Source organism: Cryptomeria japonica, chromosome 9, assembly GCF_030272615.1.
Source record: "Cryptomeria japonica chromosome 9, Sugi_1.0, whole genome shotgun sequence".
Taxonomy (NCBI): Eukaryota; Viridiplantae; Streptophyta; class Pinopsida; order Cupressales; family Cupressaceae; genus Cryptomeria; species Cryptomeria japonica.
The window spans coordinates 546,959,664-547,031,752 of record NC_081413.1 but is presented as its reverse complement, the minus strand read 5'-3'; the positions used below and the strand labels follow the sequence as shown (position 1 = coordinate 547,031,752).

At 36.0% G+C, this 72,089-nt stretch overlaps 1 protein-coding gene across 1 annotated transcript; it reads left to right on the top strand.

The window, feature by feature from the left end:
* The first annotated feature begins 23,348 nt into the window (after positions 1-23,348).
* LOC131060994 (RNA-binding protein Y14A) lies at positions 23,349-71,329 on the top strand. Its single transcript, XM_057994492.2, has 5 exons — positions 23,349-23,600; positions 37,997-38,341; positions 38,688-38,824; positions 70,776-70,921; positions 71,016-71,329. Exons 2-5 carry the CDS (start codon positions 38,026-38,028, stop codon positions 71,062-71,064), a joined length of 648 nt encoding a protein of 215 aa, XP_057850475.2. The 5' UTR covers positions 23,349-23,600; positions 37,997-38,025; the 3' UTR covers positions 71,065-71,329.
* Positions 71,330-72,089: the final 760 nt, after the last annotated feature.

The window sequence follows — 72,089 nt, the reverse complement described above, 5'->3', positions numbered from 1 at the left end:
GAAGTGTGTCAAATACACTTCTTTATTTGATCCTCAAAGAATTTTTGTTTTTCAATTTCCAACCTGTCTTTGAATGCCTGTTCTTTTATCTGCTCAACTGTCACTGTGTTGTCAATAATATACTTCGACAAAGTGTCAAGTTGACTCAAAGAATCTTTATTATCTATGTTACATTTTGGAGCTATCATCCTCAAAATTGGGATTGTGTCATCTATAGCTTTATAAGCTTGTGAATTGCAATCAGTTATTTTCTTCAAAGAATTTAAAAGAACTTTAGTTACATTGGTTGATTTGTAATCTGCTGAGAAGGAACCAACATTCTGAATTTCATCGATGGAGGAAGTAACCATGCTTGTAGTGACCTCTGGTAGGTCAGTCTGTGTTTCCATTTTCTTAAGCAAGGGTTTTTGTTTCTCTCCTATTGCCGGTGGCACTATTTCCACATGAACCTGTTCCTGTTCTGGAGCCTATTGCTTTGCTTGTCTCTCTGTTTGTTGATCTATTTCAGTCTCTGTCAGAGTCTCTGTCTGTTTCCCTATGCTATCATCTTCAACTTTTCCTTCAGTGTTATCAATGTTGTCAGTTGTCGGTGGCTCACTAGCCATGTCAGTCTTATCGGTTGAGTCTTTATCTACCACAATGTTGACCTTTTGAGTATCAACATCAACTGTGTATAGTATCTCTGAATTAGGATTAGTATCCTCTTGTGATACATCCATATTGTCATCTACCTGTTGGTCTTCTGTTGTTGTTACCAGTGGAGTAATCAGGGGTGGTGGGGATAAGTTATCTTTTATTTTGATACTAGGAGGTCCACCAACCTTTCCTTTACCCTTATCTTTGTCCTTTTGATAGATTTTGATAGGCTTGGGGTTCTTGTACTCTTCCTGCTTTTCCTTCTCCACAAGGAATATATCCCATCCATTTTTTGTTTCTTCTGTTACCTCTTTTACTCTTCCTGCTTTTCCTTCTCCATAAGGAATATATCCCATCCATTTTTTGTTTCTTCTGTTACCTCTTTTACTCTTCCTGCCATTAGTGCAATATGTCGGTGTGCAGTAGAGAATACTGATCGGTTGGCCTTTGCAATTAGATTATCTATTTCTTTTGGAGAGTTGACTGGGTAGACAACAAGTAATTTTTCAATTTTGATTTTCTTGTCAAGTTCTACAACAAATTGTCTTCTTGCTTCTAGTCTCTTGAATAATTCATATGGTAGTTCATCTACAACTTCCATCAAAAACTTCTTATAGATATCCAGGTGTAAAATAACACTATTTTCAACTTGCTCTTTCTCATATGCTGATAGTGTATCATATAATTTTTCTATGTTCTTGAGTTTTCCTTCTTTTGTGATTTCATCCAACAGTTTGTCAATCGGAGAAATATTATGTTGAGTCCTTTTCTTCTTAGGTGTTAGCTTTTTTTGGGGGGTTGTCTTCTTTACCGGAGACCTCACTGCCTGTTGTTTTTGTCCAGTTCTTCTAGGCGAGGGCGTGGATACCGATGAAGGTTGTCTTTTCCTTACAACTCTTTTGAATTCAGCTGGCATGTCACTCTCTGAAGAAGTTGCTACCGGTGAAAGGTGAGTTTTTGGTTGTTGTGCTTGTAACTCATCTTTAGTGATACCGGTTTGTTTCAGTACATCTTCTTTTATAGCCTTAGCCTACCTTGAACCTCTCCTTGTTGTTGCTTCTACTTTCTTTACTCTCTTCTTAGATTGAATTTGGCTTTCAATGGTCTCAGCACTACCAAATACTTCTTCCTTAGGTTCATTTGGTGCTTCCAAAAGTGCTTTAGCATATGTTTCAATGATGTGGTCATTAGTCTCATAACCCATCTCAGTAACCCAAATTATTCTTGGGATAACTGCTTCCATCCAGATCTCATCCTTTTTAATCACAAAACATATATCATCTTTGTATTTGTTTACAATTTTTTGTGACAGTCGGACTCTTTTGTTCATTCTGGCCTTTAGTGCTTGAAAATACTCATCAATATTCTTTTGTTTGCTTTCACCCATGTTGTTGAACAAGTTTGATAACTGTTTTCCTACCGATATGTCAAATCCAAGGTTCTTGATACCTATACCGGGCACCTGTTTGGTTATGTGTAGCATTAAGCATACAAGTAAGTTACCAAATCTAAATGTTCCTTTCTTATCCTTCTTGATCTTCCCTAAATTGTCAATCAATTCATCCTTTAGCCATTCACATACATCAATTTTTACATTATCCTTAACCATATCATGTGCACTTTCTATGCATAAACTGGAAACTGAGTCAAGTCGGTTTGCGTGTGTTGCTTTGTAACCTAAAATCATGCTAATGAATCTCACATTTATGTCGGTCACATCATTAACCCTTAGAGACCTTCTGTCGGATGTTGCACCGGTTAGGTTTATTACCAGGTCATTTGAGACCTTCTTTGTCTTGTCTGGTCTGTTACGGGTGGAAGGTAACCCTGTTACAGCTTTCACAGCTTCCTTTGTAATTTTATGAATTGAATCTAGCCAAAATAATTCTCCATGCACCCTACTCAATACTATCCTTATTACTTCCTTGGGGAATTCCGGAATGCAGAGGATCTCAGTGAATCCTAGGGTTTCAACAATTTTGTGTTCAGGTTTTACATTTTTGGAGTCATCACATATAACAAATTTGTACATGTTCTTGACTTCTTCATCTCCTAATTCTTCTATATGGCAATGGATATAAATTCTAGGGTCTTCTGCAAAAACAACTCCTTTGGGAATTTGGGAAAAAGCACCTACATTGTCATCCTTTTTAGCTATCTCGGGAACTAACTGAAATATGCGCCTAGGGTGTTTGATTACCTCGACCACAATAGGGTTTTCTATGAATTCAGGTACAAAAGAGGATGCCATGATTATAAATACCTTTTTCTACCTTTGGAAGGATTGATCGCTGAAATGCTTTGCCTCTTTGCTCAAAATGCCTTAGCTCTGGAAATTTTGCGCTCTTCGAATGTTTGAATGCTCGATGAAGTGAAATGGAGCCAAAAACATTAATTTATAATGTCAATTTGCCAACTACCACATTTAATGTATGCTAGTTAAGTAATCACTTAACATAACTGCCAGTATAGAAGTAATTTCAACTTCTTACCATCAACTGAGGGAATAATAGCATATGTCTCATTGATTGCCAAACCCTTAGAGAAATTTCTTCAATTTGATGAAGAGACTTTTGCCGGTGGAGTGCTACTCTATCTTGTCGATGGAGTGTTGCTTGGTTCTACCAGTGGAGGAGTATTCCTATCCACATTCAGTTCTGATTTCCTGATCCATTGTTTTGAAAATTCTTGCTTAACCTCCTCAACTTTTTCTTTTCCTTTCAAACTATGACCTTTGTTGTCTATCAGTGAGGACTTGCTTCTACAAAATTTAGCAATATGCCCAATTTTGTTACATGCATAACAAGTCACATTATTTCTTTGAATAGCCTTTCTATAACCTGTGTCGGTTTGTGTTCTGCATTGATTAGATAAATGTCCAAATCTTCCACAACCATAACATCTCACATTCATTCTGCAATTCTCAGAGTTATGACCAACTTTGTTGCATTTTGAACATTGACCGGTGGGTGCATTGGTATTCTGATAGTTTCTAGATCTACATTCATTTGCTCTATGACCATACTTATTACAGTTAAAGCATTTGCCATTGAATTTATAAGCAATAGGTTGTCTTACCGGTTTGCTATGATCCTGTGTGTTTGCAGTACCAGAGCTTTCACCAACTTCAAAGGCAATTCCAGAAGTGTCACCTTTAGGTTTTTGATTCTTCAGCAAGTTACCAAGTTCCTCTGAGCTTTTCTTGAATTTCCCTTTATGTTGATTTTTAGTATCTAGTTCTCTTTCTAAGACTTCTTTCTGCCTCATCAGTTCATTTGAGTCGTTCTGAGTGTGCATCAGATCTGTCTTCAATAAATCATTTTCATAGCTAAATCTTGTGTTCTCATTTGTAGCATCACTTAGTCTTCTAGTCAAATCTTCTTCATTATTCTTTCTATCTTCAATTTCTTTACAAAATCTCATAGTCATATCTTGCATCTCATTCTTTGTTGTCATGTTCTCTTGTTTCAGCTTGTTTATCATATCATTAAGAGTTTATTTTTCATCATTCTCATTTTGCATATTTTCACAAAGTTCTCTTCTCTTGTTTCTTGAAATAGTAAGATTCTCTTGAAGTGCTTGAATAATATCCTGAGCAGCCTTTAGATCATCTTCAAGTTTGATATTTTTCAATTTTTCTGCATCATAGTCTGAGAGAGCTCCTTCAAGTTGCTTCATCAAGTTTTCCATCTCTACCAGTGTCAAGATCTTCCTCAAGATGTTAGGCTTTTGAAAATAGAGGACCAAGCTCTGATACCAATTGTTAGGATTCCCACAGATACTGAGAGGCGGGGGGGGGGGGGGGGGGGGTGAATCAGTATCTAGCCGGTAAATAGATTTTCTTAACTTAAAACATGTAGAGCATATTAATACAATGTACCGATAAGCAGAAAGTAATGCAATAAACAGAGATAAAAACAACCACATGAAAAACACACCATAACACAAGGATTTAACGAGGAAACCCGGTGTGGGAAAAACCTCAGTGGGATTTGTGACCCACAATATTCACTTACTGGCCAATAAAAGAATATTACTGCTACAAGAGGGGCCTGCACATGCAAGAAGGCCAACTACTTAGAGCTCACTGCTCAAATACAAAATGGGAAGTCTCACTAACTTACAAAATGGATTATATAAATCCAGTGTCTTGTACTGCTTCAAAGTAGCATCTATAATTCCAGATCCAGTACCGGTTTCTACTCGGCTTCTTACATAAACCCTTAACCTATAATTCGCATAATAGGTCTGCCTTATTTCGCCTAATCACATTCCTCTTACTTCATTACAAAATGTTCTACAATGATCTCTCTTATATAAGAGTCATTTTACAACTTTCCAAGTCATCTTACAATGATTTTACAATAATAAACAAAATATATTACAACAAAAATCCCGTCGGCCTTTGTGCCAGTATGCTTCCTTTCACTGTCGGTGCCAGTGATCTGAGTGTCGGTGTAGAGTCTGATCTTTCTAGTGTCGGTGGAATGTCTTGTTGGTGTCATAGGATTGTAAGGTTGCCATCAATGACAAAACCTTCAATCACCTACAATGTCTCATTAGAGTGTGCATATGCCAACAAGAAGCTTAGTTGAACTTCAGTTCAACATATCATCCAAAGACAGATGGGCAAACAAAGAGGGTTAATCAAGTTCTTGAGGATATTCTTCAAATGTATTTCATGGACCAACAGTCACGATGGGAGGATTACTTGTTGTAGATGCCTAAAATTTCCTGTCTAATTAAATAAATATTTTTATTTATTTAATTATTTTAAGCCTAATTCTTCTGTTAATTAAATAAATCTTTATTTATTTAATTAATTCATTTATCCTCTTCAAGCCTTATTTCTCATTTAAATAAATACATCTATTTATTTAAATTATCCTTTTCCTAAATTAAATAAATATTTTTATTTATTTAATTATCCCACTTCTTCTATTAATTAAATAAATCTTTACTTATTTAATTAATTCATTAGCCTTTTCTACCCATGACACATGTCATTCATCTCTTAATTCCTACACTACCTACCCTCTTATTATTTTCTTATTTCCTCTACCTACCCTCTAATCATAGCCGACCATTTATCTTTTACACCTCTCAATCTTATCCCTCCATTTTCTTATAGTGTCTTCTATATAAAGAGATTCTTCCTTCATTATCAACCCTTCCCAAGCATTCTAGCATTCGAACTTTCATATGCAATCAAACCTACTTGCAACCACATTTCCGCTCTTTGTTGAGCTCTTGTGCACACATAAAATCTAAGAGCAAATATATCAAGCAAGATCAATGGAGATAGGAAGAATGGAGATTCAAACCCTATTGAACATGTGATGGTATAATCTTTGTGATTTCATTTGATTTCCATTGTCTTAGGTAATCTTCATATGTTATGGTGGATCTTTGTTGTTGTTAGGCTAGGGTTTTGTGGTTGAATCTATTTAGCCTTTCAATATTGTTGTTTCCATTTTTACCATAAACATTTTGGCATGCCCAGTGGGACTCTTGTCCCTTTTGCATTTAACATCTTTGTTGTAGATTTTGTGTCTTGGAAGTTGCAGATCCGACATTTTCGACAACATTTCAACATTTTCACGTCTGCACATTTTGGAACTGCGTTTTTGCTTTTCTCCCGTGTCTGTGACCTTCGTAATCGCGTTTGCGTTTGACACTATTTTATTTTATTTTGCAGATTGTAGGGTTGTGTCTCTGTTTTCAAATCACGTCTGTGTTAGCTAGGCACGTCTAAGACGAATTTAGGCACGTTTGTGATTTTCTACCGCGTTTGAGTTAGGTTTAATCGTGTCCATGTTTTAGATTTTACATCTTTCAATTTTGTTTTTAATCCAGTTTCGAGGCTTTATTTCATCATTTGATTTCAGATCTGGTTTATTTGGGCTAATATCTTATGATCTAGCTAACAAGTTGGTGCGGCTTGTCCTCAAAGTAAATCACATTGTTGAAGGCCCCTTTTTCACAAAGTCTTTTGGATCTAAAATTTACCTAACATGTGTGCTTGCAAGAGGGGTATTATTGCCAAACTACTAACAAATCTTTGTGGCAGGATCTTGACAAGGGTTTTCTTTAGATCTTTATTATGTGTCTTATTTTCATAGATTACCAAACACTTCAATCAGTGCACTAAAATTGAACCAGTGTCTTTTGTGTCTTGAGCAATAGGCTCTTTTTGTTTAATCTCTAAAGGGTCTGTCTCCCTGTGTGGTCATTAGGACTACTAGTGAGGAGAGAACGACCCAAGTGGTAGCGAGAAAAACCCACCTCTTCCAAACCACTATAAATAATTGTATCCATGGTGAAAGCCATGGGTAATGTGTGTTGATTAGTTCATACCAACACTATGTCTCCCCATAAACCTGTTTGATCAAATTTATTTGGTCAGTTGTAGGGCGTAACCCCTATCGGCTGGGAGCCTTCTGTATTTACAGAGCTGAAAGTGTTGCATGTATGTCCACACGAGTAGATGCCCTTACTAGCACCTTTTTGTTTTAGAAAGCCAAAATCCTTCTAGTTGTTGGGGCTAGAGGTCAGACCTCTGGAGCGGCCCACACACATACGGTTCTTAGTAGAGATACAAAGTTTGCCACGGGGAGTTTTCATGGGGACTGGTGCTTGGCTGCCCCAAAGAAGTGAGTGTCGAGGGTGGAGCCAATAGGGTCAAGCATCTAAGTATCCATTCTGAATAGCGTAGCCTCGAGGGAAACCCCATGTGGGATCAACAACTATTGTCCTGGCCAACCATAAGAATTGTGTTTGTCTTATTTTAAACATTCAAACATTCAAGATCAAACATCAAAACATTATGTCTTTTGTGTCTTCAAGTGTATGCAGGACATTTTTACATCAAACAACACACTTTTCTTTGAGTCATTTTGAGTCTAAACACTTATAAACATTGAGTCTTCATCAACATTGTGTCATCTTGTCATGAAAAACAGTCAAACAAATTCAGATTTGGTCACAACAACAACTTCACAAATTAGAAAATTGCACTCAGTTTCCAGAAATGTGTCTGTGTCTAATAGAAATACGTTTGTGTCATTTAATCGTGTGTGTGAAGTACAAAAATGCGTCTGTGTCATCCTAAAGAAAATTGCATTCACAAAATCTTAGAAACGCGTATGTGCAGTGTTCAACCACGTCTGTGTTCATAATTGGAAAAAATTACAGTCTAGGAAACAAGAGCAGTCAGTTTCAGACTTATTGAGCTTCCTAGGTTATCTCTCCGGGTTTTCATCTAGAATTCAGCCTATTTCTGGGTCTCACAAAGTCCATCATTGCTTTACACCTTGCATTACATTCACATTTGTTTAAACTTGAGTCAAAAGGTCACTTGCTTGTCCTCGTCTTACTTTGTCAACACACTACATACAACAACAGTTTGCTAAGTGGTCCCTCATCAAGGTCCATCACCTTTGGGTCTCATTTGGTCTTACTTAGAGTCAAGGTCAAATCACCTCATCAAGAGAAACTATCATCTCTTTGGAAGCCACACCTACTCTACTATAGATGGAGGAGCTGGTCTTACACTTTGGACATTGCAAGTAAACTTCAAATTCATTTACATTCCATCCAACTCTTGGTCTTCCATACTCTTTCCATTTTCATCTAGTCTCGCACATCTTGGTCAAGACCTAGTTCATGGTTGAAACCCATTCCCAAAAATCTAGGAGAGAAGCTAAAGAGGCTCAAGAGTCCGCAAACATGAGTGCCTATAAGTATGACAATGATGTCTTTTTTAATTATGATCATACTACATTACCTAACATGGACGCTCATAGAAACATTCAAACTATTGAGAACATGGATAACACAAACAACAATGATATGCACAATGACAATATGGACAACTTTTCCGTACATTCGGCAGAAGTGGAAGACTCTATCATGGATCCCCATTTTAATCGATTGGTTGAGGAAATACTGAGAAGAGATAGATAGTATTTCTTACAAGTAATGGCGCAAAGTGGAGCCAAGATTCCTCATGATTTTGACATGTCTCAAATAATGGAACATCGACCTTTGGAACAACCTCACCTCAACATGGATCAAAGGAGGCCTAATAGTGGAGGCAATAGATGACCACATATGGTGCCTGAATCACCATCATCTTTGTTTCAAAAACCTGAGGTCCCACATACACATGGTCAAGCATATGATACTCACCTTCGCAGACCATTATGGAAGTCTTATGTAGAAAAACATACTCAATCACATGCCAATGCTAAGGACCAACCACCAAAGCAATTGGATATCCAAAGGCATGATCAAAATTTGGACACAAGGAAACCCCGTGTCAAATTTGGGAGCAACACATTATAACAAACTCATGACATGCCTATAGAGTATGGTATACATGGACAAAATAAATATTCCATTCCTCATCACGACTCTATGCCAAATGGTCCTTATACGCAACATCACTATAGACCTCCTCCATATGAACATGTGTATGATCAATATCATCCATGTATGTAGTATGCTCCACCCCCACCCGGTGGCTTAGGTATGGGATATGGTCCAAGAAGTCAGTCTCCACCTAAGAACAATTTGGAACATAAAATTAAGGACTTATAAAAGAAAATGGAGGACATAAATACACTGAATCCAACTCATACAATGAGATACATATGTCCCTATCCATTTGACAAAAGCATTCCAATGCCTCCATTTCCTACACACTTTGTGACACCTAAGTTTGATAAGTACAGAGGGAAAGGGGATCCTAAGGCACATATAAGACATTTTTTCAGAGCTTGCATTGAGGTAGCAACAAAAGAGACATATTTGATGAGATTATTCCCACAGAGCTTAGGTGACCAAGCTATGGAATGGTTCTCCCAACTTCCACCTGGAATTAAGTCATGGGTGACTTAACAGAGGCATTTATCCAACATTTCTCATACAACATAGAGACAGACATATCAGTCACTACTTTGTGCAACACCAAGCAAAAGGATGGAGAGTCTTTTTCATCATTTTTACAAAGATGGAGGAATCTAGCCAGCAGATGTTCTTGTGAAATTCCACAAAAACAAATGGTAGAGATGTTCACCCAAAATGTCAACAAAGACATTGGTTATGACTTGAAAAAAGCTTGTTTGTCCACCTTCAAGGATGCCATTGAAAAAGGCTTAGCAACAAAGAAGGTCCTAATTGAGAAAGGCATCATCAAAATATTCAAAGAAAACAAATAGGACTTTAAAGGAAAAGACAAACCACAATTTTGGAACAAGAACAAGAATGCAGTAAATGATGGTGTTGTCAATGCTAACACAGTGAGACCCAAAATCATTCTTTTTGGATCAAGTTCTACAACTAATCAAGTGAATACTCAAACAACTTCAAAAACACGAAGGAAATAGACCCCATTGGGAGAACCACTTGAGTCAACTTTCAAGAAGCTAGTGGCAAACAAAATAATAACAATTCTAGATATGCCTCCATATGAGCCAAAGGTCAAACCAAATTGGTGGAATGATGATGAGTACTGTGAATATCACAAGAGCAAGGGACATAAAACAAGAAATTTTCATCGGCTTAAGAACATTATACAAGATCTTATTGATAGAGGTGACATTGAGATCGAGGGACACTCATCCAATCAAGAACATGAAATGTTTAAAGAACCATTCCCAAAACATGACAAGGGAAAAGCCAAAGCCATAGATGAGCATACCAACTATACCAGAGCATCCTATAACTATGATTCAACTGTCAATCACATTTCGATGGACAATTATGTCTCTACCATTATCATAAAGGACAAAACGCCTAAAAATTCTACCCAAAGACCCTAGGTTGTCCTAAAAGGCATTGGACCTTCATCTTAACCCACCTCTGAATGTAATGTTACAACTTGTCGAAGTAAATTCACTTTGCAAGGTGCTCTAGCTAAAAACACCACTTCCTCGACAACCAAACTTGAGTATGACCTTGTAGAACAGTTGGGGAAGACACCCACGCTTATCTCCATCCTTAAAATTTTACGCATATCCCCCGCACATAAAGCCATTCTTGACAAAACTTTGAGAGACACTACTATCCCCACTGATCTGAACGTGGACCAGTTCCAAGCCATGGCGGGATACCTTTCTATTCCACATTCTCTTACATTCACAGAAGCTTGTGATGCCTTTATGAGCCAACCACATAATGCACCTTTACACGTTGAAGCCTTCCTACACAAACATCGAATAAAACGAGTCCTGATAGATGGAGGAGCAAGTCTCAATATATTTACTTTGAACATAATAATACAATTGGGATATTCAGATAAAGTTGTGAATGCTACAAATAAAATTATCATCAAGGCATATGATGACGAAGAGCGTTCATCCAAAGGCATGGTCACCTTGCCTCTCATAGTTGGGCCAGTTACGAAGGATGTGGTTTGTCAAGTCCTAGACCTGGATCTCACATACAACATATTGCTAGCACATCCATGGATTCATGAGATGAGAGCAGTCCCATCTACATACCATCAATGCATTAAGTTTCCTCACAATGGAGTTGAAGTAACAGTTAATGGTGATCCTAACCCATTCATATATTGCAACAATCTGCAACCTAGATCAGAAATAACAATCCCAATCAATCGAGAAGTTGTTCCTTCTTTAGCATATGTGGATCCAGAATCGTTGAAAGCTTCTACATCCAAACAAGCAGAGCTCAAAGAAAAATTCAAGGTTAAAGACCTGGATGTGGTGAGCATATCTTTCATGTTGATCAACTCCCACTATCTCCTAAGACATTTAGTCGACAGGAGCAACCTACAAACAATTTGCAATGCCAGGAAATTAGGTATGAACCACCTAGTGTTGTGGCTACTAAGTCAGAATGCAAATCTCCTCTAGTGGTGCAAGCAACTCTTGATATCAATAGTCCTAACAGTGGTTCCAACGAAGAATCTATTGAGCGTATCACCATCCCTCTTGAGAACTCACATAGCTTTACCATTTCATCCACCCATTCCGTTTCCACTCCTCTCCCAAACTTGGATCAACAAGAATTACAAAATCAAGGATAAAAAATCAAGCCTTGAAAAGAAAAAACTAAAAGTCAAAACTAAAGAAAAGCCCTTCAGTCCAAATCAAAATCAAAAGCTATTGGACTCTGCAAAAATCAAGGTCAAGGATAAAAATCCTATGAAAGAAAAAGAGCAAGAGATGATCTCCCCTAATATCAAAATAACTGGGCGCAAAAGTTCTACAATTTCAAGTCAAAAAGTATACTTGTTGATCCTAAGTCTCCATCATGTCATCCTAATTTCACTTATTTTCACAATCATAAGCCTTCATCACTCATCCACTTGTTCCACACATACATCCCCTTTTGGCGATACATCATGGACCTTTAATGGAGCTTCCTTGGAGGACTTTGTTATCAGGGATGCCCAAACTTCTCTAGGTGACACACATATGGGATTGTGCAGTTCACACATTAGTAATTCTATCTCAATTCCTTTATCAAGGAAGATAGTCACTCGAGCTACATATCATTCAGTCAAAGAACAATTCAGTTACAATCATAAGATAAAGCCTCACACATTCAAGGTGGGTGATTTAGTTCTCAAGGAGAATCCAAAAAATCAGCAAGATAGAGAGAAGAAGCGCAAGTTCAAACCAAATTGGCTTGGTCCTTACACCATTACAACAGTTTATGGATCTGGTGCATATCAACTCTCAACCATAGAGGGCACACATTTGGAGGATCCTATCAACAACATGCACCTTCGCAGGTTTTACACATAGCTCTTGAGAGTATCCTAATTAAAAAATACAAAAAAATTTAAAAACTCAACAAAATACCAAAAAAATCATAAACATAAAAAATCGTTACTTGGTGAAAACTTGGCAAACAGGTGCCTTGCGACAAAAAAAAAAAGAAAAAAAAAAGAAAAAAAGAAAAAAAGAAGTAAAGAGAAATAAATTCATCCAACGGTGAAAACCACTTCGGTGGCGCTCTGGGCAAGTACCATGATGAAAACTGGGTCACCGGTGCCATGTGTAGAGACATTGCTCCTCCCTCCTTCAGGATTCTCTTTCATCACTTCACTTTGCACACACTCACAACCTCTTCATCCATAATAAACTTACCCATTCCCATCATGGCTTGTTATTGATCTATCCAAGATTAGTTATCCATTCCTGATAAACCTCCCTTTTCACCCCTTTCTGTCCATAATAAATCAACTCCTATCTATGGCTAAGGCAAATCCTAAGTCTAGTGATGGGTGTGGAACTAAGAGCATCACATATTTTGAGGAGTACAATTTCTTCCAATTCTCTTCAGTCTATCCGCGCACAATTCACAGTAAAGCAACATTTGCATCGCCAATCTGCAATAAAGTTCTGTCTTCTCCGCAATAAAGTATCAATTGCATGGATTTAGTCAGTTTCATATGAGACACAACAACAACAATGGGTTTCTACAAATCAAATCTTTCAACAGACTCAGACAACATTATGGTTCAGTGCTATCTATCCTTTTCATGAAAGTAAACATTGTGACCACAATCAAATAGACTTATACAAGTGACAAGAGACACTAAACTTGAGGAATACAGTGGATGTTGGTGTTGAGTCTTGGTTTTATTTTGATTTTATCTTTTGGTGACATGTCTTTTAGCTTTTCCAAAATGTCTCTGACTAGAGATTCTATCTCGAGGATGTCTTTGACTAGAAAGGCGAGAATGGGGTATCGTCACCTATTTTTCTTTCCTGTCTGCAGATTGTCTCCTAGTAATGCTATGACTTGTCCAAGGATATGAGGACACTGTGAGTCTAGTATGAACTAGGGTATTCCTTGTTTGTGATTGTCTTATCTCCATGCAAACAGGTACAACGACTTTCTGGGTCGAACATATATAGATTGTCATAACCTATTTTCCATAATAAAGCTCAATGATGATAACGCACAAGAAACTCTTTCACTTTCATATCTTCTATCTTCCATCCCCCTTTCTTAATTGACCTCCATCGTCCTTCCCGAGTCCATGCAGCCTACTATCACACGATTGAGTATAATGACACACCAAAAATATATGCATTTCATGTAGCTGCACCTACATTACCACATATTAGTGTTTCATACATACATATAGATATCACAATTGCATCACATCCTGCACACAACACATGTTAGCACATTTTACATTCTCATCATGTAAATAGTTATTTGCATTATCATATTCATCTACATTTCATACATTCACATTTGCATCATGCATAACATATTAAAACAAAAAAGAACAAAAAAAATATTGCATCTCCTCATGTACATATTTGCATCCATATCATAAGCATCACATAGAAACATACATCACATAGGTACATATGCATATAGCTGCCGCAAGGATAAATCATCTCATATATATATATATATATATATATATATATATATATATATATCTCAAAAATCATAAGTGTCATGATACAATGATGTCAAAATCATATGGCTACAATCACCCGAAGGTGTCTACATCATCATACAAAATGGTACAAAATTGATATATAGGGATCCCTCTAAGGCAATGATGAACTCCATCCCTCGGAGCCGTCTGGCCTTGACGGAGACTGATCCCTGGAAGGACCCGCCCCAGGATCATCTCTCCTGCCCCCTCTATCTGGTGGTGGTGGAGGACCCATGACCCCACCACTAGACGCCTGTCTCCTGTCTCTCCCTCCAGTGGTCGCCGCAATCCGTGATGGTCTCCAGAAGCTCCTAGACCGCTAATCTGGTGGCACCACTCCATAATACAGGTCTCTCCAGTAGGTTATCTCCTCCCTTGCCTGCAGAACATATACATATCCGGCTCCTGTGTCCTTTATTGCCTGGCTCCCTGCCCTCAGTGCTGTCTTAGCCTCAGCTGTCTCCTGAGCCTAGCTGTCTCCCTCTCCAGATCCCGGATCTCATCTGCTTGTGCCTAGCAGATCTCCCTCAAGGATAGTAGCTCATCCTCCTCCTCTCCCCCCTCACCCTGTCCCTGTGGTTGCTCCTCTCCCTATCCCTGTCCCCATCCATGTACTTGTATAGGAGCTTGTACCTATCTGGAAACCTATGTTGCTAGCACCTGTAATGACAATCCACCTCTACCCCTCACTACATGAGCCTGTCTCTCCTCTTCGCACTCTCACCTCGGAGCCACTCTCCTCTCTACCACTATGCCCCATCTCCGTTGTCGGCCCCTGCCTCCACCATCCCCACTATCATCTCCATCACCTCCACCGTCTCCCTCTATCAACTCCCCTGGATCCGTCAGCCATGGAAATGGATGCTCTACCCAATATGCAATGTACTCTGCATCCATCCCTGCATCCTCTATATCTGCCCATATATCCCAAGGCATGGGAACCATCTCTACCGTCTGTGTCACAACATGATCATAAGAAAGTAATGGCCCCAAATGCACCTGATCCCTCATTGTTTGTGCATACATCCCTGAACCTCGTGGCATCAGTTGTATCCTGCCAAACTGCCTGCATACCTTGTCTATCAACTGCCTCTCAATCACATATGGTGTCCTCCCTATTAGATACCTGCTCCTGAATACATACGACAGCTCCACTAAGTCATCCTCCCACTCCTCACAGTCTAAGTATGGCCTCCATACCACACTGTCTATCTCGTCAATCACCCGATGCCAATACTCTAGTCTTCCAATCCATGGCTGTGACGTAATCATATCATATAGGTGTACAAAACTGCGTCCATGTCCCCTGCCTCTAAAGTGTATCGGTCGTGTAACTAACAGATGCTCATATGCCCATACCTGTAGTAATGTCACTCCGCACCCCAATCCTGTTGATTCGTGATACACAAACTAATGCAACTCATAGTACAAGTGTGCCAGCAGACATGAGCCCCATGCAAACATGGTGTGCTCTATCACCAATGTCTCCAGAGTCCTCCCCCAATCCACTGCCAACCCTCGTGTCGCCCTGTCCGAACATAGGAACCCACTGATCACTCCTGCCAGCACCGTCAGTAGCGCCAATCCTGTCATTGTCATGGTATCTCAAGCTACATGTCCCACCCTCATCTCCAGTCCTAGATCTTGAAACACTCGTCTCAGTGCATCCCTGTCTCCCTCTCGATCATAAGGAACTAACTCCCCATCGATCGGTATCCTCAGTATCCTTTATACATCCTCTAAGGTCACTGTCATCTCACCCATCATCAAATGAAACATGCATGTCTCTGAGTGCCATCTCTCAGCTAATGCAGTCAGAAATCCCACGTTCGCCTGAAACTCAGGCACATACATAATATCTCGCAATCCCATAGCCTCCACTGCTGCTCTATCCTCGAATGTCAGCTTTGCTCGTAAACTCTGAGTCAAAGGGAATCTCTCTCGTGACTCCAACATCGGTAGGTCCTCCTGAAGTCAAGCAAATCAACTGTGTCAATCCTAGCAGTACTCCTTGTTCATCACAAAGTGCTGCTTTTTATCTTAGTGCTTATATCTATCATACGACACTCGATCCTAGTGGTACTCCTTGTTCATCACAAAGTGATGATTTCTATCCTAGTAGCATTCCTTGTTCATCACAAAGTGCTACTTTTATCCTATCTTTAGGGCACCTACTTGAGTGTATCCTCTTGAGTAGCTTATCTAATTGACAACGTATGTTCTATCACAAAATTGTCAATTTCAGCCTAATCCAATTGACAATGTATGTTCTATCACAGAATTGACAATTTTTATGGTACTCCCTGTTCATCACAAAGTGCCTTGCTCTATCCTATCCTAGGGCCTCTGCTTGAGTGAATCCTCTTGAGTGGTTTCCTTATTGGCAACGTATGTTCTATCACATAATTGTCAATCCCAGCCCTATCTGTTATCCTAGTCTTCCCTAGAGGACCTGCTTGAGTGTATCCTCTCAGCAGTTATCCAATCGATAGCGTATGTTTATCACAGAATTGTTGATTTGTCCTTGAAGACGCAAACGTGCCTCTGCTCTACACAGACACGCCTGTCCTGCACAAACATGCCTGCAAGACACAAACACGCTCGCATTGAACACAAACGTTATTACAATCATAGACGCACTTGACACAAACACAGACGCACCTAGCCTACCCAGATGCGCTTGGCACCAACACAAACACGCCTAGCCTACCCAGACACGCTTGGCACCAACACAAACCCACCTTAGCGTTTTTACCTTGCTTGACATTTTTTTGCAACCAATCCAAAGCACATTTATTACCCTACCTAACATGCATTTATGACAATAATTAATGTGACAAAGTACAAGGAGGTTTTGTGGTACTTACCGGCTCTCCTGCATCTGCTGGCCTCTGATATCAGCTAATGCGATCGAATCTATGCACCAATGCCATCGTTGCTGACTGCTGACTGCTCTTTGCTCTCTCTGCACTCTGATCTCTTAGGTGTGTGGATGACAATAAGGATGTTTTCCCTCGTAGTCTATCTTATAGACTACCCTAGCCCTGGTCTCCCAAGTCTCTATCCTATCTGGTCAATCCATTCTACCCTTTCTTTCTTATCGAGAGATTGTCTATGATCTTTTTTCAGACATTTTCATCCAATCTCTCGAGGGGGCATATCATTCCCACCTTGGGGCAACTTTGTATCAGTTTATCTTATCTTCTTTGAAACAACGCGACAAGCTGCATTGTCTCAAAGAGGGGCAAAATGTAGACACCTAAAATTGTCCTGTCTAATTAAATAATTTTATTTATTTATTTAATTATTTTAAGCCTAATTCTTCTGTTAATTAAATAAATCTTTATTTATTTAATTAATTCATTTATCCTCTTCCAGCCTTATTTCTCATTTAAATAAATACATTTATTTATTTAAATTATCCTTTTCCTAAATTAAATAAATATTTTTTATTTATTTAATTATCCCACTTCTTCTATTAATTAAATAAATTTTTATTTATTTAATTAATTCATTAGCCTTTTCTACCCATGACACATGTCATTCATCTCTTAATTCCTACACTACCTACCCTCTTATTATTTTCTTATTTCCTCTACCTACCCTCTAATCATAGCTGACCATTTATCTTTTACACCTCTCAATCTTATCCCTCCATTTTCTTATAGTGTCTTCTATATAAGGAGATTCTTCCTTCATTATCAACCCTTCTGAAGCATTCTAGCATTCAAACTTTCATATGCAATCAAGCCTACTTGCAACAACATTTCCGTTCTTTGTTGAGCTCTTGTGCACACATAAAATCTGAGAGCAAATATATCAAGCAAGATCAATGGAGATAGGAAGAATGGGGATTGAAACCCTATTGGACATGTGATGGTATAATCTTTGTGATTTTATTTGATTTGCATTGTATTAGGTAATCTTCATATGTTATGGTGGATCTTTGTTGTTGTTAGGCTAGGGTTTTGTGGTTGAATCTATTAAGTCTTTCAATATTGTTATTCCATTTTTACCATAAACACCTGTATTTGGTGGAGTTTGCTTACAATAATGCATACCATAGTTCTATTGGTATGCCTCCTTTTCAGGCTTTGTATGGTCAACCTTTTCGTATGAATTTGAGTTGGGATCATTTAGAGGATACAATTATTTTAGGGCTAGAGATGCTTCGGGAGATGGAGTAGTAGGTGATTCGTATTCAAGAGTATTAGGTGGTGATGCAGGATAGGCAAAAGAAATATGTGGATGCTCACTATGTGGATCGATAGTTCTTTGTGGGAGATAAGGTGTTTTTGAGAGTTCACCCACGAAAGAGTCCTATTCGTTATGGAAAAGGCTCTAAGTTTGCACCTCAATTTGTTAGTCTATTCGAGGTTTTGGAGAGTATCGGTCTTGTAGCTTATTGTCTTGCCTTGTTACCCATCTTGTCTCGCATCTAGGATGTATTCCATGTTTCAATTTTGAGGCCCTATTTCCCTGATGTGGCCCATGTTTTGGATTGGAATGCCTTGTAGGTAGAGGACGAGTAGTTTTCTTTGGAGCCCATGCACATTTTGTAGCGTTGGGGGTTGACCCTCAAGGGTCGCATCATAGAGCAGGTAAGGGTCAAATGGGACCCAAATGACGAGTCTTCGGTGACATGGGAGGATGTAGCACGGATGAGAGAGCTCTTTCCCTCTTTGTTCTCAGGCTTCCAGGAGTAAGTATAGACCTAAGGGGGAGGATGTAGTACCCTTCCATGACACACTCTTTTATGATACTCTTGATAGATACTTATGTCTTTGTTTATGTTTCCGATGCTATACTTTTGGTCTGCTAGTGATTTAATTGACTTAAATTTGATTCATTCTAAACTATGGAATACTATAACTATGAACCTTATTTCTATTTATATGTATAAACAAAAAGAACTTTTAAAATGTATCCTAGCACACAACAATATATTAACACACATAAGCAAATTAACATTAGAACAAAGAGTTTACAATAATTGAGAATAACTCTTTTTAAAAGCATATTGACATCATACTAAATGCTTTTCTATTTTATACTCTAAACTAACCACACTATTGACAAGAACTTGACACATCGCGTCGTTTGTTTACTGTTTGGAACAAGTCTCCCCTACCCACAAAGATCATAGCATTGAAAAATAATAAAACATAATAAAAAACATTCTAAAGATCTTAGCTTCTCAAACCATCAAAAAATAGTGGTATGGATTCAATGGACTTTTCTTTTGCACATCTTGACACTCCCCTAAATCTTGTTAATTGCCTCAAAATCTTTGAAGTTTTTAGTGTGGCAACTATTACATATGTAAGTGGAATCTCATTGGAAGAGAGACAATAAATAAACCAATAGTCCTTCCACAATACACTAGATAAGATAGCCAATAATGCTTCATCAACCAATAAACTCATGAACATTCCTTGTGTTCAAATTCTCCTATGTACACTTGTAAAACACACATCATTTTCTTCTTGATATGATGTTCACTAGTTTCTTTAAGATTCATGTTTAGTAATTACATAAATAAAAAATATTAGGTAATGTCAAAGCCCCATGGTTGCATTATGCTGATGAAAACTTTTCTCTATAATATTCTCCTTTAATGCTTATATTTGGTTGGTGTACAATACCTCCTTAACAATACACTGATGAACAAATGCAAGCATCATATGTACATATATAAAGGGCTTTTTACTATTAACAACTATTTAATATAAAAGAACATTTCAATAACATATTAGTACAATTACTTGTAATTGGAAAATAGTCTAAGATCCTTAAATGTTTACCCTTCTTGTCTAATTTATTAGAATTGTTGAATATAGTTTGAGGTTTTCCACAAAGCTCATTACACTCTCACTCAATTTCAATCATATCTTCATTGCATCAACATATGATATACTCCTATATTTTAGACCATTGCAATACTTTGTTGTCTTATTCTTTTCCATATTTATCGGGAATGCAACAAATTTTAAATTAAGCTAGAATTAACAAAGTTTAAATAAAATAGCCAAGAAAAGCTTAAGTCACAATGAATGTTGATTGATAATAAACCACACTCATTCCTTAACAATTACAAAAAAAACACACTAGGTACAACTTAAAAAAATTCCTCTAAAATTTATACTACTAAATTGAGAGATAAAGGAAGTCATGCAAGGTTCAAAAATTATGTTGATAAAATAATTGTGCTGTCTTTTCTAGTGTATGAATAAAAGTACACAATTGAATAGGGTAGTGCAAGTAATATGATGCTATTTTTTAGTTTGCATGAAAATACAATATATTATTTTTGTATTACTAAATTTACTTGTACCATCGATTTTTTTGGAGTTACAAAAAATGTTCACACAACAAAAAAATCTTTTGAATTGATGATTGAAAATGTATTTGTGTTTGTGGTATATTCTTGAAATGGAATGTGAGCATATATTGTGTAAAGTTAATTAATATTAATTGATACTTTGAAATGAAAGCTATAAAGATAAATAACATTTCATATTGTATTATGTTATCATGTCATATGTTTATGTGGTAATTTAAATATGCATTAAAATTTGATGTTAAGGTTAGTGGTTATTGGATTACATAAACTACTCATTATTACAATAATTGTGAGTGACTAATCATATACAACTTAAATTATTATTAGTCATTTTGCACAAAAGTGATGAAACAAGATTAGATAATAGCAAATTGATATAGTAAGTGTGGGTCATTACTAGTATACAACTTGTATTATCACTAGTCATTTTTGTACAAAAGTGATGAAGCAATATTAGATAGTGAATATAACATGTCTAAGTATGTGAATTGGTCTTTACAAACATATAATTATTTGCATATAATGAATTATTTTATTCTAAAAGTATCAAAAAGTAAAATTTTGAGTATCATTGAAATTGGGATTGAATATTTTGATTTTTTTAAAAGTGTAACTTAACATTTGGTTCTTTGGTATATATCTAATAGTAATGACTTGGCATAAAATCACAACCAACTCTAAGTTGTGAAAATTATGTACACCATTTTGCACTAACATTCTAATTTGATATTTCATTCCACGTTTTGGTAATATTACAAGCTTTGGTATATTATAAATAATGACTTGGCATGATCTTAGAATGACATATAGTCACTCCAAGCTATAGGGAATTATTTTATGCCTTATAGTGAGCTCCTTTGTTAACTACCATATCTCTCAACTAGATTTAGAAATGTTTGTTCATAACTGTGTTTTGATTGATTATTCAACATGACAACGATTAATTCGTGAACTTTGTCACTTATTTTTTATTTGGTCATCTGCCTTTCTTTTTGTTGATTTGACACTCTGTTTGGCTTGCACAATATTTTCCTACACAACATTTGTGAAATATAGGTGTTGATTTGACACTTGAATGATGATATACATATGTACCAGTGGGGTGACTTATATTTCCATGATATTTTAAAGTCAAAATAGTAAATGATTTGGTAAGCATTTATGTCAAATCTAGCATTTCAATTGAAAAGTGGTGTTAGTGATCGATATTTATAAGGTTTGTTGAGAAATGAATGTCTTGAGCATAGGGAAATTTTGTATCTAATACATTATAAATAGTTAATGAGAAAGTCAAAGCTCTTTAAAAACTTGAATTATATAGAAAAAAGAGAGGCAGTAATAAGATTGTTCATACACAAAACATTATGATAATCAATTGAAGAAAATAAATTAATTATTTGTCAGTTCTAAAAAATGAATACATTCAAACATTAATTTTTTTAAATTAAATTATTTAAATTTTCATTTAATTGACTACATTTATAGATATAATAGTATAGATGCCTCAAATATATCAATCAAAAATACAAAAACTTACACTATTTAATTTATTTGACATTATTTTCATTGTTTCATATATAAAACCATATAAATTTTATATTTTAATTAAAAATATTTTATTTTATTTACATTAATACCATTCATTATTTCAACACTTTACAATTTTTGAACATATTAGATAGACATGAGAAACCCTTTTTAAAGAAGTTTGGAGGGATGAATGAATGTTTTTAATAATGTCCATAAGGTCAAAAAACCTATGGGATCCAAAGATAGCCAACAAAGAAAGCACACAAAGCCCAAAAAAAAAACACTGTGATTGCTAAACCTCCTTTTCCTTTTGCATCTTGGATCTTCTATAGTGTATCTTGATTAGGAAATCTGCAACTCTTGTTATCTTTTCTTCGTCAAATAGGTTTCTCTAGGTGTTTACAATTAGTGTCTCAGTATAGTTGATCCAAATATCTTTGTAGGCTAGACACTTCATGATGCAGTGCCATTCGGTCTCCACCACCCCTTGAGTGCAATATCTACATCTTCTATCTTCCCACTCCTCTTTGGGTATCATTCATCTTTCGGTTTCACATCTAAATTGATGTGAGCTGGTTCTTATCTAAGCAATTACGATTTTTTCTTTCCATTTTATTTCCATTCCCATGTAGTTTTTCTATGTATGGTCATGTGTGGGATTGAAATGTTTGATAGAACATTCATTTTTCCTCCCTAGTTGACTTGTCCACATGTTTTCTTTGAATTTGTTTTGCACATTATTTTTTATTTCTTCATTGTTATTTGGGCTATGTTAATATCCCACTTATTTATCCATTTAATGTTTTGTTTTATCCATGTGCTCTTCCTTCTATCTAGTTTCTCTCCTTCTATCATTTTTGGCTAGCAATGTATCTCCATGTTTTCTAATCTTCTTAGATAACTTAGCAACCGAGACATAGTCAACATCTCAATAGGAAAAACCTCCACTTTCGTTAGGACAATATCATATAGGATAGATGATTTAATCTTGAGGCTATTTGTGATTAAATGTTTCTGTAATCTCTTTATCTATCTCCATTTCCTTGCTGAAGTGCTGCTACTCCATACCTCACATCCATATAAGCCCAAAAAGAGTTTTTTAAGTTTTCGAATCTCATAGTTCAAATCTTCTACATCTATTTTGCAATGAGTATAAGACTTTCCACCCCATTGAATCTTTTTTGTTCTACATGTTTTCCAATTGAATTTATTGTGGAAATCAAAGCCAAGATACTTATATCATTGACCATTTGTAAGAGATTGCTCTCAAAACAAATTCTCTATAAATAAATGAATAAAAGATTTTTAATGACCCTTATTTCACAGCCTTCCAAATGTGTGCTATTTTTGCCATAGGTTTTGTGTGAGATTCAAAATAAACTGTCGGCCCGTCATATTTCAGCTACAGACGTAATGAAATAGGTACCATGAAAATTGATGGTCGATGGATGTAGTAAACGAACAAAATGTGTGGACGCACTCCAACATTTTCTAAAGTTATACAAAAGTTATAAGAATAAAAGTATATTTATGTAATCTGTCGGGACAGGAGGGTTTTCTATTGCGAGGTTATTTTTGTTATTGCGGATCGTTTCTGCTCTGCCATTGGGGGCGCTTGGGAGATTCATACATTTCGCAAGCTTGTACTTCAAGGTAGCTTTTTTTTTGGGTTCAGTCTCCATAACCAGGGTTTCATAAAATCCATCGACTTTCAGCATCTGAAAGTTCATGCTAAAATGTACACATTTTCTTTGTTTTGGCGCAAATCTGGCTAACATTAGGAGTAGTTGAATATAATCCTTTATTTGTACGAGGGGAAAATTAATAGGTATTTATGTTTTTAGTAAATTTGTGTGGACGTTGCATTTCGAGGTTCAGAGAATTATGCTGCTTCTAACTAGGGCTTTTAGAGTTGCTTATTGCTGGTGGGTAAGCTGGCCTGAGTTAGGCTTTGAGTGATTTATGCTATATCTGCATTGTGGCCTGCACATATAGTGTAAGAGCAGTAATTTATTGGCTTTAATAATGGTACCGTTTTAGTATGAGGATATCTTTGTAGTATATATCAAGCTCTTTTTTGAGATATTTTTTTTTCTATTTTTTTTCTTAAATCTCATAGTAACTAACTCATTGGAGTAGGGACCATTTTGATTTACCAAGCCTCATAAACCAGAATGAATTTGTCATGGGTTTTTAAATTTTTTTGTTTGAAGAATATGTGGAGTCGATTGTGCACTTTAAAGGCCTAAAACATAAACTTCCCTACCTTCATCCAGCTATTTACAAGTTAAAAAAATACGTTCTGAACATGTCAGAAAGCGAATACGAATGTCCAACTGCCATAATAAATTTCCTTCATAGCCAGAGCTGCCAAAACCCTGCCAGGAAAATCTCAGGACAGAGGGCATCTTAGATTCTTTGTAGGGTTCAGGAATATTGGTGTTCCCTAGGTTGTAAAAGACAATATCTAAGGCTTATTAAGTTTTCTCCAACAGATTTTACGAAAGAAAATATTTCACCTCTGATGCAGACCATAAATTTCACTTCTTCTGATTTTAGGGAGGAATCCTGCAAAAGAAAAACAAGCCGACAAGTTTAGTACAATCTGTACTATAAAAGGACTGACCAATATGGCTTAGATTTTGCAGAAAGAGTGACTCCTGGAGCCTTTCCAAAATTAGAAGCGTAAATCAACAATATCAGGAAACTGCAAATCTGAAATGAGTAACTAAAAATTTATTGCTCAACCAAGAACAAACTGTATGAGAGTGAGAAACCCAGGGTCCTTTTACATGTAAGATCCAATTATACACTTACTTTGAATTGCCCATTTATTTGCAGAAAAGAAGAAATCTGGTGGTTTCTCCTTAAGTTCATGATTCAAATTTATGATATGTTACAGAGCATGGACATATTTAGCTTAAATGATTGCCTGAACCAAGAACATCATATGGTGTGACAACACTGGGTGTTGAATACAAAGGAATTATGTTATCACCATAATCATTATGAATATCTGAATCAAGAAAGCTGTGGTGTGACAACTTTGGCACCTAGAGTACGTCTGAAATATCTAGAGGTTGCTCTTTCCTCTGAAATGTGGCCATTAAGGAATCGGCTTTAGATTTTATGTAATGGCTTTTAATAGTAAATAAGTTGTATATGGCCAATAATATGTGTTGGTTTTTGATAATGAAATTTTGGTTAGGTGCAACCCATTCTTCCTACTTGATGATGCATTGGTGTGAAATTTGACTGTTGCAGCTTCTCCATTTGGTTCACTTTGCTTCTACAGTTGTTTGCACCTAACCTGTAAATATTATATCAGATTTTAAGCTTGTCCTACTGCTATTAGTTTCCATGGCATAATATGTTTGGTTTTCTCAATAAATTGTTGATCTACTACTTAAAGTCATGTTCATTTTTGGTCTAAAATTAAATCTATCCCAAAGGATCATATCACCAAAACTAAATGTTAGTGATATTGCCCTAGTCTGCATTATGGCATTAAAGACATGCAAAATTAAGTTAACACTATGCAAGAATTTTAGTTAGGCCATGCTCTAGTAAAATTCTAAGTATTTTTGCCTCTACTTTCTTTTGAGTTGGTTTTTAATTTTATGCAGAGTTTTGTTTAACAGCAATTATGTATCTTATAAAGATTTTACATTACCATATTTTTAATAAGGCAAAATTTTTAGTGATCCTACACTATGTCTTTTGTTCCCCAATTTTATTATTTTCCATTGGCGGAAAGCAACAAGAGTTCACTGGGAGAAAGAATGGCCGGTGCAGAGGTGGATGCGATGAATTTTGAGCCCAAACAAAATGATCTTATGGAGAATAATGCAACAATGGATGAGGCAAATGCTAGTGCGACTGGGGAGGCAATTCCTATGGTGCCACACCTAAACTAAGATCTACGATAACTCGCACCACATCGTTGCTGCAGTTGAGTGATGGGCGTGGGCTCGATCCCCCCAAGAAGAAAAAAGGATAGAAGAAACTGATTTCGAATGTAAAAGTTGCTTTGCAGCTAGAGATTTTGACACTCTGAATTCTTATGGTGGCCTTGGCCCTCAAAGATGTATCCTTTTATTTTTAGAATTTTTTGCCCTTACAACCCTTTTTCTTCTTTTTAGTTGTAAATTGGTTAGACAATTGTGAATCTTGTAATGATTAGATTTCAATTTATTTAAGAAAATGCTTATTATCATGGGCAAACTAGTTAGATATGGCCAAATCTTGTTATTGCCCTTATTGCAGATGTTGTGGCTTGAGTGTAGATTTAGTGTTTGTTATTGCCTTAGCTACATATGTTGTGGTTTGAGTGTAGATTTAGTATTTGTTATTGCCTTCACTATAGATGCTACGACTTGATAGAAATTTCAGTTCACAACCTTTTCCAATTGCCAAGATCTAGTCGCTTGGAGGAGATTAAAAGTTGGTTTGGAGTCAAGAAAACTTGAGGATTGTAGATTCTACAAACTTGCATCATGATACCAAAGAAGAAGCTCAAAAAAAACAATTAAGAAATTACATGGAACTTCATTGATGTTATTTAATCTATAAGGATGGTCCATATTATGGATTTCAAATGAATACATTCATTATTTTCTCCAATATGACATTTCACAGTACCCATATGACGTGGACTCCTAAAGAAGCGAAGAATACAATTGCCTATGTGGCTTAGTGTTTCTTAACAAATGGTTCAAGTTTTTCAATAGGTGGTTTCAAATGTTTTACATTTCTTCTTCTGAATGTTGGTGTCTTGCATTTTTGTTTTTAATCTCACTATTAAATTCTGCTAAGAGTCTTTAGTGAAAGACATTCAAATTTGCTTAAGGAAGCAAAGGGAGAAGAATTGGTACTATCACATGGAAGGTTGCCCTTCATAGGTGGATAGAAAGAAGAGACAACCCAAGTACCACAAGATGAAAATATTGGTTTAGTTTCGGGCAAGGGCAATTTTGAGAATGATAAAAACAAAGAACAAGAAATTGTAAGTATGTTGGGAAAGAGACTGTGGTTTGAAGGTTTGTAACAACAAATATTCAATCAAAGTACATGCATTGAATTTTTTTTTTGAGTTTATCTTCATTACAAATTTATTAGTTTTTTTCAAATTTAATATATGAGTAAAACATTGAATATTTTGTATTTTATTTTTATCTTTCTAAATCTAGAGGTTGCATACTATGTCTATGACCATGGAGTTCTATGACATTATCTATATGTTTTTTGGGTATAAAGGCTATTATAGATGTCAACTGCAGGCGCTTGCTATGATAGGTGGTCTTAGTTTGTTATGTTCACATATAAGAAGGACCTGCCCATTTGCGTATGTTCAAGGCATCAATTAAGTTTGATGGTTAAATGTATGAAAGTTAAAGATTTTTTAATAGAATGTGGGTAGTTCAAGATGTTGCTACTTTGACAATTCTCGATTCATTTTGAGAGATAATTTGCATTCTTTAGTTTTTTATACAATTTTTTATTTTATGTATTTTTGATGGAACATCATTTTTTCTTTTCTAATAGTTTTTCTTTTGGAGATGTTGTTAATGTTTTAGCAACACAGAAATTTGAAACAAAATACACAGAATTTATCCTGGGAAAACCCTCCACTTGAGGGTGAAAAACCCAGCCCACTCAAAAATGAACTTTATTATATCTTGGAAAATGAATACAACTGTTGATAGTTTCAGATTACTATCAATCACAATAAGATAAGATTGATTGTCGACAAATCAATCATGACAATGAAGTCAAAAGATACATCTCGTATACATTCTATAAACCTTCATAAGTCTGCAATCATTGAATAGAGAAAACATATAATGAACTGACAGACTACATACACAATATTCTCAACTTGCTACAGACAAACGAGAGAAGCCAACAATATATATCTATCCATCTGTCCAAGAAGAAGAGCGGAATTGCAAGTGAAGAGACACCACAAAGGAAGAAGAAAAGACACCAACAGTTACATCTTCATCGACAACCATATGGACATGAAGAGTCATCGACAACCACAACTATACCGTCAACCACAGACATGAAGAGTCATCGGCAAAGAAGTGAAGAGACTCCATGGTGGAGAGGAAGAGTCACCGACAGGGAAGTGAAGAGACTCCACGGTGGAGAGGAGGAGTTAGATATTATCTTAGATCTCTATCACAGCTATAAATCTTCAACAAGCTGTAGGCGCTTGCTATGATAGGTGGTCTTAGTTTGTTATGTTCACATATAAGAAGGATCTGCCCATTTGCGTATGTTCAAGGCATCAATTAAGTTTGATGGTTAAATGTATGAAAGTTAAAGATTTTTTAATAGAATGCGGGTAGTTCAAGATGTTGCTACTTTGACAACCCTCTATTCATTTTGAGAGATAATTTGCATTGTTTAGTTTTGTATTTTTGATGGAAGATCATTTTTTCTTTTCTAATAATGTTTCTTTTAATAAGATAAATCACATTTTCTCTTTTCTAATAATGTTTCTTTTAATAAGATAAATTGCCTATATCCAAAATTCTTTTGGAGATAAAATTCTATCACGAAAATATTTCTTTACTAGAGTACAATTAATTTTGAAGGCAAAGCTGCCCAAAAAAAAAGACACAAAGAACAGTGCAACTATAGTTGCATGACGTTAATTCTTTAGGAATAGAGGAGGATAAAACAAGATGAAAACGGTAACAGTTTAGATAGCTTAATTTTAATTTTTTTTACCTGAGATGGTGGAAAGTTCCAAGTATAACCCCTCTCACCATTTTCCGAATCTTAGGTAAAATGAAAAGTTGTATAATTTTTTTACCAATTAAGATTCTCTTTCACAAAAATTGAGGGCTAATGCAACGTCTCGAGCTATTGACTATCTACTAAAAAATTCTGGACTTTCATACATTTGACAATCAAATTTAATTGATGCCTTAAACATACACAAATGGGTAGGTCCTTCACTTATATGCGAGTAAGATGACAGACAAAGACCACTTATCGTGACAAGCGCCTGCAATTGACATCTATGATAGTTTGCATACCCATAGAGCATATAAATAATGTCATAGAACTCCATGGCCATGGAAAAGTATGCAACCTCTGAATTTAAAAAGATAAAAATAAAATACTAAATCTTTAGTTTTTTATTTTTATATACATAAAATTGGAAAAAAAATAATTATATGTATTGAAGTTAAACTCTAGAATATTTTTTTCAATGCAGATACCTAGATTGAATGTTGGTTGTTGCAAGACTTTAGTCCATTGCCTCTTTCCCAGTATACTTGCAGTTTCTTGTTTTTTGTTTTTTCATTCTCAAACTTGCCCTTGCGTGAAATTAAATCAATATTTCCAATTTGTGGTAATTGTGTTGTCACTTCTTTTTGTTTGCTTGTAAAGGGCAACCTTCCAAGTGATGGTACGAGTTTTTCTTCGTTCACTTCCTCAAGCAAATTTGAATGTCTTTCATTAGAGACTGTTAGCAAACTTTAACGATGAGATTGAAAACGAAAATGCAAAAAACCAACATCTAGAAGATGAAATATAAAACATTTGAAACTACCAATTGACAAACTCTAACCATTTGTTAAGAAAAGCAAAGCCACATAGGCAGTTTTTTTCTCTGCTTCCTCAGGAATCTAGGCCGTATGGGGACTATGAAATGTAACATTGGAGAAAGTAATGGATGCCTTCATTTGAGGTCCATAATCTGGACCATCCTTATAAATTAAAAATGTCAATGAAGTTCCATAAAATTTCTCAATTCTTTCTTCGAGCAAATGGCATTGCAAAAGAGATTCCTCATTTCTTTCTTGGAGCAAGTGGCGCTGCAAAAGGGAATGGAATTAATTTCCTCCAAATGGGATATGACATGCAAGTGGCACTGCCCAAGGGGAAGGTATAAGTAATTACCTTTTTTGTATTTGTTGTCATGCAATATTATTGCAGGGAGTGAATGATAATTGTTCCCATGCACTAGATTTCTATTATATCTACAATAGATTTGAAGTAAATTCATGAGTATTTGGCTGATATTAGGAGTAGTTGAATACGATCCTTTATTTGTTTGAGGGGGAAAATTAGAGGTATTTATGTTTTAGTAAAATTTTGTGGACGTTGCTTTTCGACTTTTAGAGAATTATGCTGCTTCTAACTAGGGCTTTTAGGTTTACTTATTGCTGGTGGGTAAGCTGGCCTGAGTTAGGCTTCGAGTTATTTGTTGCTATCTCTGCATTGTGGCCTGCACATATAGTGTTACAGCAGTAGTTTATTGGCTCTAATAATGGTGATACTGTAGTGTGAGGACATCTTTGTAGAATATATCAAGTTCAATTTTTGAGATATTTTTTTTTCTGATTTTTTTCCCTAAACCTCATATGAAGTAACTAACTTGTTGGAGTAGGGGCCATTTTGCTTAACCTAGCATCATAAACCAGAATGAATTTGTCATGGGTTTTTTAATTTTTTTTGATTTAAGAATATGTGGAGTTGATTGTGCACTTTAAAGGCCTAAAACATAAACTTCCCCACCTTCATCCAGCTATTTACAAGTTAAAAAAACATGTTCTGAACATGCCAGAAAAGGAATACAAATTTCCAACTGCCATAATAAATTTTCTTCATAGCCAGAGCTGTGAAAACCCTGCGAGGAAAACCTCAGGACAGAGGGCATCTTAGATTCTTTGTAGGGTTCACTGTTCAGGAATAGAGGTTTTCACTAGGTTGTAAAAGACAATATCTAAGGTCCATTAAGCTTTCTCCAACAGATTTTACAAAATAAAATATTTCTCCTGATGCAGACCATAATTTTCACTCCTTACAATTTTAGGGAGGATTCCTGCAATAGAAAAACAAGCAGACAGATTTAGTATGATCTGTGTACAATGAAAGGGCTGACCAATATGGCTTAGAAATAGCTAAAAGAGGGACTCCCTGGAGCCTTTCCAAAATTAGAATCGTAAATCAACGATGTCAGGAAACTGCAAATCTGAAATGAGCAACTAAAATTTTATTGTTCAACCAAGAACAAACTGTATGAAAGTGAAATCTCCAGGGTCCTTTTTACATGTAAGATCCAATTATACATTTAATTTGAATTTCTCATTTATTTGCAGAAAAGAAGAAATCTGGTGATTTCTCCTCAAGTTCATGATTTAAATCTATCATATGTTACAGAGCATGGACATATTCAGCTTAAGTAAATGTCTGAACCAAGAACATAATATGGTGTGATAACATTGGGTGTTGAATACAAAGGATTTATGTTATTACCATAATTATTATGAATATATGAATTAAGAAAGCTGTGGTGTGACCACTTTGGCACCTAAAGTATGTGTGAAATATCTAGAGGTTGCTCTTTCCTCTGAAATGTGGCCATTAAGGAATCAACTTTAGATTTTACATAATGGCTTTTATACTAAATAAGCTGTATATGACCAATAACATGTGTTGTTTGTTGATGTATAGCTTCGGTCGGACTTCTTAGGGCTGACTTTGCTTTCAAATGTGTGAAGGGCTGAATCGGCCTTACACATTTAATGTGTCTGATTTCTCATTTCCATCATTTGTAATGAAAAGACTTGTTAATAAATACACATCTAATAATCGATCACATTGGAAGTCGTGACCCTTGGCATAAGACGTGATTATGAAAAGTCAGGTTAATTATAATATAACCGATGTCTAATAAATGAGACGTGATGGTTGAAGCCGACTTTTGGTATAAGTCGTGTTGCTTGACCATGATGTGATTGGGTATATAGATCGGTGCATTCCATCTCCTTTGGCAATTCGAATTCATCATCAAGCAGATCGTATTCTTCCTCGACAACATAGTGATATACCTACAGCAGTTCGTGATATACCTACAGCAGTTCGACATACATCTACAGCAGTTTGATAAACATCTATAGCAGTTGTATGTTCACAGTAGTTGGATCATAGACAACGAGTGGACTGCACTTCTAATACACAGCAGATTGTATACATTCCTCACACTTTGTGAATGTTGAATAGAAGTGTTCAATAAATTGTTTGATGCTAGGATTGAAGCAAGTTCATTGTAAAGACATATTGTAAATTGATAAATACAATAAGATATATCATTGCTGGGTTTTTCACCTTCAAGAGGAAGGTTTTCCCAGGATAAATTTTTTGTAGTTGTATTTGAATTTTCTCTATATAATCTGATCATTAAAACTTAACATGGTATCAGAGGTGAAAGAAGATCGTGATCAGATTCTATACAACTTCTAAGTATTCTCTCCCCTCTCTCTCTCCGTTGAGCAGTATCTCTAAGTCTCGAAAATTGTGAACAGTCTTAAAGTTGAAGATAGGCTTGAAGGTGCATCTAACTTCACCTCATGGAAGTTTAGAGTGCTCATTGCACTTGAAGAAAATGATCTTCTTCAATTCATAGAGGAAAAGGGTTTATCTGAACCTGAAGATCATGAAGAGAAACTGCAATTCAAGAAAAATGCCATCAATGTAAAGAGGATATTAATCGACTCCGTGATGGATCACTTGGTGCCTCTCATCTCCAAGATGACAATTGCAAGAGATATGTTCAAGACCTTGGAGGGTTTATATGAGATTAACAACGTAAGTAGGGCTCTTGCCTTGAGACATCAACTCCACCAAATGAAGATGGCAAAAGGAGATTCAGTCATCACCTACTTCATGAAAATTTCAGAATTGAGAAATCAACTAAGCGCAAATGGGGATCAAGTGATAGATAAAGACCTTGTCATGCTAGCCTTGAATGGTCTGCCTCATTCATGGGAGCCATTTATCCAAAGCATAAGTGGAAGGTCCAAATTACCTAAGTTTGATCGATTCCATGCAGATTGTATTCAAGAAGAATCAAGATTGACCGCTAGAGGAATTGTCAAGAGTTCTCAAAATGAAGATACACATGTTCTTGCCACTCAATCTACCAAGAAACGAAAGTATTGGAAGAAGGGCAACTTCATAAAGAATAGAGATTTTAAATCAGATTCTGCACCTGATTCTAGGAAGAGGAAGAAAGATCTCTCTTGCATCCAGTGTTTTAGGTGTGACAAGTTTGGTCACTTTGCAAAGGATTGTTTGACAAGACCTAATCATGAAGGAGCAAACATCAATGAAGTCTCATCTCCGAAGGAGGTTGAGGATAACTCCAATGGTTTTCTTTTCATATCAGCATTATCAAGCAATGTTCCTACAGACAGTGATACATGGTTAATTGATAGTGGAACCTCTCAACATATCACTGGTCATCGGGAGCACCTTTCTAATCTAGTGGAGAAAGAGTCACATCTCCAAGTTATTATTGCGAATGCTGCACGTTATGCTATAAGAGGAGTTGGTGCTACATCTCTAAACCTTGAATCTGGAGTTTCTCTACACCTAAGTGACGTATTCTTCGTACCAGGGATCAGGAGGAACTTTGTGTCTATTTTTAGCCCTGGAGGATAAGAGCTATCAAATTGCATTTTCTGAAGGAAGAGTTCTTGCTTGGCCTAAGAACTCCAGCATCAAGACTGCTCGTGTGATTGGAAATCGGCATGAGTGTTTATATAAACTCTCCACTTTCCCAGTTCAAGCTCTTATTCATGATTCTTCCTGTTCCAGCGAACTCTGGCACAGAAGACTTGGACATCTTCCATCTTTGGAGAAGATGGTAAAAGGTATTCCTAAACTTATTCATGTAAATGATGGTACTTGTAAAGGTTGTACTATGGGTAAAAATATTAAAAGTCCTTTTCATAGTAGTGAAAGTAGGTCTAAAGAAATACTAGATCTTGTACATTCAGATTTATGTGGTCCAATGTCAATTCCATCCCTAAGTGGATGTTTGTATTATGTAACTTTTATAGATGACTACTCTAGGAAGACTTGGATTTATTTCTTAAGGTCTAAAGAGTCTGATGAACCTAGGTAGGTTCAAAGAGTTTAAAGCTCTTGTAGAAAATATATGTAGAAAGAAAATTAAAATTTTAAGGTCTGATAATGGAGGTGAATACACCTCAGGTAGCTTCCGTGATTTCTGTACTGAGGTAGGGATCAAGAGGGAGTTCTGTGTTCCTTACAACCCTCAACAAAATGGGGTTGCTGAAAGGAAGAACATATCTATTGTTGAAGCTGCAAAAGATATGATTCACGATCAAGACCTTCAGATTTTTCTATGGGCAAAAGCCTCTAGAACAATAGTGTATGTTCAGAATAGATGTCCTCATCGGATATTACAAAATGTGACTCCTGAAGAAGCCTTCTCAGGTATCAAGCTTGATATCAGCCACCTGAGAATATTTGGTTGTTCTATGTATGTTCATATTCCCAAGGACAAGAGAACCAAGTTGGAGCCTTCTGGCAAGAGAGGAATATTTGTGGGCTACAGTGAAACCTCCAAAGCCTACCGTATTTACATTCCTGGTTAGAAGCAAAGAGAAGTTAGCAGGGATGTCACATTTGAGGAAGATGTTGCATTCAAGAAATCAAAGGGCTCATGCATGGAGATAGATGATGAGACTCCTCAAGACATGGATGTTGATCATGCTCCTGAGATTCAGAGGGAGACTACAAAACCTGATATGAGTAATGACCCAATTGAACCTTTGGATCCCACTGATGGGCCTAGAGATATTGTTGTGTCTCGAAAGAGACCTCTTTGGGCGTGAAACACTATGCAGGAGGCAGAACAATTTGCTGCTCCTAGAGGCAAATTCAGGGAAAGCAAAAGACCACAAAGATTTTCTAGTTATGTTGCATTAATGTGTAATCTTATTGAGTCTGAACCTTCTAGTGTAGAGGAATTCGCAAAACAACATGTTTGGAAAGATGCAATGTATGAGGAGTATCAATCCATTCTCAAGAACAATGTGTGGGATATTGTGCCTAGACCAAAAGGGAAGTCTGTTGTATCTTCCAAGTGGTTGTACAAGATAAAACATGCAGCTGATGGCAGCATTAAAAAGTACAAGGCTAGATTTGGGGCTCGTGGCTTCTCTCAACAAGAGGGAATAGATTACGAAGAAACATTTGCTCCTGTTGCTCGCTATACTTCCAGTAGAACCATCATTGCCTTTGCAGCAGCTAAGGGATGGAAGTTGCATCAGATGGATGTGAAGACCGCCTTTCTCAATGGTGTGATTGAAGAAGAAGTCTACATCAAGCAACCCGAGGGGTTCGTGATTCATGGGAAAGAGTCTCATGTGTGTAAATTGAAGAAAGCCCTATATGGTCTTAAATAGGCTCCTCGGGCTTGGTATGAAAGAATTGACAGATACTTAGTGGGTTTGGGTTTTTGCAAGAATGATGCTGATCCAAACCTTTACTTCAAGGTATTCAATGGTAATATGTTGATCTTGGTACTTTATGTTGATGACCTATTTGTTACCAGAGAAGATCATCTCATTGATAGATGTAAGAAGGAGTTGACTTCCGAGTTCGAGATGAAGGACTTAGGAATCATGCACTTCTTTCTAGGGTTGGAAGTTTGGCAGAGGCCCAATGGGATTATCCTAAGTCAAGGAAAATACACCATCGATTTCTTGAAGAGATTTGGAATGACATATTGTAAATCTATGTCCACACCAATGGAAACTACCTTGAAGAAATTAAGGGAAGCTGCAACTAGTTCAGATCTTGTGGACCCTACTATGTATAGGCAATTGATTGGGTCCCTGATGTATCTAGTTAACACTAGACCGGATATTTGTTATGCAGTGAGTGCACTTAGCCAGTTCATGGTGAACCTAGACAGATACATCTAGTTGCAGTCAAGCATATCTTGAGATACTTGCGTGGCACAGTTGGATATGGCTTGAAATACTCTTCCGGTATGGACCTGATTCTTGAAGGATATTATGATTTTGATTGGGCAGGGAGTGTTACTGATCGGAAGAGCACTTCCGGTTGTTGCTTCAGCTTGGGATCTGCTATGATTTCCTGGTGTAGCAGGAAGCAATCTTCAGTAGCTCTGAGCACTGCAGAGGCATAATACATTGCCACATGTGTAGCAACTCGCGAAGCAGTGTGGCTTCGTAAGCTCCTTGCAAGATTGTTTGGTCAATCATTGGAGCCTACCATCATACATTGTGATAACCAAAGCTGTGTAAAGCTTTCAGTCAATCTAGTATTTCATGACGGAACGAAGCATGTAGAGATTCTGTACCACTACATCAGAGATATGGTACAAAGGAATGCTGTTCAGTTGAGGTACATTTGTATTGAGGAACAGACGGCTGACATTTGCACCAAGCCTCTTGCGAAACTGAAATTTGTGCATTTTCAAGACAAGCTTGGAATTGTGGAAAATGAAGCTCTTGCTGAGAGGGAGTCTCAGCATCAGTGATTACTTGATATGTATTATAATGCATTCTTCTCTGTGAGAGAAGTTTGAGGTATCAGCCCTTGTTGAGCATTCTTCTCTGCAAGAGAAGTTTGAGGTATCAACCTTTGTTGAGCATTCTTCTCTGTGAGAGAAGTTTAAGGTATCAGCCCTTGTTTTGCATTCTTCTTTGTGAGAGAAGTTTGAGGTATCAGCCCTTGTTTTGCATTCTTCTCTGTGAGAGAAGTTTGAGGTTCCAGCCCTTGTTTCACCCCCTACAAGTAAGTATGGGGAATGTCATGTGAGAGACTTCATGACTTAGCATTTGTTTGTACTCATCCTCTGGGAATAGCCATGGTGGATACGACTATGCAACTCAGATGTCCAGAAGGATTCCTCCCTAGCTAAGAGGGAGTGTTGATGTATAGCTTCGGTCGGACTTCTCAGGGCCGACTTTGCTTTCAAATGTGTGAAGGGCCGAATCGGCCTTACACATTTAATGTGTCCAATTTCTCATTTCCGTCATTTGTAATGAAAAGACTTGTTAATAAATACACATCTAATAATCGATCACATTGGAAGTCGTGACCCTTGGCTTAAGACGTGATTATGAAAAGTCAGGTTAATTATAATATAACCGATGTCTAATAAATGAGATGTGTTGGTTGAAGCCGACTTTTGGTATAAGTCGTGTTGCTTGATCATGATGTGATTGGGTATATAGATCGGTGCATTCCATCTCCTTTGGCAATTCGAATTCATCATCAAGCAGATCGTATTCTTCCTCGACAACATAGTGATATACCTACAACAGTTCGTGATATACCTACAGCAGTTCGACATACATCTACAGCAGTTTGATAAACATCTATAGGAGTTGTATGCTCACAGCAGTTGGATCATAGACAGCAAGTGGACTGCACTTCTAATACACAGCAGATTGTATACATTCCTCACACTTTGTGAATGTTGAATAGAAGTGTTCAATAAATTCTTTGATGCTAGGAGTGAAGCAAGCTCATTGTAAATTGATAAATACAATAAGATATATCATTGCTGGGTTTTTCACCTTCAAGAGGAAGGTTTTCCTAGGATAAATTTTGTGTAGTTGTATTTGAATTTTCTCTATAGAATCTGATCATTAAAACTTAACATTGTTTTGTGATAATGAAATTTTGGTTACTTGCAACCCATTCTAATACTTGATGATGCATTGGTGTGAAATTTGACTGTGGTAGTATCTGTATTGGGTTCACTTTGCTTCTATAGTGGCTTGCACCTAACCTGCATATATCATATCAGATTTTATGCTTGCCCTACTACTATTAGTTTCTATGGCAAAATCTTCACTTTGTATCTTATATTTGGTTTTCTCAATAAATTGTTGATCTACTACTTAAAGTCATGTTCATTTTTGGTCTAAATCTATCTCAAAGGATCATATCACCAAGACTAAATGTTAATGATATCGCCCTAGTCTGCATTATTGCATTAAGGACTTGCAAATCTAAGTTAACAGTATGCAAGAACTTTAGTTAGGCCGTGCTCAAGTAAGGTTGCTAAGTATTTTTGCCTCTTCTTTCTTTTGAGTTGGTTTTTAATTTTGTGCAGAGTTTGCTTAATAGCAATTATGTATCATATGAAGATTTTACATTTCCATATAGACAGACATTTTAGTGATCCCACACTGTTTCTTCTGTTCCCGAATTTTATTATTTTTTGTTGGCAGAAAGTAACAAGAGTTCACTAGGAGAAAGAATGGCCGGTGCAGAGGTGGATGCAGTGGATTTTGAGCCTGAAGAAGATGATCTTATGGAGGATGATACAACAATGGATGAGGCAAATGCTGGTGCGACTGGGGAGGCAGTTCCTACGGTGGCAGCACCTAAATTAAGATCTACAATAACTGGCACCACATCACAGCTGCAGCTGAGTGATGGGCATGGGCATGATCCCCCCAAGAAGACAAAAGGAAGGGGTTTCAGAGAAGAAACTGATTTAGAACGCAATAGTCGCTTTGCAGCGAGAGATTTTGACTCTCTCAATTCGGATGGTGGCCCTGGCCCTCAAAGATGTATCCTTTTATTTTTAGAACTTGTCGCTCTTACTCTTTCCCTTTGTCTTCTTTTTATTTTTAAATTGGCTAGATAGTTGTAAATCTTGTGATCAGATTTCAATTTATTTAAGCAATGCTTATTATCATGGGCAAACCAGCTAGATATTGCTGAAAAGACAATATTTTTAATGTGTATATTTTAAACGTATTTGTATTAGAAGCCTTGTGACTGGTGTGTTGCAACAGTGGATGATGTTTCAGCAGGATTTTCTGTTTGCGCAAAGATTGATTTCGTGTCAGTAATTCAATCATTTGAATTGTTAAATTCCATCTATTGATTTGTATTTTCATTTGACGAATCTAGCTATTGAGGGGTGGATCATTTTGGTAACTGGAGTACATGAGGAGGCACAAGAGGTGGATCTTCAAGAACTTTTTGGTGAGCATGGAGAAATAAAGAACCTGCATCTGAATTTAGATCGCAGAACTGGTTTTGTAAAGGTGTGCTAGCAGTTCAATGCCTCCTTTACTAATTTTCATTTTACTTGGTTATCTTTTTATATAAAATTGGAGAACTCTCTTGTATACTGCTTTACATTTATGCACAAAAAATGCCTGTTGTGATAAATTTAAAATTTGTAGTATAAAAATTGTCTAGAATGCTGTGATTACAACATTTAAGGAGCTAAAGCAAGAAAATCGAAATCTAAACTTCTAATCAATTATGACATCAAACGTACATAACAACTAAACAAGCTGACAGGGAAAAGAAAAGAAAATCAAATCACATTCTATCCATGCCATTAAGAGGCTTCTAATTTTGTTCCACCATTCTAGCCAATTTTCCATGATTTGGCCCCAGAATTTGAATAGCCATCCATAAACTTGGTGACTAGCTTGATGAAATCCTCTTGAGCATTAGCATTCTTAGTGATTATAGTCTGATCTTTAAGGGCTTTCACAATGGTTTTCCAGAAGCTGGTTACAAACCCTTTGTCCTTTGTAAGTTTCCTTCATGAATTCTGAGGACAGTTGATAATCCTCTTCATGAGAATTCAATTGAGTCAAGATAGATTCAGTATGCTCCTTCATGCTTTGCAGTACTCATTCAATCTGAGCTTCAATTGCTTTGAGAATACTCATTCTAACTTGTGAATAAATATTTTAGGAAGAATCAACTCCTCCATTGTTGAGTGTAGTGTTTCTGTTAGCTTGGCCAATGAAAGTTGAAGGAAAAGGGTACTTTTTAGGATGTTACATCCCTTCTTATGTTGTGGAGTTTAGGCTTTTAAAGCTGTAGTTGGCTTTTCTGGTCAAACTTAAAATTCACTATTCAGTGTCTTTGCATAGAAGCTGTCTCATTGACTCTAGATCTTAGTTCCGGGACTCACTAGGATTTTCCAAGTCCTGGCGAGTCCTGAGCCGAGTGACCCTAGCTGAGTCTCAGAGTTCGGGACTCTCCAGGAACTCTCTCTAGGCAAGACTCACTAGAAACTGTTTTTTTGCCGAGTTTTGCCGAGTTCTACTGATTTTTTTGCCGAGTTCTGCTGAGTTTTTTGCCGAGTCTGAGTCTCGTTTCTATGCTCTAGATGCACAACTCAAATTTAGCTTCTTTAATGAAGAGACTTTCTAGGTAAGGAAGAGACTTTCTAGGTAATTCTTTTGCTAGATTGGTGTAAATATGGCTTCCTAAAATAATACTTGAATATAAAAAATGAGAAAACTAGAAGCCTTCAAGTTTTTAAGAGATGCTTGTGGAGTTTTCTTTAATATGTTTGTGTTTGGACTCTGGAGTGTAGCTTGGTCATTTTCATAAGATATGCTACACTTTAGCTTCTCCTTCTAGATCAAAACATTTATAAATGTTTTTCTTACAAGGTCTATAGAGTTCTTGACGTGTCTTTGCTTGTTCATGTGATGAGTTAGCTCCAGCATGACCATTCTGAGCAATGCTGGAGATCTCTCAAATTGTCTATTGGGAAATCTGTAATGTTTTTCTTGCAGTTTACATTCAAATTAAAATGTGTATTAGGAAACAGGAATAAGAAAAAACCGCTGTTGATCTTCTTTCTAAGTTTAGTGTGTCAAAGATAATCTGCAGTAATGTTTTCTTTTATCTCATTGCTGTTTTCCTTTTCTTTCGGAAGATAAGATAGTAGCAAAGAGGATGAACTTTTGAGGCAGTCTATTCCTATATATTTTACACATTTTTTTATGGTGACATAATTTTACATATTTCATTGAGGACCTTATATGTTCGTTTGGAAGATTTGTTTTCTCTTTGTTGGATATTTTGAGTGCAATTGTTGTCTCTCATTGTTGCTTGCTCACAGTTCCATCTCTCTATTTGATTCACGCTCTTTGACATGCAAATATTGACTTTTTTCATTTTTTTGGGCAAAAAAAATAAAGCAATCATACCAAGTCTTATGGAGCTCAGAACAACAACCTATTCTATTTAAATATATAAAATTCATATTGTTCTGTTAAACTTTATTACAGTCCTCTAAAAATAGTAAAGTTTAGATTACAGTACTCATTTAGTAGAGTATCAGTACACTATCATATGCTATTTTGCTAAAAACCAGAAGAGGTGAGAAAGAGACAACCAAACGTGAATTTTTATCTTTGTTGAGTTCATTATATGGATAACCTCTTGCATTGTGATAAATCATAATATATTTGTGGATGTGACGCATGCAATTTCTGCAGAGAGTATTAATAGTGTTAAATTTTACATAGAGTGGTCAGCATTTGTCCTTTTGAGTGTAGTCAATTTGTTAACAAGTACAAGCAACAGGGGGACTTTAGTGCCTTTTAAGATACCAATTATGTGTAATTTATCCGTAGTGCTCTTCACAAATATTTGCATTGCTTTGAGTTCAAGACACATCTGCAAACAGGGACCTGTCTATTTATCTGTATTTGCATTGCTTTGAGTTCAAGACACATCTGCAAACAGGGACCTGTCTATTTATCTGTATTTGATTTTTTTGAATGATGCAATTTCTTTTGTATTTTCATGTTAACACAGTACGCTCCTATATATTTCATGTTTGTGATGGGCTGTTATTTTTCTTTCTTCTATATCTTCAAATATCTGTACTATTCATTATTATTGTAATTAATAAATTTATTGCATTTTCTCTTTGCTAATGATTGATAGTGCCCAAACATACCTCTTTTATTCAATGCTACATCAAAGACAACTGCATTATTGTGAGTCAAATATATTTCTTTTTATAATAAGGGCACAAGAATTATAATTTTCAAGTATGGGTCATGTGAGGGTTTGTTAGGTGCTTAAATGATGAATAACAAGTCCTTATATGTTTGGAGATTGAGTAGAGAGAAATCTCGCAACACATCTACCAAGCCATATTGCACATGAAATTCAAGTGTATGTATTAGGCAATTGGAATGGTGGGTTTGCAGATTTGGAAGGACAGGTAAAATTGGAAAAGTGACAGGTACCTTTTTTTTTTATTGCCTACATCTTTGTAAGGATTATGTTCATAATTAAATTAGAGTGGTCAGTATTATGCAATTTAAATATATAAATAATAAAAACCATATCTTCAATGTCTAAAAAAATGAGTTTTTCTTTTGCCTTGAGAGAGTTAAGACCTTTATTTGTTTTTAACTTTTTTTAAACTTTGCCATCAAGTCCTGTATGACCATATCTTTCTATGGGAATTGTTTTGTGATAGATAGGCCAGGTGTTGAAATCTGTAGGGACATCTCTTTTAAACTATTTTACTAAAGTTGACCATAAAAAACACATGTTGCTTGTTAAAGAGCAAACAACAAAAAGAAAAAAAATAATTTGAAGAATGGGGGAGAGGAGCTAAAAACAATTTCAAATTTGTAAATTTATGAATTAGGCTTATATGTCGTTTTTATAAGTATTACATACTACATATAGTGAAGTAAACCGAATCATCTGCTACACCTATAGCGCAGGTAGCTGGCTAATTGAAACCAGGATGATTATGATGAAGCGATAGTGTATAACCGCCCTTAGATTGAGAGATTTGGTTGGCTCTTGCTTTCATCATTAGCAGCTTCTTTGTGCTACCTAACTATAGTGTTTAAGATTTTAGATAATTATATTAAAAAGATATATTTCAATCAGAAAGCTTTTTCTCATAACTCACAGACACTTTAAAGTTTAAGGCTTGGAGCAATCATCAATGATGAATAAAGTGATCCAATCATTAGGACATCAAGAAAATTAGAAACTTGGAAGAAAGGATCAAGATTACACTAAATATAAGCAAGCATGAATGTAACTTCTTAGGAATCGACCAATCGATGATGACTTGGATCTTTTGCTGATCCACCTGTACTCCTCAAGCACTAATAACATGTCCTAAGTACAAAGTTTAGTCAACTCAAACTCACATTTGTATTCTTTAGCATAAAAAGATTGCTGCTTTAAAATCCCACGTACGTCATTTAGGTGTCTCAAATTTTCCCCCCATTTCTTGCAATAAGTCAAATATATCATTACAAAATACTAGAACAAATTCTTGAAGATGCTTACTGAATACGTAATTGTTGCATGATTGAAAATAATTCAGAACATTTGTGATAACAATGGAAAGTTGTTTTGGACACACCTTTACAAAGTCAAATTTGATGATAATGGGATCTCAAGTCAATTTTAGAAGAAAAATATATCGATCCATGGAGTTCATTGATTAGTTCCTCCGTTAGAGGAATTGGATACCTATTATTGATAGTTCTCACTTCTCTTGTTTAGTGCCTTGTAATTGATGGACATCCTCATAGTACCATCATTTTTTCTTTCCACTAAGACTACTGAAGAAGAAAATGGATTGGAGCTTGGATTGATGTGCTTTGCTGGGAACAATTCTTTGATTACCTTTTCTATTGTTTCTTTGTGCATTCATTGATGTCTATAAAGGGTAGTAAGGATAGGCTGAGCCCTTATTTCCACCTCTATAATGTGCTGGAAACCATGGTTTGGTGGAAGCCTTAGGGGTATATCATTGAAGACCTTATCATGTTGGTTTAGAATTGCATGAATGTTTGTTTAATATGAGTCTCATTTGGTAGTTGATTTTAATGAGTTGATGAGGCGATTGGAAGCCCATGCAATTTGGCTCTTACAAAAAGATCTTCCCATCATCTTTTTAGTGGTGATCCTTGGTATCTGTGAAAAAATCCTTTAAGCACTACCTTTTTGTTGTCTGATGTCTTGAGTTCCATTGACTGGTAGTTTTGATTAAATTCCTGGAGGAGCATAGCCATTGCACACCTAAAACCATATTTGTTTTTCCTAAGTTAATCACATAGAAGTCCTTGTGTATTTTGTGCTTTCTGAAGGTAATACCAAGTTGTTTCACCCTTGTGCAAGGAATGGTATATCCATCTACAACAATGACATTTAAATAGCTAAACTCTATTGTCCCAGGGTCCCTCTTGCTTACCAATCCTCTTTCAATAGAATTAAGCATGGTCCCACTATCTATTAGAATGGTGATGCACTGTGCCAACAAGACCCCACAAACTTTGAGATTGTGGAATTTGGGAGCTCTTGAAAGTACAAGCAACGTGCTATTGTTGGCTCCTCTTCCCATTGTTTTGGGTTCAATTTCTTCTTCCCTAATCATTAGAGGCATCCTCGGTGTAATGGATTTGTACTTTCACTAGACAATCATGATGTAATGTCCCCTTTTATGAAATGCCCTCATTTACCCTAGATATCAATTCTTAACAGCTAAGGGTGGGTTAGAGAAAGAATACTTTTATTTCTCAAATAGGAAATCCAGAATATTGTCTTATCCTAACTGTAAGTGCAGATTCTATCTCTTTGTTCTCTTCTCTTCCAAGGATTTTTCATTGTCTGATCTGGGTGCTGGAGTGGTCCCTTATATCCTTCGCTAGACATTGGAGAGTCATGACCCTTTCCACAGGTTGCAATGATTGTGAGGGCTGTGCCTTTTCATGGTTTGACCACTGCCCTTTGTTAATCTATGTTGACTATTCATTTGTTAGGAATGTTATCACACCTCCTAAATCAATTATGATGAATATGGTTGCTGCATTATATTAGAGATCCGATCCTCCTTTAGGCTGATGCCGTGATGCTGTGCATTGTCTAACAAACCCGACTTCATGGGATGAGCGATTGTGTTTGATTCATGAAATTGTGAAATCTTACTTTGTAAGGCAATTTCAACGATTAATTTGCTGTTCACCACGTATCAGGTTGGGAGCATGACAAATTAAGGAATGGGCTAGAAGTGTATTAACTTCAATGTATTATGAATGTAGATGGAATTAAGTATGACTGTAACATGCTGAAAATTTAAAAAGAGATAACCATTCAAATAATCTAACCGTTGCAAAAATAGCCGTTAACATAAGCAAAAGAAAGATGGATATATATATTTTTTATAAATTCAAAACAGGAACATGAATAACGATAACTGAAGATTAAGTACATTGAACTAAAAATTAAGCATACATGTAATATTTAAGAAATAATTAACTTGCATGAAATGAAAGAGAGATAGGGTTTAGAGAGTACTTTTCAACTGATGCTAAATTCTGAACTTCAAACTCTGTCATGATACTGGTGAGGAGGGAAAGTATCATTAGGGCGCTTTTCTGCCCAACTACGGACTATCTAGTCCCCAGTGCCATATCGTCTGGATTGGCCCGACCCTTCACAAGGAGGTAAAGGAAAGTGAGAACTCAATGCCATCTGAGACTTGGTGTTAGGACCTACACTCTTAATCGGTCATACTCTGAGGGTAACTCCCTACTAGTATAACGCTCTGACTAAGGGCGTATCTGGTGCTAAGGATCAAACTAGTGCATGCATTACGCAACACCACCTTGGCCAAGGTTTTACACAGTAAGCACGAATTTTCGCGCTGTCAATGATCTCACCCTTCTCGGCAATGAGTCTGGATTAAGGAGATCAACTGAACTCCAAAAGAGGAAACTAGGCCCGACTTCTTGTATCCGGGTTTAGTGGATACAGTTTTTTAATATTCTAAATGGTATCATTAATTTCTTACTCCCTTAAGGCAGTAAGACTACAATGTTTTACATTGAAACCACTGAATCCCTGGTTTGGGAAGTTAGGGGGTATAGGGAACCGTCAATTGTACGTACAATACTTAAGTATGCATTTTAACCTGCCGGACATGTCTCTGCTGTCTGGCCTCTTGAGAGTAACCTCCCAATGATGATGCTACTGCATCATGTACAATCACGCTTATCCACCCACTGCCTTCCTAGGCTAGGGTATAGGTAAATTCCCTAATTCTAAAGAGGTTGACCTTAATAAAATAAGTTTATCTAAGTGCTGTCTTATCCTCTTAGTTTAAGAAGTTCTAGAAGCTTGGTTAGAGGTCAAAATCTTCTTTAGGTTGACTCGGAAAAGAACTCTCTTCCTTGGAATGATACAAATCTGCACCGTTATGTCGGTAATTACTTACCAGTGTATGCCAAGATACGTACACATGGACACGTGAGTACAATTACCTTTGCGTATACGGCAAGTATTACCAGTTATTAACATGCTGGTACATACTTGCCAGTATATGCCCAAGTATGGTACATACGTGTACCTGTATCCGCACCTTTCCAGACACAATGAGTATTCTAGGTGTCTAAGGTTTAAGGCTAATTTACTTTAGTCATAAATTAACAATGGCCTTATCCTTCGTGGTATATTGACTTAAAATTTCATGAAGAGCAGAGATTCTGCAGGTAAGATTTATTCCAAACTGTAGTTTAATTGTGATTTACAAGTGAGTCTATAAAATTAATTCACAGTTTGCTGTTTAGTTTCAGTTGTTCTAAGGAGGTTGCTGAAGATTTAATTTCCTTCCTTCCTTAATATTCCAAACAGTGAACAATCTGTTTAATATAAAAGTTCTGCAGAGAATAGACCTGTATTTTCTTTTTATACAAGTTTAACCCTCATCCAACAGAGGTATGAGTTTTTAATTCTTTTCCTGTCTTTTCACACCCATTAACCTACCCATTCACTACCCACACTACCCTACCCCTACATCTATCCTATCCTAACCCACCTTCCTTCCCCTAGCGTAAACCCCATCCCATTATAGCCTACACCCCCTTACCCTTCCATTACCCCCTTTTACCTCCCACTCCACTTTACTCCCCAACATCTCCTAACTCCTTCCACTACCCCTTATACCTCCTTACCCCACGTATTTCCTACCTACATCATCCATACCCCTTATGTCTCCCTTTCCCCAAACATTCTCTTCTTCCCTTCCACCCGTGGCCTTTCTTCACCCCCTCACATTTCTTCATCCATCCTTGCCACATCACACCTTGGGCCCCACAAATTCTAAAATGGAGATTTAAAAGGTTTTCTTAAGCCATAGAATATTTCATTCTTCTCCTTCTCTACCGTATCATTGCTTGGGCCCACTAAAACTTAACTTTGGAAAGAAGGTAAAAGTTTTTTAAGGCATTTTTTTAGGGAAAAAGAAAAGAGGAGCATCCACTTCACCATTTCCTTGCAAGGTGTGGCAACACAAAAGGTAGGGAGCTGGCCTTTGAATAAAGATTTGTCACTTTAATAAGGATAGAGTAAAAATGACCCTTAACATCCGATGCCCATATAAAGAGTGTTTGACATCATTTTAACAGCATTCAATAAGAAATTCTGATCAGACATCAAGGAAGCAGTTTTAGTGATGAAGATCAGCGATTTTGGCAATAGGACTTTTATCATCACATTGATCAAATCCTACATCAAGATGCTGTTTTGATTTGAAAGGTCAAAGGTTTAACTTAAAGACATTGTTATCCAGTCCGTTGAAGGCAAAAGGGGAGATTGTGAAGGAATTCCATTGCATTATCAGACATGTAGCAACAACAACAGCAAGTTTGGGCAAGATCAGACCAGTTGTTTTTATTCCTAATCTTTTGATGCAAAATATTTTTTTTGTTGTTTTTCAGGTCTGATAGAGGGATGGAAAGCTAGGAAGGGAGAATAAGTCACTCAGTTCAAACATCAAACTGTCTAATTCAGTGCAGATTGAGAGACAAATCAAGCAAAATCTGATGGATCAAATCCTCTAATACAAATGAAGCCTTGAATGATGATTCATCTAAAATGCAACCAAGTGATCAAAGTTGATCAATTCAATCACCTGCTATGAATGAAGCCCTAGTGACCGATTCAGCAATGAAGGTTTTTTTTTTAACTTTTCACCAAATGACTGTGCAGATGAACACAAAAATACCGATTGGCAATATGAGTGATATGTTTGCCAATTTCTGTCTTGTACAAACAAAGCTTGAGGAGTTGAAGGCAAATAAAATTTAATCTTTCAAACCACCCTATGCAAATGGAGCTCCAATGATCGATTGGGAAGGAGGGTTTTGTTTATATATGGGTTAGAAATGCTTTTCACCAAACAACTTTAGTACAAGTGACCCTACAAAACCCGCCAATATCTGGTTAAGATTTGACATGGTGAAAAGGTACAAATGAACATACAAACACCGATTTGTCTTGGTAAAGAGAGGCAAGCAAAATCATTAGTTACAAAGAAGCATCCACAGCCGATTCTTCCTTAATACAAAAAGGAGACCAAAAGTTGAACAATCCCATCACTTGCTACAAATTGTTAAATTATAGTCTCAGTCGTAACTAAATTGTATTAAGCGCACAGAATACTAATTCTGTTATTTACGATTTAAATAAGATTGGAATTTAGTTAGTGTTTAACTAACAGATTAACCTTGCAAACATTTAAGTTGGTTAAAGTTATGAATGCCGGTGTAGAGGATCGTGGCTCCACACAGGGGTCACGACCCTATGTGGAACCACGTGGTTCCACATAGGATCACGACCCCCTGTGGGGGCACGATTCCATGAAGACAATCGCATATATACGCCATCCTCCATATTGTTACTTGGTGTTGGTAGTACATAACAAAACAGATAAAGATCGGTGACATATATATGCATTTGCCTTCATACCTACAGAGGCAAATCGATAAGAGATTTAATCGGTTCTTCATTTCTTCGATCTGACTCTAATATACCAGAAATTTGAAGCTACAGTAAATCTGATTGCACATAAACAATAAAAGTCTATTTTACATTTACATGGTATCAGAGCCTAACTACTTAAGATCCGAATAGACTAAAAGCGAAATTTACATATCAAATCGAAGATTTCTAAAATGGCAAACACAATCAGATTCGAGGACAGACTCGAAGGAGCAGCAAAATTTGTGGCTTGGAAAGTCAGAATTATAATAGTATTAAAAGAGAACAAAGTAATCGAATTCATAAAAGAAGACAAGCCCGAACCTGCAGACGAACCTGAGAAAACCGTGTGGAATGAAGGAAATGATAAAGCTGTAAAAATCGTGATAGATGCAGTAAGGGATCACATAATACCACTTATATTAAAATATGACAACGCTTATGAAATGTTCAAAACCCTTGAAAGGACGTATGAGATAAACAATCCGAGCAAAACCCTAGCTCTAAAAAGACAGTTGAACCACATAAGTATAAATAAAGGTGAAACAATAAACTCATACTTCATGAGGATAGGTTCACTCAGAGATCAACTGCAAAAACTTGATTATCATGTCGAGAAGCAAGAACTATCAATGATTACTCTTGATGGATTACCTGAATCCTAGGAATCATTCAAACAAAGCATAAATGCAAGGGATAAATTTACAGAATTTGATCGACTAAGGGATGACTGCCTCCTTGAAGAGTCAAGGCAAATGAAAGGGGGAAATCACAAAACTAAAGATGAGGACCTCCACATTTTGAATACCGACTCCCGTAAGAAAGGCAAGAAGAGAAACTTCAAGAAGAGAAAATCCCATCATGGGAAAAGCTTTCATAAGAAAGACATGTCAAAAATCCAATGTCATAGATGTGATCAGTACGGACACGTCATTTAATTGTCCTGATAAAGTAAAACAACAGGCATCATTCGCCAAAGTAGAGAGGATCACAGAACTTGAATTTGAGAAGTTTGTATTATATTCAGCACTATCAAGTCAAGCTTCAAACAAGTCTAACACTTGGGTGATAGACAGTGGATTGTCAAGACATGTCACCGGATTCAGAGAATTACTAGACTCAATACAAGAGGGATCAAATGAAGAGGTAACAATAGGGGATGACGCTGCACATCCTGTAAAAGGTGTCGGAACATGTACAATCAGACTGAAGTCTAGAATCTCAATCCAACTCACTGGGGTACTATTTGTACCAGGCATCAAAAGGAACTTAGTCTCTATCTCTGCACTTGAGGATGACGGATATAGAGTCTCATTCATAGAAGGAAAGGTAATGGCATGGCCAAAAACATCCACCTTCAAAAGAGCACAAGTGATTGGTTACAAACAAGGACACCTATATGAATTGTGTAATGAGCCAAATCAAACCTTACTTTATGAAGTCATAGATCAAGCGGAAATTTGGCATAGAAGACTAGGGCACTTACATTTTCGTGCTTTACCCTCTATGGAGAAATTAGTCACAGGACTACCTAAACTAAAGCCAATTCATTCAGATGTTTGTAAAGGATGTGCACTAGGGAAAAACACTAAAAGCTCTTTTCCCTGTGTTGTGAAATATGGATTGAAGAATAATGACTGCGATTCTGGAAGACTGATTGCCGTGAGTTATTGATCGTCTCCATCATTGAATCTGGTTTAAATACAAGAGGAAAGGTTGCCTACGTAGGGACATGTCCATACGTGGCAGTTGCCACGTATGGACATGTCCCTACGGAGGCAACCGTTCATAACAATTAGTAACTGCCACGTATGGACATGTCCCTACGGAGGCAACCGTTCATAACAATTAGTTTGTTTATGTTTAATTTCCAAACTGTATGCTCTGTTAATATATCACTCTCCAGATAATAACCGATTTACCATCAGTTAGATTCACGAGGGCTATATCTTAACACTCCCTCTTAGCAGGATCGCCACGTATGGACATGTCCCTACGGAGGCAACCGTTCATAACAATTAGTAACTGCCACGTATGGACATGTCCCTACGGAGGCAACCGTTCATAACAATTAGTTTGTTTATGTTTAATTTCCAAACTGTATGCTCTGTTAATATATCACTCTCCAGATAATAACCGATTTACCATCAGTTAGATTCACGAGGGCTATATCTTAACACTCCCTCTTAGCAGGAGTGGATCTAAGTAATTTGCCATGTATGGACATGTCCCTACGTAGGCAACCGTTCATAACAATTAGTAACTGCCACGTATGGACATGTCCCTACGGAGGCAACCGTTCATAACAATTAGTTTGTTTAAGTTTAATTTCCAAACTGTATGCTCTGTTAATATATCACTCTCCAGATAATAACCGATTTACCATCAGTTAGATTCACGAGGGCTATATCTTAACACTCCCTCTTAGCAGGAGTGGATCTAAGTAATTTTCTTGGGAGCATATTCTGTCATGACTTCCGACACAATTCGGGACAACATTTAATATAGTCTTGTCATGATAATAAACTCAATATCATGATATCTGGCTCAGTCCGGGACAATCACTTAAGAAGTCAATCATGAGATGATCACATACTTTAGGATCAAGATATCCGGCACAGTCCGGGACAACAACTTAATGTAGTCAATCTTGACACTTGGTCAACTATTGTCAAGATCGTCACCTTGAAATAGTAACCTTAAACATAAGAAGATCGTCATCTTCTTGAACACAGTTAGAATATTGCAATATACATTTTATTTATTTATTCATGAACAAATTACACATGGTAGGAATTTCATCCTAATAATCTCAATTATAATCTAGTCATACCAAGTTTACTTCTGAAGTATTCTATCTTCAATCTTGCAAGTGGCTTGGTGAAGATATCAGCATTTTGTTCTTCAGTACTGATGTACACTAGTTTTATGATGTTTCGATCTACCATATCTCTTATGTAGTGATAAGGGATCTCAATATGTTTGGATCGATTGTGAAAAACTGGATTTATTGAGAGCTTGATATAGCTCTGATTATCATAGTGAATTATTGTTGAATTCAAAGTTTTTCCAAATAATCCAAATAATAACTTTCTTAGCCATACCGCTTCACGAGCTCCCATGGAGGCTGCCATATATTCTGCTTCGGTGGAGCTTTGTGCAACTGCTGATTGTTTTCTGCTGAACCAAGATATCATAGCAGAACCAAGACTGAAGCAACACCCTGTACTACTTTTCCGGTCAGTGGTACTTCCGGCCCAATCAGAATCAGAATATCCTTCAAGTTGAATCTCAACATTTTCATACTTTAAGCCAAGTCCGATTGTGCCTCGTAAATATCTTAGAATGTGTTTAGCAGCCATTAGATGTATCTTCTTAGGTTCACACATGAAGTGGCTTAATACATTTGTAGCATAGCAGATATCGGGACGATTATTTACCAAATACATGAGTGAACTGATGATTTGTCTGTAGAGTGTGGGATTTGTAGGTTCTGAATCTTCTGCCTCAATTTTCAGCTTGTGCAAATTAGGTTCCATTGGTGTAGCTAATGGCTTACACACCATCATCCCAAATCTAGTTAGAATATTTGTGGTGTACTTTCCTTGATTTAGGAAGATGTAGTTTTTCTTCTGCCATACTTCTAATCCCAGAAAATAATGTAGAAGCCCTAGATCCTTCATATCGAATTCTGTTGCCAGATCTTGCTTACATTTCTCAATGAGATTATCCTCTCCTGTTATCAAAAGATCATCCACGTAAAGGACCAATATAATCATATTGCCATTTGAAGCCTTGAAGTAGATGTTGGGATCTGCTAGGTTCTTGGAGTACCCTAGTTTGGAGAGATAGTTGTCTATCCTTGCATACCAGGCCCTAGGTGCTTGTTTTAACCCATAGAGAGCTTTCTTTAGTTTACAAACATAGCAATTTTTATCACGTATGGGTATCCTTCTGGTTGTTCTATATATACTTCTTCTTCAATTGAACCATTTAGGAAGGTAGTCTTTACGTCCATTTGGTGAATTTTCCATCCTTTGGATGCTGAAATTGCAATGATTGTTCTTACTGACGTATACCGGGCAACTGGGGCAAATGTCTCTTCATAATCAATTCCTTCTTTTTGAGAGAATCCCCTGGCCACAAAGCGAGCTTTATGTTTTTCAATGCTGCCATCAGATGCATATTTGATCTTGAATAACCACTTGGATGAGACAACTGATTTGTCTTTTGGTCTAGGCACTATATCCCAAACATCATTCTTTAGTATAGATTGATATTCTTCAACCATAGCATCTTTCCAAGCCTGTTTTGATAAGGCTTTTCTGACATTTGTTGGTTCAGAATTTGTGAGTTTGGTTAGAAGTGCAGCATAACATTTTAGAGTTCTTGTTCTCTTATTTTCTTTGGAAATTTCATTTGGTTTTACATTATTCTCTTCAATCATTTTCCTTGCCCATAGAGGTCTTTTCTTGTTATTGAGTGTTTCAATATTTTCATCAACAAGAGTTTCAAAAGCTCTTATGATGTCCTCCCTCTCAGTGTCTGAAGGTTTGGAATTTTCTATGATATTCTCCCTCTCAATCTTAGTTATGTGATCTTCTTCTTCTTTAGTAATGTTATCATCCTCAGGTTCTTTGAGTGTAGTGTTTTCTTCAAACTTTACATCTCTACTTATCTCAACAGATTTTTTCCCTGGAATGTAAATGCGATATCCTTTAGTATTTTCACTATAGCCAATGAAGATACCTCTTTTTCGGATGGTTCTAGTTTTGTCCTCTTTTCTTTAGGAACATGTATATATATGGGACAACCAAATATCCTTAAATGACTTAAGTTTGGTTTGTTCCCTGTAAAAGCTTCTTCAGGAGTTATGTTTTCTAGAACTGAGTGCGGACATCTGTTTTGAATGTAGACTGCTGTATTTGAAGCTTCTGCCCAGAATGAAGTGTGTAAGTTTTGGTCATGCATCATGGCTTTTGCTGCTTCAATTATGGTTCTGTTCTTTCTTTCTGTTACTCCATTCTGTTGTGGATTATATGGTACAGTATACTCTCTCTTAATCCCAACAGAATTACAAAAGTCTTTGAAGTTGTCAGATGTATATTCTCCCCCATTGTCGGATCTTAACACCTTAATTTTCTTCCTTGACTGGTTTTCTACTAGTGCCTTGATTTCTTTGAACTTAGATAGTACTTCATTTGAGTCTTTGCACTTTAGAAAATATATCCATGTTTTTCGAGAGTAGTCGTCAACAAAGATTATGTAGTATAAGGATCCAGTTAGGGATGGTGTTGACATGGGACCGCATAGGTCTGAGTGAATTAGTTTTAAAATAACTTTTGATTTGTGCTCACTTGAGGGAAAAGAAACTTTCACATTCTTTCCCAAGGCACATCCTTTGCAAATGCCTGTGTGTTCAGATTTTAGTTGGGGCAGTCCTGAAGTAATCTTCTTTATGTTGGATAGAGCACTATATCTTAGGTGTCCTAATCTTCTGTGCCATAATTCATTATTATTTGAAACTTCAAGATTTAGTGCTTCCTTTTGATCACTGCATAGTTTGTATAGGCTACCATCTCTTGAACCTATTGTTATGGCATTTTTGATATTTGTATTTTTAGGCCAGAGTAGAACTTTATCTTCATTGAAGGTAACCCGATATCCTTGATCAGCTAGGCCTGAGATTGAGACTAGATTTCTTTTTATTCCAGGTACAAACAAAACATCCTTTAATTGTAGAGATACTCCATTTCTTAGTATTTCTTAGTTTGATAGTACAGGTCCCAATTCCTTTCACAAGATATGTGGAGTTATCTCCAATAGTAACCTCTTCACTTGAGTGCCCGTTAAGTGTTTCAAACTGATTTCTAAATCTAGTTATATGCCTTGATGCTCCACTGTCTACGATTCAAGTGTTTTTATTTGTATTTATTTCGCTTGATAGGGCTAAGAAGAAAAGTGAGTTTTCTCCTTTGACTTCGGCTAGAGTAGCTTGTGTTTTCTTCCTTTTTGGACAATTCCTGTGAGTGTGCCCATATTTGTCGCATTTGTAACACTGAATTTTAGACATATCTCTTTTTTGATGGTTTTTATTTCCTCTCTTTCGTTTGGAGAACTTTTTATTTTTGTTGAAGGTATTTGTAGTAAGTGCTTGGATTTCTCCTTCTTTATTTGTCCCTAATCCTCTTGAGATTAGTCGAGATTCCTCTTGAATGCACTCATTCTTAAGTTGTTCAAATTTGGGTAAGGGGGGTGTTCTGCTAATACATTGAATGTAGGATTCCCATGAAATTGGTAATCCTCTTAGGGCTATGAGAGAGATTTCTTGATCATCTACCTCATTTCCAATAGTTTGTAATTGGTCTTTTACTTCAGATATCCTTGAAAAGTATGTAGATATTGTATCATCTTTATTCATCTTTATGTTTAAAAGTTGTTGTTTCAAGTTTAACATTCTGTTCGCATTGTTAACTTCATATGTATTTTTAATGGTTTTAAATACTTCATATGCTTTAGGCAGTCTGGCTATAGATGGAAGAATATGATCTTTGACTGAGTCAATAATTATTTTCTTTGCTTTATTATTACGCCTTTTCCAGGTAGATTTCTCTGGTTCATCATTTGGCATGTCTAGATTTTCTTCTATGTAAGACTCTAATTCTAGTTCTTCAAGAATGGCAATGATTCGTATCTTCCAGGAAACGAAGTTGGAGGCTCCTTCGAGTCTATCTTCCACTCTCATATTACTTGACATTTTGAATATTTTCTTAGTCGGATATATCCTCTGCGTATATAGCCTCTGCGTTGATTTGTTATTTACTTCCGATAAATGCTTATGAGTAATATGGCTGTCTAATTTATTCTCTTAATATGCTGGCTCTGATACCATGTTGTGAAATATGGATCGAAGAATAATGATAGCGATTCTGGAAGACTGATTGCCGTGAGTTATTGATCGTCTCCATCATTGAATCCGGTTTAAATACAAGAGGAAAGGTTGCCTACATAGGGACATGTCCATACGTGGCAGTTGGAAGACTGATTGCCGTGAGTTATTGATCGTCTCCATCATTGAATCCGGTTTAAATACAAGAGGAAAGGTTGCCTACGTAGGGACATGTCCATACGTGGCAGTTGCCACATATGGACATGTCCCTACGGAGGCAACCGTTCATAACAATTAGTTTGTTTATGTTTAATTTCCAAATTGTATGCTCTGTTAATATATCACTCTCCAGATAATAACCGATTTACCATCAGTTAGATTCACGAGGGCTATATCTTAACACCCTGCAGTTCTAGAAAAACTAAAGGAGTACTAGAACTAGTTCACTCTGACTTATGTGGGCCTATGTCTGAACCATCACTAGGAAACGCATTATACTATGTAATCTTTGTAGACGATTTTTCTAGGAAAACTTGGATTTATTTCCTTAAAAGTAAAGAGTTTGAAGATATTCTTAGGAAATTCAAAGAGCTCAAATCTATTACAGAAAATCACTCAGGTAGGAAAATCAAAACTCTTAGGATTGACAATGGTAGGGAATACACATCAGAAGTATTTAAAGAGTTTTGCAAAGATGCTGGGATTAAGAGGGAGTTCACTGTACCCTACAATCCTCAACAAAACGGGGTTGCTGAAAGAAAAAATAGAACAATAGTAGAAGCGGCAAGGGCTATGTTGTTAGATCAAAACCTAGAAACTGCACTTTGGGGAGAAGCCTCTAATGCAGCTGTATACATTCAAAACAGATGTCCTCACTCTCATATTGGTAACAAAACTCCTGAATAAGTCTTTACTGGAATTAAACCTGATATTAGCCATCTCAAAATATTTGGATGTCCTGTTTATATTCATGTACCTAAGGAGAAAAGAACTAAATTAGAACCTACTGGACAGAAAGGGATTTTTGTAGGATATAGTGAAACATCTAAAGCCTACCGAATATTCATCCCTGGTCAAAGACAAATAAAATTAAGCAGAGATGTCATATTTGAGGAAGATATAGCTATTAATAGAACAAGGAGTTCCATCACACCTGAAATCCCAACTAATTCCATTAATTTGGAAGAATATTCTCTTTCTGAAACTCAGAGGGAGCATCCTGGGATATCACCTTGGAACTGGAGAACACTACAACAGAGAATCCCAGGAAGAGACCACTATGGGCCACTAAAACAGTATAGGAAGCAGAATCCTTTGCATCACCTAGAGGAACAATTAGAGAAAGCAAAAGACCTTCAAAGTTCTCTAGCTATGTTACTCTAATGACAGACCTGATAAATGCTGAACCTTCAAGTGCCGGAGAGGCTCTTAAACAACAAGTATGGAAGGATGCGATGATAGAAGAATATCAATCTATCTTAAAGAATGATGTGTGGAAAATTGTGCCTAGACTTAAAGGAAAGTCAGTTGTATCTTCTAAATGTCTCTTTAAAATTAAGCATGCTGCTGATGGCAGTATAGAAAAACATAAGGCAAGATTTGTTGCTCGAGGCTTCTCATAGAAGGAAGGAATTGACTATGAAGAAACATTTGCACCTGTTGCACGATACACTTCTATCAGAACAATCCTGGCTATAGCAGCATCTAAAGGATGGAAAGTTCATCAAATGGATGTAAAAACTGCATTTTTGAATGGAACAATTGAAGAAGAAGTATATCTAGAGCAACTTGAGGGATTAGAGGTAAATAATGCTAAAACACATGTATGCAAGTTAGAGAAAGCACTGTATGGATTAAAATAAGCTCCCAGAGCATGGTACGAAAGAATTGATAGTTACTTATTAGAGATAGGTTTCTCTTAGAACATTGCTGATCCAAATCTGTATTTCAAAATAATCAAAGGTGAAATGTTGATACTCATATTATATGTAGATGACTTATTAATTATAGGCGAAGATCATCTCATTGCAAAATGCAAACAAGAACTAGCTTCAGAGTTTGAGATGAAAGATTTAGGTCTAGTCCATTATTTCCTTGGATTAGAAGTATGGCAAAAACCAGATGGTATTTATCTAAATCAAGGTAAATACACCATTGACATTCTAAAGAGATTTGGAATGATGAATTGTAAGCCAATGTCATCTCCTATGGAAACAAACCTACATAAACTAAAAGAGGCTATAGCAGATTCCAAATTTGCAGATCCAACATTATACAGACAGATTATTGGATCATTAATGTACCTAGTCAATACCAGACCTGATATATGTTATGCAGTAAATGCACTCAGCCAACACATGGTTGAACCCAAAGAAATACATGTGGTTGCAGTAAAGCATATATTGAGATATCTACAAGGTACTTTGGACTATGGACTGCATTATGAACACACTCCATTGAACCTACATGGATACTCTGATTCAGATTGGGTTGGAAGCGTGATAGACAGGAAGAGCACTTCAGGATGCTGTTTCAGCTATGGTATCTTGGATTTGCAGAAAACAATCATCCGTAGCTCAGAGCTCCACAGAAGCTGAATATATAGCTGCATCCATGGCAGCTAAGGAAGCCGTATGGTTGAGGAAATTGATAGTAGGACTGTTTGGTGAAAGTTTGAAGCCTACTATCATTCATTGTGACAATCAGAGCTGCATTAAACTTTTAGTGAATCCAGTTTTCCATGATAGATCCAAGCACATTGAGATCTCATATCACTATGTAAGAGACATGACAGAGAGAAAGGTAATAAGACTGGAATATGTCAATACAGGAGATCAAACAGCTGACATTCTCACCAAACTCCTAGCAAGAGTGAAAATTGATCACTTCAGGAGGTATCTTGGTATGGTTAAAATGTAATTGATGTCTAAAATTATGCAAACTTCTTGGTCATATATTTGAGTATATGAAGTATGTAACCTTTCCTTGTGTTCATTCCTAAAGGATGATGATTCTTTCGATAATGAACACTTGTATTTTAACATTGTAAGGTGACGATCTTATAAATGTTTGGAAGATCATATAAACTGAAAATCAGACAATTTGAATATCAGTAATATGATAAGTTATAGTAGACATTATGTAAGCGGTTTAATGTCAGTGCACATACTATAATAGGGATATCAAAGTGAGTATATCCTTAGTATCACAGGCTGATACTTAAACTTGGATATCAAAGTGAGTATATCCTTAGCATCACACGTTGATACTTCACACCTAGGTGATGTGATTCTCATGAGATTAGTGATGAGCTAAATTAAAGTTTTAGGCCTATACTCCTAAGACTAAGAGGGAGTGTTAAATTATAGTCTCAGTCGTAACTAAATTGTATTAAGCGCACAGAATACTAATTCTGTTATTTACGATTTAAATAAGATTGGAATTTAGTTAGTGTTTAACTAACAGATTAATCTTGCAAACATTTAAGTTGGTTAAAGTTATGAACGCCGGTGTAGAGGATCATGGCTCCACACAGGGGTCACGACCCTATGTGGAACCACGTGGTTCCACATAGGATCGGGACCCCATGTGGGGGCACGATTCCATGAAGACAATCGCATATATACGCCATCCTCCATATTGTTATTTGGTGTTGGTAGTACATAACAAAATAGATAAAGATTGGTGACATATATATGCATTTGCCTTCATACCTACAAAGGCGAATCGATAAGAGATATCCCTATGCTTCCAATGCCTATATAAGAAAGTGTTTTGTTCATCATTCAAAGCAATCATTGAAGACAATATTCGATCTGCAAATATAAGAGACCAGGGAATTTCATAGGCAACATTCTGATTTTCATCTCAGAATCCTCAATTTGGAAGGATGAATTTCCCTGTATTGGCGATTTGATAGCAGATTTTGATCATTTTATTGATCAAAATTCATTCTTGAGGAAGACGTAATTGATTTGAAGAAGTCTCATCCTAATTTTCAGTACAAATTGAAGACAACCTAGACAAAATTTGGTGATATTTTGTATATCATCAAACCTGATTTTGGTCTAGTGCAAATTGAGGTGGCGTCCCAGTCATCACTCCACCAATCAAGAAGGTCCTGCATCAACATGTCTTGATTCAATGAACCAAGTTCATCATATGGAGACACAAACTTCGAGATACCTACCCCAATTTTCTATGGTTCACATTCAGTATTGAACTTGAATGTAATTATTTCATTGGCTAAGAGGAGTTTGTTGTAACAAACCCTAATTAGGGTTTCATTGTAAAATCTTGGCCATTGATGGAGATTCAATGCTGGCCGTTCATTGTAATGAACTCTCTATATAAAGCTCAAGCTCTTCATTTGTAAAGGTGAATAGTTGGTAGTTCAAGAATAGTTCAATATCAGATAGTAATTAGAGTAGATGTTAGATTAGGACAAGACAAAGATTGTTGCCAAAAACTTGTTTGTAAAGGACAATTGATTTCATTGAAGTTATGGTGAATTTGATTTGTTACTTCAACAACTTGCATGGTCTTTACTTCTCAATTCATTTTCATGTTATTTAGATGGATGATAGAGCGTTGTGCATGATCAATGGCGAAACTCCTAATCCATACCACTAGCCTCTTGCTGATTGTAAGTGCGCCTTGCGTGGTCAATTGGAACCTTGAATGAGCTTAAACTTCAATTGCTATTCGTACCTTGATATGCATCACCTTGATGGTATCCTTGTTATTGATAGTGATTTGAACATCATTTTACCTTCCTTAGAAGATCACACTAAGCTTTGTGGAGTTGTTGCTTCGCATGTCAAAGCAAGGCTTAGTCGAGTTGCACCAAAGGCTATCCATCGTTCCTACATTCTTAGACTTCCTAAACCCTATGTCTTTTGCCCTTTTTTATTCTCCAAGCAAGTAGTTAGAATCCAAGTTCTAGCAATTCAAGCATTCATGTATAATGTAAGGCTCCTTTGAAGAAACAACAATCACAATGACCAATTGTGCTTATCCACATGTTGTGACTCGACATTAGGAACCTTGGAGTTGTCTCTTTTGATCGCGAAGCATAGCATTTGAGAGACTTTGATCAAGAGAGGATAAGATACTTTTTGGGTATTTTATTCTGTGTTTGCATGTGCGTGAAAAACACATTGATAAGGCTGTGGGATGGAGGAGTGAAATGGAAATGAGGGGAGATGGAAATGGGGGTGATCGGGCTTGGGCATCCACTGGTAGTGTTGGGAGAGGCAGGTCGGTAGTGTTGTGATTGGCTTCATCCTAAAAAGAGAGAGACCTGACTTGATTACATCTTAGCCATTTAGGATTTTACACTTCTTCTAAATGCAAGGCTAATAGCTAAAAGACTCAAAAACTAACCTAGAAAGCAGAAAGAAGCTGGGGTCCCCATTTGCAATGGGGTGATGTGTGAAAACATCACAACAGGACTACCTTCTCCATTGTTGTCCTTGCTCGTATTGTTGTTACATAGAGCAAGAATCAGGTAGGCCATGGAGTTGCTCTCTGAATTTGCCAATGCTTCCTCACTCTGTGAATTTTTATCTCTTATCACTCTTTGGCATTGCCATCCTTCTCCGTTTGGCTGTGGTTTTTCCGTTGGTAGAGTTTAGATCTGAAGATTTTGATTCTTGGAATAGATGGAACTGATTTGTTAGGAACCCAACTGGTTACTAACGGACTACCTTCTGCATTCTTGGCCTTGCTTGTATTGTTGCTATATAAAGAAAGAATCAGGTTGGCTATGGAGTCACTCACTGAATTTGCCACATCTTCTTGGCTCTGTTTGAGTAGGGCTGCAAATTCCCTGAAGACATCGTTGGATGTTTTTTTTATCTCTATCAGTCATCTTTTTTGCTTCTGTAGCTGAATTCTGACGATTCTTTCTTTATTCTTTCCAAATATTGCAGATCTTCAGCTCTGTATATTGTGAACTCACCGTACAGGCTGGTAGGATTATTGCTCTGATACCATTTTCATTACTCATGACTACTTGATATACAACAATAATTTTTGGATAATGTATTTGCAACTAAATACAAAAAACCTTAACAAATTCTGAAAACAACCAATGAATTCTGAAACAGCTTTTTTGTAGGAAAATCTATGTTCTTAACATTATGGAAACTTCCCCGTGAGTCTAGAAACAATGTGAAGTTACAGCTTAATCAATTCTTACAATTAAGTGGAACAATCACACCTCAAATCTGTCTGGGGCTGCAAAATTGAGCTGAAAAGTCCTGAAGTTGATTGTACGCTGATATACCTTTAACACTTAGATCCTTTCCAACTTGGTAAGACTGGTATGGAGAAAGTAACTGGTTCCTTGACCTCATGGGTCCATTGACCACATGAAAGCCCTTGTCACCACTGGAAACCCTCTCCATGCTCCTACCAAGATGGACATATTAACAGTTCCTAAAACTCCTTACTGAGCAAACAGAAGTCATCTTAAATATAATTACACAGTATATGTTCTCAGACAGTAAGTTATCAGACATATTCACACAGTATATATAAACTTCCAGAGCAGTATTATTTCATTATAAACATACACTTAACATTACCAACATTTTAGATATTATTAATACTGATCTAATCTGAATGATATGACATTGTTAATGCTGATGCTAATCTGAATATGATATTATTAATGCTGACACTAATCTGAATAATATAATATTAATAATGCTGATACTAATCTGAACAATATAGATTCTGAAGTATGCTGTGAATTCTATTAAAACAGGGAGGCACTTCCCTTACCTGTTAGGTGAAACAAAGTCAAACTTACCAATCGATAATAATGGATGTCTAACCTTTAATGGTGATTGCTGATTGTTTCCTATTACTGGCAATAGTCTCTGCCTTCTTCTATATTCCTTCCGATTACTTCTTACTGTATTAAATTAAGAGTTGTTTCTGATTTATTATTAGTTTGGTCAAACACTATATATATATATATATATATATATTTATATGACTGTCATACATATTGCAGTCTATTATATATATATATATATATATATATATATATATATATATATTTATATGACTGTCATACATATTGCAGTCTATATTAATATTACTATTAAATTCTGCATAAGAACATTATCAGGCGTCATATATTAAGCATACGTATTAAGCACATTCCCATGCATACGACCAAGAACAAGGATGTTACTGCCTGTAACTTAATAACTGTTCTGATCTGATTTGATTGATGGTTATGTCTCTGGATGCTTTGATTCCTTTCCTTTATATTTCTCAATGTGAAGGAAAGGTCACACCTCTTCATCGTGTATGCCCTTTGGCAAGAGACGCATCCTTTCCACCATTAGCACCATTTGAAAGAGTGCAACTCTTCATTATATCTGCCCTTTGAAAGGGACACAACCTTCCATGATCAGACCTGCACTTCTTATTTAAATCATATCTCCACTTCTGATTCTCAAATTATCCCCCTCTCAAATGAGGTTCTCTTCTCCCTTTTATATCTCAGATTTGAGGGAGTCACAACTTTTCATTCCATGTCTTTTAACCATTCATTAACTTAATTAAATTTTAATTATATTTAATTATATTCTTTTCTATTTTAATTTTAATTTAATTTTTTATTCTTTTGCGTAATAATTTTATTATTATTTACCATTAATTTCTATTTCAAAGTGGGGACATTACACTAAAGAAGCTTTTGGCTATCGTCACAATGTTCACAATAATCATTTTCTGGAGCTACTATATTAAAGAACAGATTATAACTAAAAGGCACCAGCTGATTTAATGAAGTGTTACATGCATTTCTTGTTTCAATGTTAGCCAGCTAATAGTCCAGTTTTACACTCATTCTATTTGTTACCTATCAATTCAATCCAACCTGTTTTCTCCTTGCTGCCAGTAGAAAATTGAATAAATTGAGTTCAAGATTTCTTTGATTTTGGCGAACATTTGTCTGACTTTTAAAGGGATTTTCAATGTAGTCAAATTTAAGAGGAATTGGAGCAAAATTAAGTGACTTATTGTAGAATTAGAGTTTCCAACAAATTCGTTCTCAAGGGTGGAAATCAGCTAATTTCTTGAAAATATTTCTAGGAAAGTGGGATCGAGGCCTTGGTAAGTTACAGTAAAAAATTCAGATCATTTTGATTTCCTTTGTGTGTTTAATTGCAAAATCATTCCATCATGATAGGGCCCGTTAGACCCAAAAAGAATGTTGTCACACCTAGAAAATCTTAAGGATGAGGTAATAATGGAGGATATTACTCTTAATGAAGGAATCAACAAGGTTAAGGAAGAAATTTCATCAGCGAAGATGAAGATGAGGGAGGATATGCATCTATTGCCAGAAGATATAAAATGCCTGACATGAGATATATTGAGCATACAAAGCTTGTTAAGTGCTTATATAAAAGGATCACAAATGGATGTCTCAAGCAACCAAAGCGAATCATCCAGATCAGCTAATTTTGATCCAAATGCTAATACTCAAATGTGATCTAGGAACTTGATACTAAAGGTGGATATGTGCAAGTTAAATAACAAGGATCCAGTATCATGGAAAAATCAAATGGAGATCTTTTTTTTAGATGTGCATCAAATACAAGTGAACAGAAGGTGACAATGGCTTTCCTATATATTGAACCGAAGCAATTCATTTGAAATCGATGACCATGTACTCAACGACTAAAAAAGAGGTCATTGTCAATTTTTATAGAGGAGCTACAATCATAAAATAGCAATATGTGACTGATAACTTCTTTACCTTGCAAGCTAAATTTCACCAAACAGGTTCAGTCAAGGATTACATTTAGCAATTCCAAAATCTATCCTTGAGAGTGGATACAATTATAGAGGAGAACTTGAATGACTCTTTTTTGGGTGGTCTCAAGGATTACATTAAACATGAGGTAATCATGTTTAGCCCTAATTATATCGAGTCTTTTATCTTAGCACCTGAGGCAGAGAAGATTCATGAAGTAGTATTTCCATAAAGCAGCACCCTCACAACTCTATTGAAGGAGGATTCTTTTTAGTGGAATATTTGAGAGATTGGAGGAGGCTATGTGTACTACTCGAGACAATCAATTAGTTTATTGTGGAGTGTGATACTTTAGGTAGTAGTATAGGAATAATTCGCATCACAAGGGTAGGTCCATTGCTTTTAAGTTTTGTCTATTAAAATGATAAAATCAATTCAAACTCATTTATGAGAAGGAAATGCTGGCTATTCTTCATGAACTAAAACAATGGAGGCCATATCTAATGGGTAGACACTTCAAAGTTAAGACACCTTGATAGATTAAAATATTTTTTGGAACAAAGATTATCTATTCAAGAGCAGCAAAAATGGGTTATTAAAATGTTAGGGTATGACTTTGAGATTGTATATAAGAGAGGGAAGGAAAATATTTTGGTAGATTCTATATCTAGGAAGGTTGAGAAGGATGAAGTACTATTATGTGCCATTTTAAAAATTATTGATGTTGCTACTAGTAACCTCATTCAATAGTTACAGAGACACCCTAATAGTTTAGAATCTTTAGATGATTTTGTTGGAAGGGAGATGCTTTGTGGCAAAGTTTTAATACTCGGACTCACAAGGAACTCGACAAACCAAAAAAAATGGACTCAGACTAGGACTCGTGAAAGACTTGCGAAAGGACTTGGCAAAAAAAACAAAACGTAGTTTTGCAAAAAAAAACATAAAGAAATTAATGCATTTAGAGAACATAAGAGCCATAATTGAAACATTACACGTCATATGATCTCCAAACACTCAATATTTGAAATTTCATCATTCATACTCATAGTTTCAAACTTTAAAATGTATAATAGTAGCATAAGTTTATAAATGTTTACAAAATTACATATAATGATATTTCCAAATGTGAAAAACAACAATGAACAAACTAAAGAGAAGACTACATCTTCCTCTTCCTAGCTCTAGTGAAAATCAAGGGAGAGATAGAACTAGAGGGTCTAGTTCTAGGAGTCCGATGTGGCTTTTCCAACTCGCCAAAATTAGGTTGAGGGTAGCACCACTTGCTAGGGGCTGAGGGTGAGAGAGAGAGGTAGAGAGATACGTCTTGATCTTGGGGGAGAGAGGAGAGAGTGAGATAGAGAGTTGTAGAGAGAGGGGATAGAGAAAGAGTGATAGGGAGATAGAAGGTACATTTTAATTTAATAAGTGTAAAATATTTTTATTAATTTTAAATTTAATATAATTTTAATTGATTTTAATAAATAATACCTTTGACTATTTTTTATTTTGTAATATAATTCATTTTTAAATTTATTTAGCATTATTAAACTATTTAGACAACTTAATGGATTTATTATTTATACATATTTTTTTCAAATTCAAATTTATATAAGGCGAATTTAATGTTGATATATTTTTTGAATTTCTTGCCCTTGCCAAACTTAATCCGAATTTTATCATTGCTGAACTCGAACTTGAATTTGAATGTTGTGACTTAGATCCTATCTGAACTAGAAACTTTTGGACAAATTTATTCTCTTGTTTGGGTACATAATTGGCTCATAGCTCTTCATAGTTCATAACATCTCCAATCAAATGGGCAAACCAAGGGTATTAACAAGTTTTTGGAAGGGTATCTACGTTGTTTCACTTTAGTTCAGAAGTCTCAGTTGGTAGATTGGTTACCACTAGTAGAATGGTGTTATAACACTTCCTTCAATGGTTCATAGAAAATGTCTCTGTTCATGATCCTGTATGGGTATCATCCTCCATCCATCATATCGAGGGCAACACCAAGAGTTCAGGCTGTAGAGGACCACATGCATCATCAACAACAGGTACTTTCAGGATTCAAGTAGAATCTAGCCATGTCACACAATTGAATGAGGCAGTTGGGCACTGGGTTTTCTTGAGATTGCAGCCTTATAAGCAATTGTCCCTAAAGCAACAAACAAAGAACAATTAATTGTCTACAAAATATTATGGGCCATACCAAATCATGTAAAAGATGGGCAGTGTTGCTTACAAGCTTCAGTTACCTCCAACCAAAAAGATACATCCAGTTTCTTAAAAGATTCAATGATTTTCTTTATGCACTTTGAATCTACAATGCTAGGTGGTCCTAATAATAGGGTGTTTTAACCAATCAATGATTTACTAGAGATTTCAGACACTTGTAGATTTTAAGTGCTTTCATGGAGTTTTGGGCTAAAGGTCCCTTAATGGTACTTCTAAGGGCTTTTGATAAATGGGTTCCCTTGTCTGAGAGCACAAGAAGAATCAAAAAGAATTGTTGGCAATTATTTATTGATTCTGAGAAGGACGCTGTTTCACACATATTTTAAGTTTTGATCAATTAGTTCAGTCTCTGTGAAATACTGCTGCACAAATTACAGACAAAAAAATTTGAACAACAATTATACTTTTTTAATATTTTTTTATAATTTACTGCTAACAAAATACATTCAAAGGGAAGTCTACCAATCTAATACAGCTTGTTGCATTCTTCCAACTTACAAACTCCATAATAATTGATATTTACTGCTTTTGAGGGTTTCTATTGCCAAGATGGTAGGTTCATGCCTGAAGGGTTTCGTCTCTAAAGCGCCCAGCTGCTGTAGCAATGCTACAAATACTGATATGGGAGATGAATGTCTGTTAATTTTCTGAAAGTCTCTTCTCTTCTGCCTCATGCTCTGTTTTACAGATGTCACTCTCGACAATCCTTAATTATGGGAAGTTAGTCCACACTTATCTTAGCAGTTTTCTCCTCAATCTCAGTGCTTAACTAAGCAGTTGTTTCCCCAATTTCAACACATAACTGAGCAGTTCCTCTCAATCAATGTTAATTTCTAAACAGTCAATTGTCAAAGCCACTCCTCAATCAAAATAGAAATCAAATAGTTAACTGCCCTATCCCACTCCATTGCAGATCTAGCAAGCTGACCACCCACCCATCTTATGTCAGTACTAACTATCTAACAAAAATTACAAACACAATCATCTATGCTACTTTTATGCTGACAGATTACTATGTCAAAATGGGTACATTGAACTCTATTAAACTGAAGGCCCCCAACACCTAGAAGAGAAAAATTAGAATACCAATTTACTTGAATAATCTCTGGAAGTATTCAATTTAATTGACATATCAGGTCCTTTTTTTCACCATTGAAAGGAATTTAGCAGAATAGGGTGATTCGCCCTACAACATTTTTGGTCTTATGATATTAGATTTGAAATGTGTTATCAAGAGTGCATTTCTGGATTCGATTGTGTCTAAGATTTTTGCATCAACGTTTCGGATCACACTCCGTGATCCATCATCAGGATGAAGAGAGTCAAATAAGATGAAAAGTTGCAGACTTCGAATAAATAGGAAGGATTGGAGAAGAAGGCAGGAAGAACAAGAAACCAAGATGGTCAAACTTCAACTGAAGGACAAGAGAGGAAATAAAATAAAAACAAAAAACAGAGAGAATAAAGAAAGAGAAAAGCAAAAACCAAATTAAATACCAATATATATATATATATATATATATATATATCTGCATACATATATTATATATATATGTGTACAAATATATATTTTTATATATAAATACATATATTTTAAATATATATGCTTACATAAATAATTTTATAAACGAGCATACATACATATATATATATATATATATATATATATATATGTATGTATATATATGTATATATACATATATACCTATGTGCATATATATATATATATATATATATATGAAAACTCCCACACACAAACTAAGGAAAGACAAGACCAAAACTATTAAACAAATGGAAAAATAATAAACCAGAACTCTTGAAACAAACCACCAAGTATATATATATATATATCTGTGTGTGCGTGTGTGTGCGCATATATATTTAAAAATAAGCAAACATATATATATATTGAAATGTGTTGTTTTAATTACTTTGGCCAGTGCCTTGTAGCTGGTTTTGCCAAGAATCACTCATCTGTGATCACCAAAAGATATAAAGTGATTCTTTTGTGATCAAGATAAGGTAACTGTTATTCATCCTTTCAGAATCCTCAACGACCTCAGTTTAGTGTTTCCTTAAATGTCATTGTATAATCTGCCTTGTCCAGGGTGAGCTTTTTGATTAGGGTATTGAAAAATACCCTTTTCCAACTCTTAGTTTATAACAGAGATGATGAAATCTACGTTTTGTGCTTCTGTTGTTATTTTAGTGATGATATTAACTAGGAACATTTCCTGTCTGTATCAGAGTATTAAGAAGTGTGCCAGAGGATTTTAGCCTCATCTCTGTATCACTGATCTGCAGAAAATAGCTGTAATATTGTCTCCAGCTTTCAGACTTCTGCCTCCAGTACATTTCCTTTTGTCAATATGCTTAGCCTTACTCTTTTTAACTAGAATTCTTCATTATTAATATCAGATGTATAGCCACTCTAGAACATCTCCTACTGCAAGCTGTAAACCTTTGATTCCAGTGGCTCTCTTTTTTTTTATCTCTTTTCCAAGTTTGAGCTTAACTTTGATTAAGCTAATCTTTTCCCCTTCTTTCAGCCTGTTGTCTCCGGTACATTTTTTCTGTTCCTTAATTTCAACTTCATTCTTTAACTTCAATATCAGACTTAAAGCCACTCCTTAGCATATACTTATGCAAGCTGGCTAAGCTGAGATTCAACTTGCCACTTCTCCTGGAAGATGCTGCCACTGACCTTGTTCCAATGTTTGAGCTTTAGCTTTGATTAGCATTACTTTTTCTGATTGGTAAGTGGGTTTTGAATTCCTGATCAGATATACTTTGATTGATTACAAAATCAACTTCTGAGTACCTTTTTCCTGGTAATTGTTAATGGTGATTGACTACAAAAACAATAGATTTTGGAAACTGCACGCCAAATCATGAGGCACTTGTTAATGCATTCCCACCAAAGGTAAATGCGGAAGTATGTTTCCCTTTCATATAGGCTACCTTCGTGGCACTTTAAAGTTGGCCAAAGGCAAAAACAAAGCATTTAAATTTGGAGGCTAGCAAAATGACATAAAGTTAATGGTTCTAGGATTGGGTCCTTATGCCTCATCATAAGCCTAATCAAGATAAAAAGAACTATCTCTTAACAAAATATTTGCCACCGGACAGATATTGAAGTAGACAACACCTCAACAAGAATGATAACCATGACAACCGAAACCATTGCCTCCGAAAGGGAAAACTAGATAAAACTAGATTCTGACATAAACTGTGTGTCTTGTGTCACAAATTTACCTCATATGCATAGACTAAAATTTAATCTTAACGCTAACATTAAATTATATTCAAATATGAATATCTAATTGTATATGCCACTCAATAAAATAAATTATTACTAATTTATTAACATTTTAGTATATTACTATTATTTATTTATAATTTTTATACGTTATCTGCATAAGACAATTGGGGCTTGATTCAGAATCCCAGATTTTTGTGATAAGAACCCTATCTACCCTTCTGCAACAAACACACCCAATCTATTTTCTATCCTCTGCCACATTTCAAAATATTGGGAAAGAATCCTTTTATTTGTATATCTATTACAATATCTTAAAAATAGATTTGCCTGTGCCTATATTGTTATGGTTTGAGCCAAGCTCCACTTTTTCAAGATCGAGCAAATTCCATAACTGGAGCAGTTTGTTATACAAGAACTAACACCAACTGGGCTATCAAATCATGCAATCAAGTACATTGTAGTATATACTCTCGAGTCTCATATATGAGTGTGCATGTGCAATATATACCTGTATACCCTTTTGTTCATGGCTGACGTAAAGCACATGCACACTTGCCTAACAAGTAAATTTTTTCCTGAACCTTGCAATTATTCTTGAAGTAGTGCTGATTGGAGAACTTTCTGTTTATTCTCTCCTGTGATTGAACATTGCCTTAATTTTTCATGAATGTAATGGGTGTATTCCACATGAGAAAATGCCAAAATGGATATCAATGGAATGTCTTTCTGAAATGAATAGAAGTGCAGCGATGGACATTTTTCCCACTTATAACATGGTTTGGAGGAATAAATAATCAACAGAATGAGATGGGTACAAGTGGAGCATTTCATGATCTGCAAGAAATGATTTTTGAAAAGTGATGATACAGGTTAGTTGGTTCCTAGGGAATTTCTTGTGCTACACAAATCTAACAAGTGAATCATTTTAAAAGATTGTCTAGGAATTCCATTACATTGCTGAACCTAAGTGATTTCACTGCAAACAGTCTAGGTTTGCTGTTATTATTATTAAACATATTAATTAATCGCAGCTTTGACAATGTTGTAATGATCGTGACAATATACATTTTTGAAGCCAGTGCTTGCTAAATGGAACTGAGTCAGAATGCAGTCTCAAACATTTTTCTGTTAATTACTTTTTAATGTTGAGTTGTCCAACTCTTATATATTTATCTGCTACTGTTCTCCGATCTAGTCCTCTACATAACAGCTCCCAAATTTTTTGTCGTTGTTTCAAATTTTGGTGTGCTGTTACAGGGATATGCATTGATAGAGTATGAAACTTACAATGAAGCTCAAGCTGCAATAGCAAATCTTAATGGTGCTGAATTATTGACTCAAACCATATCTGTTGATTGGGCCTTCAGCAATGGTCCATTTCGACGCAGAAACAATCGACGGAGGTATGTGATGGTCATTCTACTTTCTAGCTACTATTGAGGAAAATAAATTCATTATAAATGATTTTTTTTTGTGTTTTCTTATTGAAAATTTTAGGTCTCCTCGTGGACATCGCTCAAGGAGTCCTGTCAGAAGAAGATATTGAGTTATACATTATTATGAGATGATCTATAGGATGGCCAAAATTTGGATTGATTCGTTCTTCGCAAGCATTAATGACATGTGGTGTGGAAGTTTAATAGTTGGTGTATATTATTACATACTGAAAATTGTTTTCTCGTCTGTCCATCTATAACGATTGTAGAGACAGCTGAAATGGTAATAGCTTTCTTTGATGTGAAGGGAAGTGCAATGAAATTTATTGGTGGGGAGATCTCTAATATTATTTTTGACCTGAATCTCTTTCTTAATTGTCTTTTTTCAGCTTTATTTTTACCTTGAATTCATAGCTTATTACAGCTACACATTGAAACAAAGATAGCAATTAATTGATAGTAGCCAACAGCAGTAAGAAATTTTCTGTGTGCTTCAAAGTTCAAACTTTTTCCTGCACGCTGAATAGAGTTGTGCCTTCTTTAAATTGGTAGAAAGCTCTGGTGTTCAGCAAAAATGAACAAGGTGCATCGAATCTTGTAAAAGGAGAAAATAAGTCTTAATAATTACAGTGTTCCATCATCCAATTTTCAAAATATGAGAAATTTTAAACATTCATGTAACGAGGCATTTACCACACTAACCATATTATGAAACATTTAAAACTGAATTCAGAACTCACAACATTTCAATGTCTTATCATTTGCGTTTTCATTATCAATGTGTACATACAATGCCGAAAAGCTACTACAAAATGATTTAGGCAACTAAATTTGTTGCCGTTATGCTTTTGCATCATGTTTGTCTAAATCATAGTTAGTTTGAATCTAATTCATTTTTGCTGAAATAGAACGAATTCCTTTTTATGATAGAGGAACTGACAACTTGTGAAAGGAGATAAATGGGAAGCATTTTTATCTTTGTTGTATTCTTTCCCGCTTATGTCCACTACCAAATAGGGTTGGTTTGAATTAATCTAGTTCATCTATTCGTTGGTCATTAGTTTGTTAAGTGTTAAACCTCTAAGATGGACAAAGGCTAGCCATTGTCGTTGACGTAAAGTTGTCTCATCATTGT

What these genes read in the sequence shown, in the direction of transcription:
- LOC131060994 (XM_057994492.2), top strand. Translation starts at nt 38,026, where the DNA reads ATGGCCGGTGCAGAGGTGGATGCAGTGGATTTTGAGCCTGAAGAAGAT. An exon ending in GCAGAACTGGTTTTGTAAAG is followed by an intron (nt 38,825 to 70,775) that starts GTGTGCTAGCAG and finishes GTGCTGTTACAG; the next exon opens with GGATATGCATTGATAGAGTA. An exon ending in CGCAGAAACAATCGACGGAG is followed by an intron (nt 70,922 to 71,015) that starts GTATGTGATGGT and finishes TGAAAATTTTAG; the next exon opens with GTCTCCTCGTGGACATCGCT.